Source organism: Ascaphus truei, unplaced genomic scaffold (assembly GCF_040206685.1).
Source record: "Ascaphus truei isolate aAscTru1 unplaced genomic scaffold, aAscTru1.hap1 HAP1_SCAFFOLD_564, whole genome shotgun sequence".
In the NCBI taxonomy this organism is placed as follows: domain Eukaryota; kingdom Metazoa; phylum Chordata; class Amphibia; order Anura; family Ascaphidae; genus Ascaphus; species Ascaphus truei.
Window position 1 is genome coordinate 185844 of NW_027456896.1, and position 66943 is coordinate 252786.

At 48.3% G+C, this 66943-nt stretch overlaps 1 protein-coding gene and 1 long non-coding RNA gene across 4 annotated transcripts in view; both read right to left on the minus strand.

Annotated features, from left to right (window-relative positions):
- LOC142485353 (uncharacterized) overlaps positions 1-22672 on the minus strand; it is a 41033-nt gene extending 18361 nt beyond the window's left edge. The window contains exon 1 of one of the 2 annotated variants that reach the window (XR_012798397.1): positions 22240-22672. This is a non-coding gene — a long non-coding RNA (uncharacterized LOC142485353). Of the gene's footprint in view, positions 1-578; positions 654-22239 lie in introns of those variants that run through there. The other variant, XR_012798396.1, reaches the window with a different exon arrangement.
- Positions 22673-48366: 25694 nt separating this feature from the next.
- Positions 48367-60714, minus strand: LOC142485355 (uncharacterized). Of its 2 annotated transcripts, XM_075584387.1 has the most exons (5): positions 60384-60713; positions 59324-59392; positions 52891-52944; positions 50806-50859; positions 48368-49818 (listed from the first exon to the last, which is right to left on the minus strand). In XM_075584387.1, exons 1-5 carry the CDS (start codon positions 60396-60398, stop codon positions 49219-49221), a joined length of 792 nt encoding a protein of 263 aa, XP_075440502.1. In that variant the 5' UTR covers positions 60399-60713; the 3' UTR covers positions 48368-49218. The 2 variants fall into 2 exon arrangements, with proteins under 2 accessions (XP_075440503.1, XP_075440502.1); XM_075584388.1 differs by lacking the exon at positions 59324-59392 and having other exon boundaries at positions 48367-49818; positions 60384-60714.
- Between the last annotated feature and the right edge of the window lie 6229 nt (positions 60715-66943).

Here is a 66943-nt window from a genome sequence, read left to right on the forward strand (position 1 = left end):
CTGCTGTATATTAGGATTTACCAAACAGATAACATGCGCCGGCAACCGCGGTTACCCAGAATTCCCCAGGTGCTGTGACGTTTGCAGACTCGATTTTATCAGTTTACAGCAACATTTCCACCTTGTAATTTTTCCCAAATAAAGCGATTCTCTGGCTGCTATACGTTACGTTGTGCTTATATATGTTAATTACGTCCATTCATGGCCAGGTAATGTCCTGCCCTTCTGGGATTATTACTATTATAATCTCACATTCTTTCTATTTGTTATCATTTAAACAACAACATGTCTCTCGTGCAGCACCTCCTCCTTATCCTCTAATGGGGAGAGAGAGGGGATGGGGGAGAGAAGGAGGAGGGGGGAGGAAAGCAGGGGGAGAAAGAGAGAAGGTGGGAGGAGAAATTGGGGGGGGGGGTGGAGAGAGGAGGGGAGAGAGAGGTGATGGGGGAGAGAAAGAGGAGGGGGGAGGAAAGCAGGGGGAGAAAGGGAGAAGGTGAGAGGAGAAATTGGGGGGGGGGGGTGGAGAGAGGAGGGGAGAGAGAGGGGTGGGGGGGGGGGGAAAGGAGCCCACTGCCTACCTGCTCCCCTGGAGGATTACGGGGGCCTGCAGAGCTGCCCAGAGAGGTGCCTGTCAGGGAAGCCTCCCTCTTCAGACAGGCAGCTCTAAAGACAGCCTCCAGCAGGCCCCCTCTGTAGCACCTTCCATGAGGCCCCCTCTGCACCAGGACTGGAGTCCCAGCTGTCGCCCCCTGGTGGAGGCCCGGGCTGTGGGCGCAGGCGCTAGTGTGATATGAAATGTCTGTGACGTGTGATCATATTTATATATACTTTCTTACTGTAATCCCAGTGAGTTAGGCTGTCATTATATGTGTATATACGTAAATACATGCACAGACATATGCACCCAATGAGGGTTATTCATTATACTGCAATAGTGCCGATTAGGTCACTATCACACAAAGACTTAAGATTTTTTCCTTGCCACAGTGTCCTGATCGGAACTAGCACAGTTTAAGGACATGGCCTCAATGACACATGCGCAGATTCATCAAGCACCGGTACAGGGTCAGCACACCCGATCCATTAACTCCTATTCAAGTCAAAGAGAATTAACACCAGACTGGGTGCGCTGACCCTGTACCGGCGCTGGGTGCATCTGCCCCATTGTGATTATAGGTCTATGTATGTATCTGTGTGTGCGCTTGTGTCATTGGGGCTGTGTCCTTAACTGCGATATGATACAAGAAGGGGCAGACATTTTTGTTTGGCAAGGGTGTATTTTATTTATATAATGCCAGCAATGTACGTAGTGCTTTACACATGTAACAATATAATACAGGGGATTATAACACAATACGGGAAACATACATAAGATCAGACACTGGGGATGAAGCCCCAGACCCTGACGCGGCCGACAGATCGCTCATTGGGGCTTAGGGTCGAGGGCGACTATTCCTAATGTCTGATCTTATGTTTAATGCTGTGCAAGATAAAAATATACATACATTCCCAAATATAAACAGTATACCTCTATATCTGTGAGACACGTTTCTGAATGTCTCACCGCTATATCATCCTGGATGGCCCTCCGCCGACTTAAACTTAACATGGCAAGAACAGAGCTCCTCATACTTCCTCCCAAACCTGGCCCTACTACCTCCTTCCGCATTACTGTTGGAAGTACTATCATTCACCCAGTAGCCCAAGCACGCTGCCTAGGGGTCTCTCTCATTCTCCTCTCACATTCAAAACGTTTCTAAAACCTGTCGCTTTTTCCTCCGCAATATAACAAAGATACGCCCTTTCCTCTGTTGCTCAACTGCTAAAACTCTGACACAGGCCCTCATTCTCTCACGTCTCGATTACTGTAACCTCCCGCTGTCCGGCCTTCCTGCCTCTCCCCTGTCTCCCGCATAATCTATCCTAAACACTGCTGCCAGAATCACTCTACTCTTTTTTTTTTTATAACTTCAATTGTATTTGTTTTTTAGAGTCAAAACTGTGACATTGGCTTAACAAACATTCAGGCATTGTATCATGGCAATATCATACAGGTGTCCAGATTAACAATTGCTCCAAATGATATCTCATCTAGAAGGTATATGAAAGTAAAATTGAATTACTATAAATGCAAAGAACCACTAACCAACTAAGAACAGAAGACAAATGAAGTAACGTGGGAAAAAGGGGGAGGGAAGGGGATGGGTGAGTGTCCTGGTCTGCTCCCCCGCAGGAGATGCCCTCACTTGAGAATCAATCCCTTATAAACCTCGCTGATGCAGGGGATGGGACTGCTGTGGCCTGGTTATGCCTCTAGCTATCCTCAACAGGCTCTCTGCATAATACCGCCGCTTTAGGCTGTGATAATACTCACAAGAGAACGCATCTGGAACTATTAATGCCAAATCGTACTTACCTCAACCCCGGGGATATCTGTCTGGGCCAGCCAAGGCATCCAGACTTTTAGGAAATGTTTGCCAGTGTCATTAACCAGACTTGTTAACTTTTCCATCTGGCAGACAAACCAAATTCTGTTCTGAATCTTTGGGATAGATGGAATTTCCGGTTGTTTCCATAGTGCTGCGATCTCGCATCTTGTTGCTGTTGCAAAGTGTGCAATCAGTTTATAACCTGCTTTGGATAAACCCGGCAATGGTCTGTTCAATAAGAACAACCAAGGGTCCGGGGGAATTGTGAGGTCAAAAATCCTCTTGATCCAATTTCTAATTTCCTCCCATATAGGGGAGATCCGAGGGCAGGACCACAGCATATGTAACAGATTCGCAGCTTCTCCGCATTGTCTAGGGCACGAGATAATTTAATTGGGGTTAGATGCCACCTCATCAGGACTTTATATGCGTTCTCCTTTAATGTAGTGCAAATCGATGTTTTGGTCACCGCCATAACTATTGCCGTCCAAGTTTTCCCCTCTAGCTCTTCCCCTAAGGTCTCGGCCATGTTTAGTGCTTACTTGCTGACGCGCGCTCCCACACAGCACTGAGCCCCTACAGCCGCAATTAGAGCGGCTTTAGTAGGGGCTCACCTACGCAGGCGCGCGGAAGCGTAGGACGTGGGGGAATTTAAAATTCCCCCGCTTGCCGGCGCGACAGGCCGGTCACGTGAGCTGTTCGCCCAATCAGGGCGAACCAGCTCCGTGACGTCACTGGCCCGCACCCGGCCAGTAATGCGCCCGCCCCCAGCCCGCCCCCTGACGGCCCACTGACAGCGCGTGCGGTAAGCAACCGCAAGGCCAGGGAAAGCACCCGCTTTCCCTGCGCCTCAGCACGTCAGCAGGGAGCCTGGCCGAGGCCTAAGTCTGCCTCCCATTGCTTCATGTAGTTTATCTTTGGGTGTTCTCCTGGCCCAGAACTGATCACTTCTCTGTACACCTGTGATGTGAGTCCCCGAGTGTTGTTTTTTTTTTTAACACAGAGCTTCTCAAAAGTACTCAAGGTGGAGTGGGGGGCTAATTTGTTATAAAATGCTCTCATCTGGAGGTATCTAAAGAATTCTTAGTGGGGGACAATTTTGTCTGATCTAATTTGGTCGAATGATTTAATACCCTTTCTACTCTCCAGATCTCTAAATCTATTAAAGCCATTTTGTTTCCAAATAGAGAAGTCGCTACTATTCAAACCTGGAGCAAAGTCCGGGTTGCCCCAGAAAGGGGTCATCATTTGGTTAAAGCACAGTTACAAATACATGCTTCCCAAACAGACAAGGAGCTGGTCATTGAGGAAAGAGGCGTATTAGCTGACCTGAGCGCTGTTTTAGGTAGCCTAATGAGATTACTCAGCTCTAATGGGGAGCAGAATTCACTCTCCAGAGCCACCCATCTTTTCAATGCTGGGTCACACTGTCACTGTATAATTTGGCATAATTGTGCTGCCTTATAATAGGACAACAGGCAAGTTACCGCTAGACCCCCCGTTAGGGGAGTTTTCTTTAGAATTGATCTATTTACTCTCGGCTTCTTACCTCCCCAGATAAATGCAGAGATTGCAGACTGAAGTGAGAGCATTTCCTTCAGTCTCAGTGGCACCGGTAATGTCTGAAATAGATACAGAAAGCGAGGGGGGAGATTCATTTTGACACTATAAATCTTTCCTAGCCAGGAGATCCTGTATGTTGCCCATTTTCTCAGGTCTTCTTTTAATGTCCGGATAAGTTTGGGTAATTTGCATCATAAATATTTCTATAATCTTTGGTAATGTAAACCCCTAAATATTTGATGTTTTTGCTTTGCCAATTGAAATTAAAATTAAGCCCGATTAGTTTTTCAATATCTTTTGGGAGGTTAATATTTAAAGTTTCAGATTTGGCTTGGTTAATCTTAAAGCCAGAGATTTTATAAAATTTCCCTAGCAAGTCAAACAAGTTCGGCAAGGAGGTAAGAGGTTTTGATATTGACAGGAAAATATAATCTGCATACAGGGCCACTTTGTGGATATGGGAGTGAACTGCTATGCCCGAAATATCCAGGTTATCACGGATCTGTGCCGCCAGGGGCTCCATGCACAGGGCGAACAGGAGGGGCGAAAGTGGGCAGCCCTGTCTCGTGCCGTTCTTAATTTGGAAGGGGTCTGATGGGAAACCCTAATAGATTACTGTAGCCGCCGGGCTCGAGTATAATGATAAGATTGCGTTCCCAACCCTTTCCCCGAAACCAAAAGCTCCAAGCGTGTCTTTTAAGTATGGCCAGTCAATCCTGTCAAAGGCTTTTTCTGCGTCTAGGCTCAACATCATTACCTGTATCTTTTTTGCATTGGCTATTTCAATCAGATCAATGATTCATCGTGTGTTGTCTGCAGCTTGTCGATCCTTAATAAATCTGACTAGATTTGGATGTATGTGCCTAGGCAGGATGTGGCTTAATCTGTAGGCCAATAGCTTAGCATAAATTTTGATATCTGTGTTAATTAAAGAAATTGGTCTATAACGTTTACAATCTTGTGGATCTTTACCTGGTGGACGCCTGGATAGGGTGACCAGATTTTCAAAATGAAAAACCGGGAGACAATAAAAAATTATTTATAAAACAAATTACATCACGTGACGCACCCCGTTGCCATGACAACGGTGACATGTTCCATTACAATGTGGCATCACGTGATGCCTTGGCACCATAATGCGTCCCGTTGGTGGGGGCTACAGTGTGTGTCTGTGTGTATAGGAGGTGGGCCCTGCAGTGTGTGTGTGTGTATGTAAATAATGAAGACATTAATCAAAATTAAAATAATTAACAAATTAAAATGAAATAAATAATTAATTGACAAATTAAAATTAAATAAAAATTTTAAGGAATTAATTAAAATTAAGACTTTTAAAAATGTGACCTTCCTGACATTACACTTTGCAAAATAGGGTCTCTTGCTCTCCTTGTGGCAGTCAGTGACATCACTGCCATGCAGGGCCGCAGACAGCTTTCCTGGGGCCCAGGAAGAACGTTTTCACCAGGGCCCTACCCACATTTTGGCGGCCTTGCGAGAACCCCCCCCTTCTCACACACCTCCTCACTCTCACCCCACCTCACACTCCCCAGTCACCCATTCCTTCCCCCCCTCTCACCCATTCCTTCCCCCCCCTCTCATCCATTCCTTTCCCCCCTCTCTTACAACCCCACCCCATGTATTTTTCTCCCCTCCCCACACTCAACCTCCCTCCCCAATATATGTGCACACACAGTGACACACACACACACAGTGACACACACACAGTGACAAACACACACAGCCCCCCCTCCTCATACTTCCCACTCCTCTCCTCATACCTGCCCCCTCATACTTCCCCCTCTCCTTATAGCTCCCCTTCTTCTCCTCCCCTCATACCTCCCCATATACCTCCTCTCCTCATACATCTCCCTCCCCATCCTTTCCTCATACCTACCCTCTTCCCCCTCCTTATATCTCCCTTCCTCATACCTTCCCCATCCCTCCTCATACCTTCCCCATCCCTCCTCATACCTGCCCCATCCCTCCTCATAACTTACCAATCCCTCTCCATACCTGCCCCATCCCTCCTCATACCTGCCCCTCCCCTTACCTTCCCCTCGGCTCCTCATACCTTCCCCTAGCTCCTCATATCTCCCCCTCCTCTCCTCATACATTCCCCTCCCCTCCTTATACATTCCCCTCCCCTCCTCATACCTTCCCCATCCCTCCTCATACCTGCCCCATCCCTCCTCATACCTGCCCCATCCCTCCTCATACCTTCCCCATCCCTCCTCATACCTGCCCTATCCCTCCTCATACCTTCCCCATCCCTCTCCATAACTGCCCCATCCCTCCTCATACCTGCCCCCCCTCCCCATACCTTTCCCTTGGCTCCTCATACCTTCCCCTAGCTCCTCATATCTCCCCCTCCTCTACTCATACTTTCCCCTCCCCTCCCCATACCTTCCCCCTCATACATCCCCCTCCCCTCCTCATACATTCCCCTCCCCTCCTCATACCTTCCCCACCCTCCTCCTACCTTCCCCCTCATACCTTCCCCTCCCCTGCTCATACATTCCCCTCCCCTTCCCCTCCCCTCCTCATACCTTCCCCACCCCTCCTCATACCATTCCCATCCCTCCTCATACCTTCCCCTCCTCATACCTTCCCCTCCCCTCCACATACCTTCCCCTCCCCTACACATACCTTCCCCTCCCCTCCTCATACATTCCCGCTTCCTACCTTCCCCTCCCCCTCCTCATACCTTCCCCTCCCCTCCTCATACCTTCCCCTCCCCTCCTCATAATTTCCCCTCCTCATACCTTCCCCTCAACCTACCTTCCCCTCCCCTCCTCATACCTTCCCCTCCTCATACCTTCCCCATCCCTCATACCTTCCCCATCCCTCCTCATACCTTCCCCATCCCTCCTCATACCTTCCCCATCCCTCCTCATACCTTCCCCATCCCTCCTCATACCTTTCCCTCCCCTCATCATACCTTCCCCATCCCTCTACATACCTTCCCCATCCCTCCCCTTACCTTCCACTCAGCTCCTCATATCCCCCCCTCCTTATTGCTTCCCCTCAGCTCCTCATATCTCCCCATCCTCATATCTCCCCCTCCTCATAGCTTCCCCTCAGCTCCTCATATCTCCCCCTCCTCAGACCTTCCCCTCAGCTCCTCATATCTCCCCCTCCTCAGACCTTGCCCTCAGCTCCTCATATCTCCCCTCCTCATACCTTCCCCTCAGCTCCTCCTATGACACACAGACAGACATGACACACACAGACAGACAGGAGACACACACACAGACAAGAAACACACACATAGACAGCACACACAGACAGCACAGACAGACAGCACACACAGACAGCACACACACAGACAGGATACGGACAGGACACACACACACACACCCCTTTCTCTCTCACTGAGAAGCAGCTCACTCCATCCTGCCCGGTACTAAGCCCCACCCCCGAGATCCTCTGACCTCAAACGAATCCCCTGCTTCTACTCTCTAAGCCCAGCCCCCCCCGGCATTCTAACATGAACAAAATACTACCCGGCTGCTGCATCCTCCCCCCACACACACCCCCCCCCCGCATCGTCGCCGACTCCCCCGCGCACCAGGGAGAAAAACCGGGACATGCTCAAGGATGTCTTCTCTTAACCCCCTTTGTATCTAAAGCACTCTCCCGCCTTTAACCTTTCTCATTGACTGTCCCACACCTCTGGAATACCTTTTCCCTCAATACCCGATTAGCACCCTCTCTATCCACCTTTAAGACCCACCTTAAGACACACTTGCTTAAAGAAACATATGAGTAGCAACGTGGCTAATACTATACACATGATACATAAATCTTGCCCCCCTGCAGATGCACTTAACAGAATGCCCTCCTACTGTCTGTACATCCTTCCTTCTTACTGTAGACAGACATTCACAGAGGTATGCAAGAGAGACTGATTATTGTGAAATTAAAGAAGGCTTTTTATTGCGCCTGTTTCCTCAACATCAGTAAACCATCCAAACAAGGGGTAAACAAAGCTTCTATTCATTTGGGAGTATTTCTTGTGAAACACTATGCAGTTCACAACTCCCCTAGATAAGCATGTCTCCCAGCCCCAAAACATATAGCATGAAATAAGCAGATATACGAAGTCTCTTAAGAATGAAAGTCTTATCTGTTCCTTGGAGGGAAAATCTTCTCTGTTCCTGGTTCAGCTCCCTTCCCTCAGGGTGTGTCAGCATTCAGGTTTAGAAGTTTTCCCTGTGTCTTGAAAGCAGCTATGCTGTGTCTTCTGGCAGAGCTCAAGACTGTTGTGAGAGTAAAGACAATCTCTCCTCTCTCTCCAAAGTTCAGCTCAGGTATGAGCTAAGGAGACACCCTTCCTGTCTCAAAAGACAAGCTTTTGTAAGCAATCTAAATCAGGCAGGTGGTGTTTATTAATTGACTACCAGCAGTTAACCACCACACTGCTAGATTAAAGGCACATTACTTGAACAGGGATTACTCCCCTGTTACACTTGTAAGCTCCTAGGAGCAGGTACTCCTCTTCCTAAATGTTACTTTTATGTCTGAAGCACTTATTCCGATGACCTGTTATTTGTATTATTTGTTATTTATATGATTGTCACGTTTATTACTACTGTGAAGCGCTATGTACATTAATGGCGCTATATAAATAAACAGAAAAGAAGGTTCCAGGGCTGTACGGATTTACAAAAGGATTTAATAGAAGAGACACATGGTGCCTCTTCTATTAAATCCTTTTGTAAATCCGTAGTGCCCTGGAACCTTCTTTTTTGTCTGCTTTGGAGTTTGTCACCGCCAGGAACTCCCCAGTTCCAGGAGCACCGGTAACAGCAAGGATTTTTTGCAATTGTGGTGTGCAGCATTATTTTTGTTTTTCATGATTAGCTATATAAAGTGTTCGACAAACCTATTCATTTGCTCGCCCCGGGCGAGTGGATTTAACATCGTGGCGAGCTCCTATTGGCCCAAGCAGCACACGTGTGGTACTAGGTGGCGAGTTGATTTTTTTGTTCGGCGAGTAGATTTTTTGGTGATTTGTCGACCACTGGCTATATAAATAAAGACATACAAAACAATACAATCAACGACCTTTATTTGCTCTTATCTTCGTGCAAGACAGTTTTGACGATGAGGCATGGAATTCCAAAACCCCGGACATTTGGATAAAAGGAGATGAATGGCTTTCACTGGGACACTGTAATGCGTAGCTCACCACAAACAAAGCGCGACTGCGGTGCTGAGGTAGGGAATTGGTTAACGCCGAGAGTAGAGGATCATCGGGGTACGTAGCCAGGTTCAGGATAGGAGAGTATCGGATCGTTGGAGTACTTAGCCGAGGTCAGGACTGGAGACAGGAGAATGGTCGTTCGTAGCCGGATCAGGAGAGGAGAGTTGTGGAATCCAAGAGACAAGCAAGGTCAGGCAACAAGGGGTCAAACAGCAAGGCAAGGCAAGGTCAAAGGAACTGGAATGCAGCAAAGCACGGCGTCACACTAGACTATGCTCAGCAACAAACGCAGCATCAAGGTTTATAAAAATAGGGCCACCAATAGCCAGCCAGGGCGAACCAGGAAGTAAGCACCGATAGACTGCTTGTGCACACAGGTGTGCCCTATGATGCAGCCTAATTGAGGATGGGGGTGGAACTGCTCGCGTGTCGACCTGCGCGCGTCAGAGGGTGGAGCCTGGAGCATGCGTCCCTCCCACGCTGGTTCTGGATGTCCTTAGAGCAAGAGGGGGCAGGAACAATCGTGTGCCGACCCGCGCGTGTCACGAAGGTCAGGGGGCGGAGCCCAAAGTGCGCGTCACTCCCACGCCGGTCCTGTCCATCACCAGAGTGGGGGCGGGGCTTGGAACGCGCATCAGCTGGGAGGCTGGATGAACGCACCCATCATGCATCAGAGCGGGGGTCAGAGACAGAATCTGCGGACAGGGAATCAGGCCGCGTAAGATGCACGCGCGTGCGTTTCAGGGCCTTGAGACCGTGCATCCTGAGTGTCTGTCACGGAAGGTTTGTTGAGATGAGGAGACGTTCTGCGACTGCTAGGATGGCGAAACCTCACAGACACTCAACTCTATGGACAAGGTAAGAACATGCCTTTTGTTTAGGGAGTAGAGTTTCATGAGGCTGTGATTGTGATGGTGAGGGGGTACCCAGGCCAATAATAAAGAAATTATGCCCGACTGGGTGCCCCTTGGCCATGTTGGGGAATTGTAAAGTGCCATCTCTGTAACCCTATGATGGCAGAAACATTGTAAATGTAATGAAAATATATTTAAATGTGTATGTAAAAAGCTGGCACTTTACAATTCCCCAATATGGCTCAGGGGCACCCAGCCGGGCAAAATACATTTATTATTGGCCTGAGTTCCCCCTCACCATCACAGTGATGTCTCTTTGAAGTCTTGGCTGGGTGACGGAATTCTGATAATGAGTGGGTTATTGTAAGAATCAATTAATAAAAGTCCTGTGTGGAAAAGTAAAAGTCCTATGTGGAAAGAGATTTAAAAATAAAATAACAGAAGTTGTCAGATTTAATTTTGACCTAATGGAATTTGATCCCAGAACTGAGAAAAAGAATGAGATTGATGAAAGCGATGAGGAAGGCATCAGACATTAAAAGTTCTAAATTTTCTAGCAACGTGTCAGATTTAATTTCCCAAATATCAGGACATATTGTCTCAGGGACAAGGCGAGGTAAAAGATTGAGGGGGAAGAATTTTGCCTCCAGAAAATTTAAATTGAATGATATGCCTTTAAGGACTCATCCTAATACTGACAAAAATGAAACAGTTCTTCCATTGAGAGAGGTAGGTGCAGTTGCTTAAGATGGAGCTTAAGATGGAGCACCAAGAGTTATTCATGCTTCTTGGACACCATCTGAGTTGATGTTGTTAAGGCAGCAGTTCCCAAAAGTTTCTGAGGATCATGTGGGTTTTAATGAGGTTTTGGATGGTATCATGGTAGCATACAATCCGACTGTGGGAGATGTAAGATATTTGTTTCGAGTACTTATGACATCTACTGACCGAACTAAATTTATCACTGCCTTTAATGCTAGACAGATAGAAATAGGGGCACAAGCAGGTGGTAAGCATCCATGGGAGACTGTAGAAGAAACAAGAGTGTTATTGGATTTGGGAACATGGTATGCTAATGTTAAAAATGTCATTATTGGGGCATTTACATGAACAATTGACTGGACAAAAATAACACAACAAAACAAAATAAGGAAGAAACAGTAAGTGAATTTGCTGATATATTATTGAAAATGATTAAGGGGTATGGAAGAATTGAAGGAGTAGAAACAAACGCAAGACTGCTAATAGTGGCTGCTTTTATGAAAGGTTTATGAAATAGGAATGCAAGTACAGACTATATGTGACTGTTGCAGAACACATGCAACGCTGTAAGGAAGCAAAGGAAATAAATCAGGGAGACAAGTTAGCAAAGGAAAGTGTTAAATTAGTACAAGCGAAGACAATGTTTAATTCACAAGATACAGTTGCTGAAGGATCTGTGTTTTATTCTCAGAATAGATTCAATAATAGGGACCAAGTAAGAAGACGGAAATGTTATAACTGTAAAAAATCAGGACACTTTGCCAGAAATTGCAAAGCTCCTAGGAGAGATAGCCAGAGAAATAACCAGAATGATCGTTATCAGAACAATGGTGACACAGAGAGAGCGAGATACTTTTGAAATAGGACTCTTTAGTTTTGTTACAGGCATTGGCTGGATAAAGGCATAAAATAAATAAATTGAAATTATAATTTGTCAATCCAAAATGATAAAATACACAACCCAAATTCCTAATGCCAGATTAACCAAGTATGAGTGCATACTGACTGACACTGACAATGTCGCAGTCCATCGGCGCCCCTCATTATTCTCAACCTGAGTGAATCCTATCTGTGTGTAAATTTTGTCGGAGAGTTAAATAATGGGAACGTCGGGTTATTATACAGTATGTATACAAAATTACCATCCAGAAACTTGCAAGGTCGTACGAAAATGGAATACCATTAATTGCTCGCGATGAAATGTAATTTTAAAAGGTATACACACCCATCAGAACACAAACTAATCAACACTGGGCAAAGGAGAGTTTGGGTGTCCGTGGAGAGAGGATAAAGAAAGGGTGAAATCGGGGAGATCCTTTGATCTTTACCATTTTTTAATCAGCCGGTCACTGGAAAAATAAGGATATTGATTGTTCTGGTCAGGCCATTTGTTTCCTTAAACAGAATGACATTCTTTCCCCCTCAATTTCCACAGACAGAACCAGGTGAACATGTTACATAGGAATAACGGGCAGAAAACATTCCAGACATGAAAATTAAATAGAAGCTCAGTAGCTTCAAATTTCGTTTTAAAAACTGGTTTATTATAATATGGGAAAAGAGAAGGACATTTTTAAAAACTTAGTTTGCAGGATCAAACTGTTTTGTTTTCTTATTTATTAGAATAGGTAAGAAATATATGTTTTCTTGTTTTTTTTTTTAAAGTAGGTTAGTTTTATGCACCGAATGGAGCAACAGGTTCTGAAATAATTTTATTAATGAAATAGAATAACACTGTAATACATAGCTCACCACAAACCAGATGCGACCCAGAGGTTGAGGTAGGGAATTGTATGTAACTCCAACCCACAACCGCAAGTGCGCGTCTAGAGTGTAGAGTGGTCTTGCAAGCCGGGTCAGAGGTACAGAGATTAGATTGGTAGTTATACTTGCCGGGTCTGGATGGGAGAGGTGCGGATCGTAGGAGGTACTTAGCCGTGGTCAGGATTGGAGAGTAGAGCATGGTCGTTGTGAGGGTAGCCGTGGTCAGTATTGGAGAGGTAAGGATGGTCGTACGTAAGCCGGGTCAGGAGAGGAAAAGTGCGGAGTCCAAATACGAAGCAGGGTTAAGCAACAGCAGGTTCTAGGCAAACAAGGAACTAGGCACGAATTGCAGCAAGGCACGGCGTCCCAAAACAAGGTTATGCCCAGCAATGAGAGAATGAGCAGTCAAGGTATTTAAGGAACCCTCCTCCAATGGGAAGGCAGCATGAAACCAGGATGTAATTGTTGATAGGCTGCTGGGTAGCGCAGGTGCGCCCCATTGTGCAGCCTGATTATGGTGTGTGTGGAGCACCACGCGGGCCATTTGCGCACCGCGTATCACCAACGTCATAGCGGGGACGGAGTCCGGCGACGGAACCAGTGGAGGGGCAAACCGTTCGCACGTCGTCCGTGCGCCACGTGTCACGACATCAGAGCAGGGACGAAGTCTGGAGGCGGGCCCTGAGGGAAGGTCAACAGATTGTGTGCCGTCCGCGCACCGCGTGTCACCGACACCAGAGCGGGGACGGAGTCTGGAGGCGGAACCCGTGGAAGTGTGAACAGATCGCGCGCATAGAAGGGCTGCCATAATGTCGCACTACCTGAGCGTCAGAGGTTGAAGGGAAGGTAGGAGAAGATGAGGTTAAGACGCCAGGATGGCGAATCTTCACAGTACCCCCCCCCCCTCTAGGAGCAACCTCCAGGCGACTCCATGAAGGTTTGTCAGGAAACTTCAAATGGAGCAACCGAACTAGCCTGGCCGCATGGACCCGGTGACTCAGAATCCAAGATCTCTCCTCTGATCCGAATCCCTTCCAGTGGACCAAGTAGTGTAAAGAGCCTCTTGATATTTTGGAATCCAGAATGGACTGTATTTTGTATTCAGGTTGTCCTTGCAAGAGGGTGTAGGTGGGACTGGAACTGAATGAGCATTTTGGATGACTGGCTTCAATAACGAGACATGGAAAACGGACGGAATCCTCATGGAAGATAGTAGAGACAACCGGTAAGCGACCGGGTTAATCTTTTCAGAAACAGAAAATGCGCCAAGAAATCTAGGCGCAAATTTCATGGAGGGAACCTTAATCTAATGTTTCTGGATGAAAGCCAGACCTTGTCGCCGGGTTTGAATTCTTGAGCTGGTCTGCGGTGGCAAGCTGCCTGGATCTTCTGCCAGTTGGTGGCTGATTTGATATTTACTTGGATCCTTTTCCAAAGGTTTTGTAGTTCCTTGATCTTGTCATCTGCCGCCGGGACCCCCCGAAGTTGGCAAGGAGAGAGGAAGAGTAAAAGGATGGAATCCGTAGTTGACGAAGAAGGGGGATTCCATGGTTGATTCACTTTGCAGATTGTTGTGTGCAAACTCCGCCCAGGGCAGTAGCTTGGACCAATCATCCTGGGTGTCTGACACAAAGCAGCAGATGTATTGCTCTAGAGACTGCTTGGTCCTCTTGGTCTGACCGTTAGTTTGGGGGTGATACCCCAAAGAAAAGTGTAGGGAGATACTTAATTGAAGACAAAAGTAGCACCAGAACTTCAACACAAATTGAGATCCTCTGTCCTATACTATGACCAACGGTACCCTGTGAAGGTGAAAGATCTCTTTGATAAATATATCCGCAAGTTTGGAAGAGTTAGGAAGACCTTTGAGAGGTATAAAATGAGATTGTTTTGAAAATCGATCCACTACCACAAGGATCGTGTTCATGCCCTTAGATATAGGCAGCTCCACGATAAAATCCATGGACAAGTGTGTCCATGGACGATCAAGAACTGGCAAGGGCTGCAGAAGACCAGGGGGAAGATTCCTTGGAGTTTTAGTCCTGGCACAAGTTGGGCACACAACTACAAAATCTTTGTCCTTTTGCATCTCGGGGGACCAGAAAGTTCGAGAAATTAGATCGATAGTTCTTTTGGTCCCGGTATGTCCTGCTGATCTGGATGAATGGTCCCATTCAAGAACCTTTCTAAGATGTGGGGAAGAGGTGAATAGGCGACCCTCGAGAACCATAAGACTGGTGGGAATGTGGTCCTGTTGAAGTACAATGTCCTTAAGAGTGTTAAAGGTATTAGCAGAGAGAATGAATTTGGATGGAAGAATAGATTTTATCTGGTCCTCAGATTTGTCGTCCAGAGAGAATTGACGGGAAAGGGTGTCCGCCTTGACGTTTTTGGGTCCTGGGAGATAGGAAATTATGAAGTTAAATCTTGAAAAGAAGAGTGACCATCTGGCTTGACGGGCTCCCAGGCGACGTGTTCCCTCAATGTACAACAAATTCTTGTGGTCCGTAAGAATTGTTATAGGCACTTCAGTTCCCTCTATAAGGTGTCTCCATTCCTCTAAGGTAAGTTTCATGGCCAGGAGCTCTCGATTACCAATATCATAGTTGCGTTCTGCTGAAGAAAAAAATTTTGAGAAAAAAGCACAGGGGTGCAACCTAGCCTGAGGAGTCTTCCTCTGAGAAAGAACAGCGCCTACACCGACATCGGATGCATCCACCACGAGGGTAAAGGGGAGCTTGGGATCAGGATGGACAAGAACCGGGGCGAATACAAACGTTTTTTTAAGAGATCAAAAGATTTGGCTGCGGCAGAGGACCAAACCACGGGATCAGCACCTTTTTTAGTAAGAGCCGTCAGAGGAGCTACTACAGAAGAAAAATTCTGAATAAATATGCGATAATAATTGGAAAACCCAGGAAGCGTTGGACAGCCTTGAGGGTAGTGGGTTGAGGCCAATCCAAGAGTGCTTTGACTTTGGCAGGATCCAACGTGAGGCCACTATCCGAGCTGATGTATCCTAAGAAAACTGTAGAAGATTGATGAAAGTGGCACTTTTCAAGTTTAGCACATAATTGATTCTCTCGTAGACGGAGTACTTGTTTGACGTGTTCTACATGTTCCTGCATAGATTTAGAAAAGATCAGGATATCGTCCAAATAAACAGATACAAAAGAGTTAAGAAGATCCCTAAATATTTCATTGACAAAGTCTTGGAACACGGCTGGGGCATTACAAAGGCCGAACGACATGACCATGTACTCGTAGTGTCGATCTCTGGTATTGAATGCAGTTTTCCACTCGTCGCCTTGATGAATTCTAATAATGTTGTAAGCACCATGTAGATCCAGCTTGGAATAGATTCTAGCTCTTTGAAGGCGATCAAACAGTTGGGAGATGAGAGGAAGAGGATAGCGATTTTTAATAGTAATTTTGTTGAGTCCCCGATAGTCAATGCAAGGCCGCAAGGTCCAATCTTTTTTCTTTACGACGAAAAACCCGGCTCAAGCGGGAGATGTGGATTTGCGGATAAACCCCCTGTGAAGGTTCTCGGCAATATATTCTTTCATGGCTTTAGTTTCAGGCATAGATAATGGATAGGAAGCTCCTCTAGGCGGTGTGGTACCAGGAAGCAATTCGATAGGACAATCGTAGGAGCGATGTGGAGGAACTATTTCAGACTTGACTTTGTCGAAGACATCCTTGAAGTCGGTATATTCCTCCAGCAATAGTACCCTTACTTTGTCCTCAGATATGGTAGTAGCGCATACATTACTTTGAACCTCAAGACAATTTTGAATGCAGTATAGACTCCACTGGATAGGTTCCTTGATCAGCCAATCAATCCGAGGGTTATGGACCTGTAACCAGGTTAGTCCCAGAATCACTGCTATGGAAGGAGAGTGAATGGCGTTCAAAGAAATGTCCTCCAAGTGATTATCTGCTGATCTCAGCTGAAGGATCTGAGTCTCCAAGAAATGAACGCAGGCTGAAGCGGTCTCCCATCAATAGCCTCTAACTCAATGGGATTCTTCTTGCTCACAAGAGGGATATTATGGTTCTCTGAAAAGCTCTGATCAATAAAGTTGCCACCGGATCCAGAATCAAGAAAGGCCAATGTGGAGACAGAGAATCTCGGGGAACGGAGACCACGGAATGTTGGGGAGGATGCGTGCCGCGCGTCACTGCTGCCGGAGGGAAAGTATACCCTGGACCTGGGGACCGCAGAGACGAAAGGAGACCGCGCACTGCTCAAGCGCCGTGTATGAGAACCGCCGCTGGGATGCCCTCTAGGATCGCTTCTGGAACCTGATAGACAGGTGAGGGTTAAGGGGACAGAAATGCTGGAATGGCGAATCCTCACGTGCTATTTGTGATAGAACACTTACACATCTGCCGCTGAAAGTCCCGCTCTCTGCTCCAGCTTAGTTACGGCTCTGGATCGCAAAGCAAATTCACACTTTCCGCATTGCAGAGATCCCTGATTTGTCTTTGGGTGTCTCCGATGCAGCTTAGTCATTCTACACAATAGGCTCAGGATCAACCTCTCGTGTACTGATTGGGTCCCTTTTTTCTATCTTCCCCTCTGACATAGGAAAGCATGGTAGAGGGGCTGGCAACCAATCAGAGCGTGGATTCAGCTCACAGAGCAATCAGGAAGCGAAGGCTTGCCTCCATGAACCAATCAGGAAGTGAGGGCTCGCTGCCATGAACCAATTAGGGCTGGGTTTGGGTTTTCAGAGTTAAAGGGCTTTGTGGAGGACACTTCAAACTGGCCAATGAGCATAGATTCTATCAGGGAGACTCAGCAACTGCTTCCCCCAGCCGACAAGATATATCCCACTAGGCGGGCACCGCTCTGGCTGGGGAGGCAGAAAATTGTTCTGGTCTTTTGGGCGGATGGCCCCCCCCTGGCCCAATCTCTGCCCCATGAAAACCATTGCCTTTGTCCCCTGCACCTCTCTTCCCCGTCAAGTCCCAACAGCAGCCATTTTCTGGGACATGCGGGCTGCACAAGCGGTTTCTCAGCCCTGCATGTCCAGAGACTCACAGTACAGGTTATGCAGTGGCTATACACTACATTAAAACCAAGTATCCCCGGAGTCTGGTTTTCAGATGACCCCAGGGAGGGATGGCAGGGGCCAGGCTTAACCTTTGTTATACAGGTCTCTTGGCCCCTTTCTGTTACAATTGTTATAAAAATAAAACATTATTAAACAAAACTCTAAATAGTAGATAATTAAATCTACATTCCATCTCGATAAAGGTCCAATTGGCGTCCAAAAACATCAACTATTATAAGAAATCCTTTAACTTAACGGCCACCGGGTTGATCAGCTTGGTGATTAGGTACAGTCCAATATACTTAGGGCCAAGCTTGGCTGCAGGTGCCCTGTGCTGGATATTCTTAGTGGAGAGCAATCACCTTCTTGGAATGCTGGTGATGGTCAAGGCCGCTTATCTGCGTGGAGATTTGGCTAAAGGACACTCCTAAATGACTTGGCCTGGATCATCTTCCTGAGATCTTACAGTAACAGGAACTTGAGATCCACTGCAGGGACTCCCTACGGTACAGCTGAGGCTGGGAGGACATTAGGGTGGTAACCATATATGCAGAAAATGTGTGATTCCTGGGTTGAATCCTTCCACAATGAGTTGTGGACAAACTCAGCCCAGGGAAGCCGGTTACCCAGTCATCCTGACGGTCTGAGACAACATTTTGTAGGTACTGCTCCAGGGGTTGATTAGTCCTTTCCATGAGGCCATTGGATTGAGTGTGATAGGCTGAGGAAAAGCCCTCCAAAACTTGGAGATTAACTGAGATCCTTGGGGCCTCATGCTATAAGCAGCAATAAGCCACTTATCACCATCTTATCGCCAACTTATTGACAGCTTAATCGCCAAAAAAGCATACTGCCATGCAGTAAGCCACGATAAGCTGACGATAAGACCAAAATCGCCGTTTTTGTTTGCTGATAAAAAAAAAAATCGCCAGACGCATGGCGATAAGCCACTTTTTGGCACTGATCGCCAGTTTTTCAAACACACTAAATTCTAGTAGCCCTGATTAGCTTATCAAGGCTGATCGCCGCTCTAGAATTGAGAATTCCTCTCCAAATCACCTCGTCACAAAAAGTTGGCAAGAATGTGGGCAGAAGCAGCTGAGAAGTGGCGAGATGGCACTTAGAAAAAAAATGCATTTTTCCTGCATCAGATTGATGCCGGAAGACTCCGGAACTGATACCCATTAATATCAGCACCGGAGACCCCCGGCATGAATCAGATGCATGAAAAATACATTTACAGGCAACTTCATTATAGTTCCCACAATCTGATTGGCTGAAGTTCCATGTGACGGCAGCCATGTTACTCCAAGTCATAAAAAGATCGTCTATGAAGCAACGATAAACTTGAATGTGATGTCTGTAAGGGTTTCTATCTCCAAACACTTAGGATGCCTCCCACCAACCCATTAAAATGTTGGCATAGGAGGGTGCAAAGCACGTACCCATGGCAGTCCCACGTGTTTGGAGATAGAAACCCCCGGAAAAAAGAAAATAATTATGTGTTAGAAGAAAATGAATGGCATCCAATAAAAAGGGAATATGTGCCGGTGAAAAAGATGAGTCGTATTCAAGAAAATATCTAATGGCTCTAAGAACGTCTGTGTGGGAAATAATGGTATAGAGAGAGGATACATCAAGGATAACCCAAAGAAAATTGGGAAGCCAAAGAAAATCCTGAAATTAAGGGAGTACATATGAAGTGTCAAATAAATGTGAAGTAAGTGTAGTGACAATGGGTTGTAAATAGTGATCTATGTAGCTTGATACTGTAAGTGCTCACCCACTGACCCAATGCTAGAAACAATAGGGCGCCCCAGTGGTGAGTGAAGGGACTTGTAAATTTTGGGAAGATGGTGAAAGATAGGAATAGTGGGGTATGAACAATGTAGATAATCAAACTCCTTCATGGACAAAACTTGTAGTTCTTTACCTTCATCTAGTAAGTCATAAAGTTGATCCAAAAATTGTTGTGTGGGGTCAGAATCAAGTGCAATGTAGGAAAGCTGGTCACTTAATTGTCTAGATACTTCTGCATAGTAAAAGGTTCGATCTAACACAACGACTGCGCCGCATTTGTCGGCGTTTTTCACGACTTCTGTCATTATCTTTTAAAGAAACAATGGCGTCACGTAGTTCGGGACGCATATTATCAGAATATTTTTTATTTGTTGTGTGCTGGATCAGGGGTGGGGAACCTTTTTTCTGCCAAGGGTCATTTGGATATTTATAACATCATTCGCGGGCCATACAAAATTATCAATTTAAAAATTAACCTGCTATATGTGGTCAAACATTTAATTAACTCAGCCCTAATGTGATGGCTGGAACTGCTTCTCTTTGGTGAGGCATGTGATGTTAGCTGGTATTGATGATGTTGCTACTCGCAACTGGTTTTTCCGGTTTGGGTGGGTGACTGACTGACTGACACTTGTGTGGGTGACTGACTGACACTTGGGTGACTGACTGACACTTGGTGACTGACTGCCACTTGGGTGACTGACTGACACTTGGGTGGGTGACTGAATGACTGACACTTGGGTGGGTGACTGACTGACACTTGGGTGGGTGACTGACTGACACTTGGGTGACTGACTGACTGACACTTGGTTGGGTGACTAACTGACTGACACTTGGGTGGGTGACTGACTGACACTTGGGTGGGTGACTGACTGACACTTGCGTGACTGACTGACACTTGGTGACTGATTAACTGACACTTGGGTGGGTGACTGACTGACTGACACTTGGGTGGGTGTGTGACGGACACTTGGGTGGGTGACTGACTGACTGACACTTGGGTGCGTGACTGACTGACTGACACTTGGGTGGGTGACTGACTGACTGACACTTGGGTGGGTGACTGACTGACATTTGGGTAGGTGACTGACTGACACTTGGGTGGGTGACTGACTGACACTTGGTGACTGACTGACTGACGAGTGGGTGGATGACTATGAATGACTGTGGGTTGGTGTCTGTATACACAAACACACACACACACACCGGAGTGGGGGTGGGGGAAATCACACACTCTCTCAGACCCTCTCACTCATACGCTCACTCTCTCACTCACTTTCAGACACTCTCTAAACAAGAATGACAATCAGCTGCAAGAAGTGGCAATTTGAGATGCATGAGGGACGGTCTGACAGCTTAGATCACACTGAGACATTTTATGGGGCACAGATCATTGGGGGGGGGCTGTCTGCAAAAGTTAATCACACAACATGTATTGAAGTCAAGGAGACCAATGGTGCAGGGATTAGGCATCATGCCTGGTGGTGTCCCAGGGCCCTGCTGCCCTTCCCCTGTCAGGGCCCTGCACAGCTCCCTCTCATCTTACACTGCGGAGCAGGTTCCCTCCTCCGCAGCTGCTGCCCGGTGTGGGGAGGAGGAGGAGAGACGGTAGTGAGATGTCTCTCCCTCCTCAGACTCATTCTTCTATCCCCCAAGCCTCTTATACCCCCCCATCCCCCAAGCCCCACTCCTCTTATACCCTCTCCCCCCCCCCGGAGCGCTGCTTACCCACACCGCCCTGGTGATACTCAGGTCCTTCATCACCTCAGGCTGCTGCTGCTGCTCTGGACTTGGACGTGCGCCAGGGGGGGTGGGGGGAAATCGGAGCAGGGGGGATCAGAACAGGGGGGGGGGGAAATCGGAGCAGGGGGGATCAGAACAGGGGGGGGGGGGGAAATCGGAGCAGGGGGGATCAGAACAGGGGGGGGGGAAATCGGAGCAGGGGAGGCATGGAGCAGACTTACCACTTGCTAAGGGTGACCAGATTTTAAAAACGAAAATCCGGGACACATTAAAAAATTATTTATAAAACAAATTACATCACGTGATGCACCCCGTTGCCATGACAACGAGACACTGACGTCAGGCGGTGACATGTAGCCATGACAATGTGGCATCACGTGATGCCTCGGCGCCATAATACGTCCCATTGTCATGTCAACTTGATGCCGCGTGATATCATGGAGCGTCTCGTTGTTATGGCAATGGGCATTACGTGACATTGCGCAGCCATGTTGATGGAATTTGGAGGGGAGGATACAGCCACACACAGACAGTGACACACAAATACAGTGACACAGTGACCGTGACACAGACAGTGACACACACACAGAGACACACAGAGAGACAGTGACATACACACACAGTGAAAGTGACACACACACAGAGACAGTGAGACACACACACACAGAGAGACAGTGAGACACACAGAGACAGTGAGACACACAGACAGTGAGACACACACACAGTGACACACACACAGAAAGACAGCGACAGACAGACACACACACACACACACACACACACACACACACGCACACACACACACACAGTGACAGTGCCGGACACACACACACACACACACACACACACACACACACACACACACACACACACACACACACACACACACACACACACACACACAGTGACATTGACACACACAGTGACACAGTGACAGAGACAGACACACACACACACAAAAAGCCCACCTCTGCAAACACACACAAAAATAAGGCCTCTCCCCCTTGCGGTTGGTAAGGTGCCTGGGAGGGGATATAAGGGGGCATGTGGGTTACCTGGGGCCCGTGGATGGGATGCTGGAGCAGCATAGGTAGCCATTGCAGATGAGACTGGCAGGCCCACGGAGCCTAAAGGGAGGGACAGAGGGGCGGAGCCTAAGGAGCCCGGCATTACGTGACATCGCGCAGCCATGGTGATGGAATTTGGAGGGGAGGATACAGCCACACACAGACAGTGAGACACAAACACAGTGACACAGTGACCGTGACACAGACAGTGACACACACACACAGACACACAGAGACAGTGACATACACACAAAGTGACAGTGAGACACACACACAGCGACAGTGAGACACACACACAGAGAGACAGTGAGACACACAGAGACAGTGAGACACACAGAGACAGTGAGACACACAGACAGTGAGACACAAACACACAGACAGTGACAGACAGACACACACACACACACACACACACACACACACACACACACACACACACACAGTGACAGTGCCGGACACACACAGTGACAGTGACACACACACACACACACAGTGACATTGACACACACACAGTTACACAGTGACAGAGACAGACAGACAGACAGACAGTGACACACACACACACACACACACACACACAATAAGCCCACCTCTGCAAACACACACAACAATAAGGCCTCTCCCCCCCTTGGGGTTGGTAAGGTGCCTGGGAGGGGGTATAAGGGGGCATGTGGGTTTCCTGGGGCCCGTGGATGGGATGCTGGAGCAGCATAGGTAGCCATTGCAGATGAGACTGGCAGGCCCACGGAGCCTAAAGGGAGGGACTGTGGGGCGGAGCCTAAGGAGCCCGGCATTACTGGAGGAGAGAAGGGAGGGGGGCAGTGCTGAGGGAAGGGGAGGCCCGGCATTACTGGAGGAGAGAAGGGAGGGGGGCAGTGCTGAGGGAAGGGGAGGCCCGGCATTACTGGAGGAGAGAAGGGAGGGGGGCAGTGCTGAGGGAAGGGGAGGCCCGGCATTACTGGAGGAGAGAAGGGAGGGGGGCAGTGCTGAGGGAAGGGGAGGCCCGGCATTACTGGAGGAGAGAAGGGAGGGGAGCATTGCTGAGGGAAGGGGACGCCCGGCATTACTGGAGGAGAGAAGGGAGGGGGGCAGTGCTGAGGGAAGGGGAGGCCCGGCTTGCACCCTACACTTGCTCCATGTAGGAAGAGGCGGGCCAAAAAAAAAATCTTGGCAGAGTGACAGCACGGGCAGCCAATCAGGAGAGGGGGAGTTTTTTTTGTTGTTTTTTTTTTTAACCTTTCTTGCAGGCTTGCTTCCCGGGGGCCGGACCAAATGATTTCCGGACGTTCCCCACCCCTGCCTTAGATGAAAACAGAAGATCTCTTTCCACTGTTTGTTGAAATAAATCAATAGCACTATTTGTCATTATTCCAGGACAAAATTTCGATCTATTGTGCAGACCTGATGGCTTTCTCCCTAGAAAAGAGATAGATGGATCAATACATTCTGTGTGTTCTTCTGACAGATCTAACATATCTTGAAAAAGAAATGATCACGAAATGTAAGATGTTCTCCAATATCAAAACTAGGTATAGTTTCTTTAGGGTAATCAGGCACTAAATGCAAAGAGTCCTGTGAAAAAAGTGCCAGATTTCATAGATTTCCCCTTAAAGAATCGCCTTAATGATAGCTTCCGGATACATTTATATAAATCCACTGTAGTGGTGAACAGATTGAATTTTTATCCGGAACAAATGTCAAACCTAGATCAAGGACTTTGTATTCAGCTTGTGTAAGTAAATATTGTGAAATTTTGATGACATTGGTATTTTCATTTGTTAGTACCTCCTCTTCTTTGGGGTATTGTCTCCTGGATTTGGGTCTATTCCTTTTACCTCTTTGTTTTTTGACGTCATATAACGCTTAATAATACCTTTTTTTGACTGGAGTATGATTTCCCAGAGGTATTCATCTCATCTGCTGAGGAACCTAGAGCGTCATATTCAGAAAAGGAGACACTGTGTGTAGTGTAATCATTATCAGTTGTGTCCGAATCAACCGATTTATCACTTAGTTTTGTATTGGATTTCTTGAGAATAGATTTAGCCTGTTTCTTTGGTGTCTGTTTCCTAGGGACGTTTTTAGCATTTTTTCTTTGTTGTTGTGGTTTATGCCAAATATAAATTTGCATACGCTCATAATCGAACTGATCACGTTCAAACTTGTTTTGTTTGGTTTGCATTATATTTTTCTCAAATTTGTTAATGTTACTGGCTAATTTGTTATCTATAGAATGGGAACAAGTCTCAACGGGGTGCTACAGAAACTCTTCTGTGGATGGTGTAGATTTATAATGTACTGAGTCAATCAAATTCTCAGGTTAGGACGGAAAATAATCATTCCTCCAAAGGTTAATGTCCCGTGGCACTATATACTGTGGTATATGTACGTTGATAATGTTCACACATGGAATATACACAGGGGATAAAGGAGGGGGGCTGGCAATCTTCCCTGGTAGCAATTGTGAGCGTATCTAGTAACTATATACTGGAATCCCTTTCCCTCCTCCTATGTAATCCTCCTGCTCCGTGTAACTAACAAAAATTCTCAGATACACACTGGCCACTTGGAATGAACAAAGAACCATAAATGATATGAGTCAAAGACTCACTGGATCACCCTGCATCCGTCCTGCTTGGCGTGCGTCGCTCCCAAAGTAAGAAAAAGCGAACAAAGGAGTCTGGAACAAGCACTGCAAAGAATCCGGGCTGGAGGCAGGTTAAAAATGAGCTAATTTATTCAGGCATCAAGCCTCAGGACATACAACAAAACCTGTAGGTTCCTCTGACGCGTTTCTTGCTGAAAGGCACTTTATCTTTGATAAGAAACTCGTCAGAGGAACCTACCGGTTTTGTTTTATGTCCTGAGGCTTGATGCCTGAATAAATTAGCTCTTTTTTAACCCACCTCCCGCCCGGATTCTTTGCAGTGCTTGTTCCAGCCTCCTTCGTTTGCTAATTTGTCATCTAATTCCTTGAATTGATCCATGTCAATAAAGTCCTGCAATTTGGTTTGTAATTCTTTAACTTGTTTGAAAGCTAGATGTTTCTCTTTCATTCTGTGTTGTATGATTAAATCAATCAATTTGAAGGAACATTGGTCCAAGATCTGACTCCATTGTGCCTCAAATTCCCTGTCTTCAAATCCAAAGGTTGGTGCTTTAGTCATTCTCAACTCCCTTTTTTCCTGTTCATGCTGTCAACCAATCCTCTGCAGTGTTCTTACCTGGTATTTTAATTACCCAGTTATGTCACGTGGATCCTTTAAAAATGGCGGCGGTACCGGCACCCGATGCCCCATACCAGGGCCTGTAACTCGGGAAGCAGGGGGTCCCTGAGGCTGAAATCAAAGCGGTTCAGCTCAGGAGACCCCCTGCTCCCGCACATTATTAGTAAAAATTACATTAAAGCAGCTTCATTACAATAGCAGATATCTGCTACGGTATGGAATTTAAAAACATTTTTTATTTGTGTTTTAATACTAGTGTAGATGTGCAGGGGGTCTCCGGAGCAGACCCGCATTGATTTCAGGTCCGGGGATCCCCTGCTTCCCGAGATACAGGCCCCATTATGGGGTGCCGGGATCTCCTATGCATTTGATTCCCACTGTCACATGACATGGGGCATTTAAATGCATAGGAGATCCCGGCACCCCATAATGGGGCCTGTATCTTGGGAAGCAGGGGTTCCCCGGACCTGAAATCAATGCGGTTCTGCTCCGGAGACCCTCTGCTCACCTATACTATTAATAAAATGTCAAAAAATGACGACGACATTTGCGCAGGGAGAAACAACTCTCTCTCTCTCTGCAGCAGATAGAACCCACCGGGTGAGCTCCTTTCGGAGGGCAGATCCCATTGCCGCCGGCTACTCGCCATTTTTGCAAATGTTGCAATCAACGGTATTCAGGCCTTTCTGCATACCCTGATAGCAACGCTGCCAAAAATTGCCATTTAAAAACCCTGGTGATTTTTTTCTATCAGCCTTTACTGCATGAGGCCCTTGGTTGGAGACTTTAGCCATAGAAACCCAATGCATGCAAAATATCTCCTATGGGAAGACCGGTTGACCACTACCAGTATGGTGGTCATTACCTTTGATGGTGGCAATTACACTATGAAATCCATCACTAAGTGGGTCCAGGGGTGGTCAGGCAAAGGCAGGGATTGGGGAAGGCCAGAGGGAAGTGCTCTGGGTACCTTGGTTCTGCACGCAGAAAGTGCAAGCAGTCATGAACTGCTTAATATCCATATTTATCTCAAGCCACCAGAAGGTGCGCTCTAGGAAGTTGGAAGTCTTCCTCTCACCTCGATGTCTCAAAATCTTTGAGCAGTGTCCCCAATGAAGAATCCTCATGATAGAGTAGAGGAATAAAGAGCTTAGGGAGGCACACAAATGCTCACAGGGTTGTTGCGTGATAGAGGAGATGATGCGTGCCTGAGGGTTAATGGGTCATTTGTTAGTCTCCTCTTCTCCATCTGCCAGACATTGTGTAGAGAGAGCATCGGCCTTGATGTTCTTTGAACCTGGATGATAGGAAATGTGATGGGAGATGTTGTGCCCTCCAATAGATGTTGCCATTCCTCCAAGGCCATCTTGATTGCCAGAAGTTCTCTGTTCCCGATAATTCTTTTCAGCCTGATTTTTTTCCAAGAAAGCACACAGGTGTAACCTGCCATGGAATTCACTCTTTTGAGAAAGAACCTCATTAGACCCAAAGTCATAGGTGTCTACCTCTAGAATTAAAGCCTTTGAAGGATCTGAGTTAACCAAAATGGGTGCTGTGGAGAAGATTGTCTTTAGTGTCTGAAAGGCAGTGAGAGCCATTGAAAAGGATTTGCCCCCTTCGAGAGAGCCATGATGCGAGCCGTATCCTGAGAGAAGTTTCCAGATGAACCAGAGATAGTAATTCTCAAAGCCCTAGAATCTTTGAATGGGTTTTAGGGTGGTTGGAGTAGGCCATTCAAGGACAGGAGATACTTTGCAGGATTCATTTTCAAGCCGTCAGAGGAAATAATTTACCCCAGAAGAAAATCTTCAATTGATCAGAGGCACTTTTGTAACTTGGCAAATTTATGATGGAATACTTTGTGATTGAAGGACTGAAATACCACCGTGGCATTACATAAGTCGACGGGCATGACTAGGTACTCCTAGTGCCCATCCCTGGTGTTGAAGTCCATCTTCCATTTGTCACCCTCCTATATATATGAATTGGGTTGTAGGCTCCGCGGAGGTCAAGCTTCATGAACAGTGTAGCTCTTCTAAGTCGATCAAACAATTTGTGAATCAGGGAAGATTATACCATATTTTGAGGGTGATTTTTATCACAAGAACCATTAGTAGCGCCTCAAGGCTAGTTGAAAGAGTTTGCAGAAACGTGGCGATCATAGTCACTTGCTGGTCCTGAAGAGACATACGCTTCTCTTGATCTCCCAGTAAACAGCCTTGATATGAAATGGTGCCCCTTACCTCAGCGAGGTCCACAGGACTTGGGGCTGACTCATGATTAAAGAGAATATCCAAGTCACAAGCCATGGTTGGGATCACGGTTCCAAGATCAGTGCAGGGTACAACAGCGTAGTCGGGGTTTCAAGTTCAGGGCAGGAGAGAGGCAAACAGAGTCCAAGTACAGGCAGAGGTTCAGCAAATGTTCAGGACAGGCAAATCAGAAGAAGGATAACCAACGGTGTCCAAGAGCATAAATGATCAGACATTGGCTGCATGGAAATTGCTTCCTCATAGAGGCCAGGAACAGGTGCAGCTGATAACAACCTCCATCCAGGTTTAGGGCAGAATGAAGCCACTTCGGCCATCTTGGGGGATGGTAAAATGACCTCAGATGTCTGTCATCTTGGTGGAGGCAAAAATGGATGTGTTGGAGCTGAAGGGAAATGGCCGCGATGGCAAAACCTGACAGAACCAGGGCTAGAGTGGAACAGGAACGCATCCAGAACACCATTCCAGCACTTATTTTAGCAGCGTTCCAGCATTTCTGCAGCCACTCTGCCTCCTTTCCCTCAGCCCTACCTGGGGTACGTAGCTGCAGAGCCTGTCAGTGACCTACTGACAGCAGAGGGAGCCAGCCCTGGCAGTCTAAGCCTGCAAGTAAGGCCCAGGCAGAAGTTTGGGGCCAATTTCTGGTATCGGCTGCCTGGGCACTGGGAAGCTCCACACCTGGGGAACGTTGGCGCGGAGCTTCCCAGACTGTGCCCAGGCGGTGATGGAGGAGGGCCCACTCAGGCAGGCGATGCAGGGAGTTGCGCCTGACTTCCGGCTGGGCCCAGCTTGCAGGGTTAGACTGCCGGTTGTGCCCCTACTGCATCCGGGTAGGTCACTGACAAGCTGCGTACCTATGGTACCGAAGTAGGGCCTGGGGAAAGGAGGCAGAGTGGCTGTTGAACTGTTGGAAAGCTGCTCCGGCTGCTAAAATAAGTGCCAGAATGATGTTCCTTCTCCAATCTAGCCCTGGTTCTTCCTAATATCGTATGTGCACTAAAAGCCATTGAGGTTAGCACAGGAATTTAACCTGACGTTAATTAATGTCTTACCTAAAGGTGGCTTCAGAGAGAGAGAAACTTGAGCAAGTCCCTTTATCTCCCTGTGCCTCAGGCAGCAACATTTGATTGTAAGGTTTTCACTGCAGGTACTCGTGTCTGTAAAATTCTGTGGTGGGATAGGAGGATTATTGGTGAATATTCTCTAGCCAACAACATGTCCTCAGTTGTCTACCCTCAAAAAATGCAAACAAATTCATGGTTATACTGTGAAAATATCAGCCATTAACCTCTGCATTGAGGGTCTATTTGAGGGATGTTGGGGGATCTATATGAGGGGTGTTGTGGGGTCTAATCAAGAGGTTAATGCCTGATCAATCACAGCTCTAGAACCCCTGATTACCAACATATTACTTACTGTATCTCTGTATCTTCTTCGGGATCCACGAGTTCGAAGTCGCCAACTGGGGTTGATGGCGTTTCCACAGGCTGCATAAGAAACGTGGGTCCTGTGAGCCACGACGTATTCTGCAGTTGCGCTGCGGGTACTGATCTTGTGGCATGTTCTGCAGGATTTTGGTCTGTGGGCACATGGTGCCATTGTTCTGATCGGGTTGACTTCCTGAGTCTTTCTACGCAGTTGGCCACGTATACGTAGAATCTTCTTTTCTTGTTACATATGTAACCTAGTACCACCTTGCTATCTGTGTAGAATTTGACAGCATCTGGTTTGCAGTCCATCTCATTTTCGATGAGTTCTGCCAGTTCTACCGCTAACACTGCACCACATAGCTCTAGTCTGGGTATGGTGTGGTCGGGTTGTGGCGCCAGCTTAGCCTTGCCAAGGATGAACCTGATATGGTAACTTCCACCCACGTCCGTGGTTTTTAGGTAGGCCACCGCTGCTATGGCCTTTGTGGAGGCATCTGAGAACACGCAAAGCTCTTTGCTGTGTGCAGCAGTGAGAGATATGGGCGAGTAGGGGCGTGGGATCTGAAGTTGCTCAAGGGTCTTCAAGGAATACTTCCACGTTTCCCACTCTTTCCGTTTTTCTGGAGGTAGTGGGGTGTCCCAGTCCTGCTTCTCGAAGGACATTTCTCTGAGAAGAGACTTCCCTTGTATAGTGACAGGAGCTACGAATCCTAGCGGATCGTAAAGACTGTTAACAGTGGATAGGATTCCGCGTCGTGTGCAGGGTTTTTCCTCGATGGCTACCTGGAACGTAAATGTGTCTGTTTTAAGATTCCAGCTTATCCCCTGGCTCAGCTGTATGGGAGGCGTGTCGGTCCCCAGATCCAAATTTTGAGATCGTTTGTGTGATCATCCGCGTGGAACGCCTTCATCACTATGGCACTATTGGAAGCTATTTTGTGCAATCTTAGGTTGGCGTTTGCTAACATCTTTTGTGTCCTTTTGATTAGGTCTATGGCTTCTTCTTCGGTGGGAACTGATTTCAATCCGTCATCCACATAAAATTCTCTTTCGACGAAGTTCCTCGCGTCTTTCCCGAACTCTGCTTCTCCGTCTTGAGCCGTTCTTCTGAGGCCGTAGGCAGCCACCGCAGGTGATGGGCTGTTACCGAAGACATGTGCTTTCATGCGGTACTCCATGATTTCTTTATCTTCCATTGATGGCGCCTGTCTGTCATCGTCTTTTGTTGTCTGGAACGCTGTAAACCCTAGGTCATCAGTGTATTTGTTTGTCACAAGCGCATCTCCATATTTCTTTTTGGTCTCGAGCTTCTCATGGACCTGGAATTGGTTCGGACAGGGTTTGAAGTGGGATGCACGACCGTTCTCCAAAAAGTTTGTTCGTAGGGTGTCTACGTTGTCGGGTCCGCGTATCCTGCCTATGCATACTTCTCCCACTACCATCCATCCTAGATCGAGCCTTTGAGCGCTTGGGGCGTTGTGGTCCCCATTTCACTGTTCACGGATCTTGTGTGCCCTCATGATGTCCCTGCCAAGTAGCAGCATGATCTGGGCACCTTTGTCTAGTGGTGGGATACGATCGGCAATAGCTTTGAGATGGGGGTGGTGTCGCGCCCCGTCTGGTGTGGGGATTTCGCTCCTATCTTCCGCCATGTGATTGCACTCGATGAGTGTGGGAAGGGGCATTTTCACTTTGCCGTCTATTGAGCATATGGTGTATCCATTCACTCTCCTCCCTGTAGTTTCCATTCGCCCTGCGCACGTTCTGAGAGTGTAAGGAGAGGCGCTGTCTTGTATGTTGAACATGTCAAAGAATTCTGACCTGACCAGCGATCGGTTGCTCTGGTCGTCGATGATAGCATACATCCTTTTAGCTCTTTGGGGTTGTCCCTCTGGGTGCACTGCTACAAGACATATTTTAGAGCAAGATCTACCGTCGCTTATTTCCCCACATACCTCTGGCATTTGGACACTACCGACGTCGTGGGCAGTGTATCTCCCTCTTCTTCCTCCCTGCCCTGCTTTGTCGTAGGGTTAGGAGCCTTGCTAGATTTGGGTTTCATAGTCTCTGGGTGTAAAGCGGCTATGTGCCTGTCGCTATTGCACTCTGTGCATTTCATAGCTCCTTTGCAGTCCTTGAATAGATGAACTGTGGATGCACCAAATTTGAAGCAAGCTCCCCATTCCCTGAGTAAGTTCTTTCGCTCCTCTATGGGCTTCATTCTGAATCCGATACACTTGTTAAGCGGATGCGGCCTTTTGTGTATAGGAAATTCTTTGTTAAGGTCCCTTGGTTTCTTGTTCTTGACGGCTGCCTGGTCGGGACTCGCATGGGTCGTAGGGGACCCGTCCGTCCTGTGGACCGAGATGGGTGTTCTGGCATCCTTGTATCTCGCTGCTAACCTTTCATTCCTCGGGTGGCTGGCACTGGATGTGGTCTGCGCACCTAAGATGCTTCATCATTTCTCGTCCTTGCTGCTTCGCGAATGAAGCTTAAGAAGACTGAAAATGGGGGGTAGGCGACGTGCTTCTCCCTTTTGTATTTGGAGCCTTGTGAAATCCACCTTTCTTGGAGGTTGAAGGGTAGCTTCTCCAAGATGGGTCTCACTCCACGAGCTGAGTCTAGGATGTTGTGACCTGTTAAGGAATGGTCTTTTCTTGCAAACTCCAGCTCTTGCAGCAGGTCCCCGAGTTCTCGTAACTTCGAGTAGTCTCTAGCTGTGATCTTGGGAAAGCTGTCGACTCTTTTGAAGAGCGACTCCTCGACTGCTTCGGGGCTACTGTAGCAGTCTTCTAGCCTTTCCCATACTAGGTCAAGACCTACTTGGGGGTGGTTCGCATTTGCTGCCCCGAGTCTCTTCGCGTGTTCCATGGATTCTTTTCCCAGCCATTTGGCTAGCAGTCTGAGTTCTTCCCTAGCTGAGATGCCTAGGCTCTTGATTGCATCCTTGAATGCGAACTTCCACATACGGTAGTTCTCGGGACAGTCGTCAAAGTTGGTAAGTCCTGTTTGCACCAGGTCACACCGGATCATGTACTTGGCCATGTCTGTCAGGCCTGAGGCATCGGCGTGTTGGTCACGTTCTGAAGTAGTTGCTGGGAGGGTCCATGCGGTCGCCTCTTTCTTGGCTTGGTCGCATGATGACTGCTGGTCAGTGTGAGGGGCTGTGTTTTCCCGTGTGGGTGTACCTGGATTGCGAGCCTGTTGTAGTGCATCCGTGTGCGCGCTGGCGTGTGGATCACTGTTGCGGCTGTGACTGTCCCAGGTAGCGTGTACCCTTAAAGGAACAGCATCATCTCCACGTGGACCTAGCAAGTCTTCGGTGTTTGTGGTATCGCTCCCGTCGTGTTGAGATGGTGTGCTGGTGTTTACACTGAAGAGGCTCCTTACGTAGTCTTCAGTGCGTTGGGCTGGATCCTCTGAGGCTATCCGTCTGTACGGTTGCTCCCCGCCATCCTGTTGCGCGGCTGCTTCTAAGACTTCGGCTTGGGTTATGGCGGCAGCAGCTTCCCTTTCTTGATTTAGGGCCTCTAGGTTGACATCCACCTCTGTCTTTTTCCGTGCAGTGGTGGCAGTGGCTGCAGCGGCGGTGGCAGCAGCTGTCTGCTCCTCCTCTTCTATGCGGGCCCTTTCTAGTTTCATGGCTGCCTCTTTCTGAGCATATGCGGCCCTGGCACGTGCGGCCTCTGCGGTGGCTTGGTGGCATTTACGCTTGCGCTAGACACGTGATATTGCACTGATCTTGCTGACCTTGACGAGTGTCAGGATGTTATTTATTTATTTATAAAATATTTTACCAGGAAGTAATACATTGAGAGTTACCTCTCGTTTTCAAGTATGTCCTGGGCACAGAGTTAAGACAAATAATACATGTTTACAAATACAGTTACATAATGAGCAGGGTATACATTATATACAAGACATTGCGTGCACAGTTAAAGATAATGTATATTATGAGCGTATGAAACAATTACAGACCACATTAAAATGTGAGACAGCCTTAGATTTGAAAGAACTTAAACTGGTGGTGGATGTGAGAGTCTCCGATAGATTGTTCCAGTTTTGGGGTGCACGGTAAGAGAAGGAGGAGCGGCCGGATACTTTGTTGAGCCTTGGGACCATGAACAGTCTTTTGGAGTCTGATCTCAGATGATAAGTGCTGCATGTGGTAGGGGTGAGGAGCTTGTTCAGATAGCTGGGTAGCTTGCCCAAAAAGAATTTGAAGGCAAGACAGGAAAGGTGAACTTTGCGCCTAGACTCGAGTGATGACCAATCTAGTTCTTTAAGCATTTCACAGTGATGTGTGTTATAGTTGCATTGGAGAACAAAACGACAAATTGAGTTGTAGAGGGTGTCAAGTTTGCTAAGGTGGGTTTGAGGTGCAGAGCCATATACAGTACTACAGTATGTCTCCATAGTCAATAATTGGCATTAGCATCTGCTGTGCAATACGTTGTCTGACCAGGAGACTTAGGGAGGATTTGTTCCTGTAGAGTACCCCTAGTTTGGCATACGACTTGGTTGTCAGGGTATTAATGTGCATCCCGAATGTTAAGTGGTAGTCAAACCATATGCCCAGGTATTTAAAACTAGTAACAGGAGTTCGGGTGGTGTTAGTGTTGGTTGTAATCTGGAGCTCAGTCACTGGAAGCTTTACAAATTTAGTCTTGGTTCCAAACACCATTGTTACAGTCTTGTCAGTGTTTAAAAACAGTTTGTTTTGGGAAATCCAGTTTTCGAGTCTGAAAAAGTCTGACTCAAGTATGTATTGAAGGTCAGAGAGGCTATGGCTGTGTGCATATAGGATTGTGTCATCGCATACATGTGTATTGAGGCTTCCTGACAAGCTGTGGGAAGATCATTGATGAACACTGAGAAGAGTAGGGGCCCCAGAACAGAGCCTTGCGGGACACCACAGGTGATAGCCAGGGGGTTGGTTAGCGCCAGAGATGGACACATGTTGGGATCTACTTGATAGGTAGGACTGAAACCAGTTTAAAGCATGTTTCCCTATTCCAGAGCTCTGGAGTTTGTTAAGCAGGATAGCATGATCAACAGTATCAATAGCCTTTGCAAAATCTAGGAATACTGCACCAGTGAGTTGACCCCGTTCCATTTCACACTGGATTTCATTGCAAACTTTTAGCAGGGTAGTTACGGTGGAGTGTTTGGGGCGAAAGCCAGATTGGAATTGGCTAGGAAAATTTGTCTTGTTATAGTAATCGCTTAATTGGGAGTGGACACATTTTTCCATGACTTTGGATAGGATTGGGAGAAGGGAGATTGGTCTGTAGTTTGAGACAGTGTTTTTGTCCCCACTTTTGAAGACTGGGACAACTCTGACAGCTTTCCAGGTCTTAGGGATATGGCCAGCAGACAGGATAGCGTTGAATATGGAAGCAATTGGTTTGGCAACTGCTGGGGCTCCAAGTCTTAGGAACCTAGATTGTAGTAAGTCAGGTCCACATTGGCTGCTTAGTTTTAATTTGAGAAGCGCTTGTGTAATCTCCTCTTCGGATACTGGGCCAAATTGAAAATTGTGGGCAATGTTGGGAGGGGGTGGGGCTATAGGGGTACTCCCAGGATGAGATTCAGGTTTATGGTTTGGGTTGCGTTTTGCTAATAAGTTAGTAGCACACCCCACAAAGTAATCATTGAATGCATTTGCAATGTCGGTGGGGTTTGTCAGAGTAATATCGCCCTTAGTGATATTACTTGGCTGTTGGTGGTTAGAAGGCTGGAATATGTTGTTGATAACCTTCCAGAAGTTAGCTGGGTTTGATGTGTTCTGGAGGAGATTGTCACAGTAATATTGTGCTTTTGCGTGCCTTTTTTGCCTTGTGCACACGTTCCGCAGGCATCTGTAGTGATTGAGATCCTTGGTAGTGCTAGTTATTTTGTGGCTTTTTCACAAGGCATCCCTGAACTGGTAGAGTGTTATAAGGTCAGGTGTAACCCATGGAAGGTGGGCACCCCGTACCCTTATTCTGCGTAGTGGAGCATGGGTATCACAGAGTTTTAAGAACTCGGATTGGAAATAGTCGAGCGCAGAATCAGGATATGCTGGAGCTCTACGATGCGGTCTCCAGGAGAAGCTCTTTTCTCTCGCTTTGGGCATCCATGATGGTGGTCTGCAGGAAGCCGTCGCGCTCCAGGTCGGTTCCCTCCTGCTGGTCACGTTCGCTGAAGCTTTCTTCCGTGTTGATTCTTTCAGGTAGGCGAGATATATTTGTGACAGCATTTGGTAGCGTTTGTGACTTGACCTTAATTGTGCTATCGCTTGCCTAATCTGTCTCTCCTGATCGCTAGTACTTGCAACGTTACATATTTCACAACCAGTGTCCTCCCAGGCTTTCTCTAACTTTTCGCGGTGTGCGTCAATGTCAGTTTCGTACTTTTCGCGGGCCTTTTGTGTCAGTGTGACTGTCCGTTTAGGCCTTGCATCTGCCTGTGCCTATTGCAGTTGCGCAGCGGTCTATGTGTCTGAGTGGTCACTCTCCTGCGTGATGTCTGGTGAGGCTCTGAGTTCTGCCATGCTTTAGGTGTGTGTAGGCCTTTAGCCACTGCGTGTGGCGTGCGGTCTTTTACCTGCATCAGCGATGGGTGACTGTCTCAGATGATGCAGAGCAGTGTCCTGCCGCATTCAGTGTAGGGGTAGCTGTACTCACAGGTGTCCGGTGGCTCTGACCCGTGTCCTGCCGGGTGTCCGATGGCGTGGCCCTTGGTGGCGCTAACAGGGGGATGTGCACAGGGGTAGGTGAGATGGTAGCTCCTCACTACAGAGCTGGACAGAGGGTGAACTCAAACAGAAAATGGCAAACAAAGTTCTGTGTGCTATGAACTGTCTGTCTGCACAGCTGCTGCCTTGTGTGCAAAGTTGGTTGCTGGCTGTGTGCAGTGTAAGCTGACAGCTGTACTGCTGCAGGCTGTGTGCAGTGCAAGCTAATTGTTGATAGTAAGGCTGCTGCTTGTCAGTCTGCAGAGACTGCTCTGTGTAAGCATAAAGTCTTTGAGTAGCAGCTCCTGTATGTGTCTGTAAGGCACACGGCCCTCCTTTTCACTATTCTGAGACCAGTCACGTTTAGTATGAAAAGCCCAGATAGTTTCAACTCGTTCCTGTTACAAGCACAACAAGTACTTTGTCTTTTCTTCACTTTATTGGGGAAAGCAGAGATTCCCCAAGGTACTTGTGGATGATGGTGTTGTGGGAGAATGTCTCTATGGTGAGTGTGCTTGATAGTGGGGAAAGGAGAAAAGGATGAGGCCTTGCCAGTAGAGAGAATAACAGAAGGTACTCACTCAGCCAATGTAGAAGGTAAAAGGAAGTGAGAGGGAATCTGGGTAGCAGGATAGTCTGGGGACAGACCATCTGTGAGCAAGGCAGAGGGGGAGAGCAGACTAGCCCATTCTGAAAGAAAGGCTGAGGTTGCTATAGCAACTCACTGACTATGTCTATGTAAACAACATGTGTATCAAAATGTTGTCTTTTACACATGCAGCAAGCTTCTGGGACAGGGAAAATAACAGGCAGCTAACTAGGGAGAAATGAATCCCATAAGCTGCAAAGGGAGACAGAGGAATATGGAATCTAGTTCCAGGACAATGGTCACCCTACGCCTTGCGCATCTGCTTGGGAAATGGGGCCACTGCCAGGACCGCATTGAACATCCGAAGGAGACAATTGCTCAAAGAACTTCTTATAATAGAGATTCGAGAAGCCATCCGGCCCCGGAGCCTTGGATGGTTTCAGCTTGTCGACTACCCGTGACAATTCTTCTATTGTAAAACTTGCTCCCAGTACCTCCCTATCCTAACTGCCTAATCTTGGCAGCTTGGAGCTTTCCAGGAACTCCCTTAGAGCTCTTTTTGTTCTAGAATTGTGTGCCACTTTTACTCCATTGCACAGAGCAAGACAGCTCAGTCAATCAGCTGCTCTGCTCTGTCCCCCTCCTCACAGCGGGGGCGCAGGAAGGTGGCGCAGGAAGGCAGAGGGGGGCGTGGGCAGGGCTGAAGGTAAACCCGGCACACAGCTCCCTCTCTGTCACAGGGCAATGGCGGCCATTATAGATGCCACACAGCCGAACCAGAGCCTCGCACCACCACCGCACATACCGTTTACAGTCCAGCCCTTAGATGGGAGGCAAGTCTGAAAGCCCCGGTGGCGCAGATAGCCGTAGACCGCTCCGCCTATAGCCGCTAGCTCTTATCTTCTTTATTGGTGCCCAGTGTGTTAGGAGGTACTGGGAGCTCGGTGGTCCCGCAATGTCACTGCCTTTTTCGCCACTCACTTTTATTCTGCTCCCGTGGTGTTCGCCTCCTAGGTCATCCGACCCGTGGGTGGTCCGGCAGGGGGGCACGAATAGCCCGCGATCGCAAGCAAGTCTGCTTCTGGGATTCTTGGCATATAATAATTATTATTTTTTCTGAATTTGGACTAGTATTACTCAGTCAATGTTTATCTTAGGGAGCTTCAGACAAACCCGACTATCCCTGTCAGGCTCCAAACCACGTCCCTCCACTCAATTCTCCTCCTCACTTTTAAAGCTTTATTCTTCTGCCCCTCCTTACATCTCAGCCCTATTTTCTTGCTATGCACCATCCCGACTCTTGCATTGTCCCCCTTTCTATCTAAAGCTCTCTCCCGCCTTAAACCTTTCTCACTGCCCCACACCTCTGGAATGACCTTTAAGACCCACCTTAAGACACACTTGCTTAAAGAAGCATGTGAGTAGCACCGTGGATAATACTATACACATGATACATAAAGCTTGGCCCCCTGCAGATGCACTTACCAGAATGCCCTCCTACTGTCTCTGTAAATTCTTCCTACCAATTAGATTGTAAACTCTTCGGAGCTCCTCTTCCGAAATATTACTTTTTGTCTGAAGCACTTATTCCCATCATTTGCTATTTGTATTATTTGTTATTTACGGTATATGATTGTCACGTGTATTATTACTGTGAAGCGCTATGCACATTAATGGCGCTATATAAATAAAGACCTACATACATACAAGTCTGGTTATCAGGCATCTCAATGTTAGAACAGAAGGATTGTGGGGTGGGGACAGAAATCAGGTCTCTTCGGCTCAAAGCATGCTGGGAGCTGTAGTCTTAGCACCTCCTCCCAGCATGCACACATTTATTGGGGCAGTGTTTGGGGCTGAGGAGGAGATATGACACATAAAAGGAGCAGTTAGGGGAGGAGCTGCTTTGCGCGTTATTATAAAGGGAATATCTGAGATTTTGCATCTGTAACTGCCTCTGTTTCATATTTTCTTTGTTTTAATTAAATGAAGGATCAAGGCACAAAACATGATATAAATTTAATAAGAATAGATATGACACATTAATTCCCAGATACTTAATGCATGAGGGGCACCATCGGTAGTTGAAATTTAGCTTAAGGAGTTTGACTGTTGGGTCGGGAAGACTAAGATTTAGGGCCTCAGATTTGTCGCTGTTTATTTTATACCCTGATATCTTACCTTTTGTTTTTTTAAATACAGGATTGATACAGCAGGCCAGCGGGGACCCACGGGACAACCCAAGGACCCCCAGCCACCCACAGGCACCACCTGAGGAACCACGGGGGACAGCTGCGGGGAAGAACCAGTGGCCCCACAGCTGTGGGGGTCCCAGCCACCCACGGGGCCACCCGAGGGCCCCCCAGACACCCGTGGGAATCACCCCAGGGCCCCGAGACACCCGCGGGGACCACCTGGAGGCCCACAGAGCCTAGCGGGGATAACCCAAGTCCCCCAGACACTGGTGGGCACCCCCAGGGTGAACTGTGGAACCTGCGGAAACCCATCTGGACTACCGGGGCCCCCTGCTGGACTGCGGTATTAATCCTGTGTGTAAAAAAAATAATGGTTTCATGAATATTGTAATGGTTTATTAGGGACCTAGGAGGTGGGTAGTGGGGCTTTTATGTGTATTTTTGTTTATTGTGGGTAGTGGGGGTGGGTGAATGGGGTATTGGTCCCAAGGAAGGGTGTTTATGCCTACCGGGTGGGGGGTAGCGGGAGGGGTTAACCCCTTCATTACCTTAGCGTTATTAACCGCTAAGATAAAGAAGAGGTTGTCATCCTGCAACCCCCCCGCAAGGCCTAAACACCCACCCAGGGCCAAATACCACCTTCACCCACCCCCGCTACCCACAATAAGCCTGGCACGGGTGTATAACCCCTTCATTGCCTTGGCGGTAATGAAGTTGCCTGTAAATGCATTTTTTATGCATCAGATTCATGCCGGGGGTCTCTGGTGCTGATATTAATGGATTTCATCTCCGGGACACATGCATTTTATTTTCATCGCTGCTTCACCCCACCTTCTTGCCAACTTTTGTGGCAGGACAATTTGGAGAAGAAACAGCAATTTTAAAGTGGCGATCAGCCGCAATAAGCTGATCAGGGCTTATAGAATTGAGCGTGTTTGAAAAACCGGCAATCAGTGCCAAAAAGTGGCTTATCACCGCGCGTCTACCGATTTTTTTTTTTTTTTGGCAACAAACCCGGTAATTTTTGCTCTTATCGCCAGCTTCTCTGGGCTTACTCGCTGCTTACTGCATTAGGGCCTTAGGGAGGATTTGTTCTTTTTTTTTATAACTTCAAGTTTATTGGAAGATTTTCAATATAAATAGCATCGCAATAGAAATAACACGAACATTCACAGTATTACATTCATGTACGATACTGCTACATTCTCCTTCTGGAGCCCTAAGTGTTCATGCGTTGAACATGATATCTCTATAACCAGTTGGGATATTTATGTATTTTAAACTTGGGGGGACAACACATAAAAAAGGAAAAAAAAAAAAAAAAAAAAGGGTAAATTAAGGCGGGGGAGGGTGGGAAGGAGGGAAGGGGGGGGGGCGTGGGCACGCTGCACTGCCATTTTCCCATAGGTGGCTGGTAGATGTACTCTACACGATTGTTTGCCGACTTCCAGGGCCACCCAAGGTGTTCACATGGCGTGTCCTCAACTAGGTCTCGTAGTCCGTTCCGCTTACCTTGTACGAGAATGTAGGAAGAAAAAACCAGGGGAGCGTAGATACCTTTAAAAAGAAAAAAAGACAAACATAGTGCAACCTGTAGCAAAATATGTTATAAGGAGCTCCCAGCTGGGCACCACATACTAAGGCCAATGCCTAATGGGATATATCAGCAGGAACAATTCGGAGGAGATAATCTTTAGAAAAGAGAAGCACACATGCAGTATCCAATAAAATACAGTTTATCCAAAAATGATAAAAGTGGAGGCTTACAGAATCCCAATGGGAAAACAGCATTGACGGTGGTGATCTCAAGACCACATCACAGCGTCTCTGTGTCAGCAAACCGCCACGGTACACTTCAGCCTGGAGCCGTCTCGTCACTTCCGGTCTTGGGGCCGTCACGTCACTTCCGGTTGCGCCGCCGGTAGGAAAACAGCTACGGATACCCAGGCACTCTTTCCTTCTTGATTAAGAGGTCACGCTCAACGCGTTTCGCCGTTCTTGCAGACGAAGCCGTCTGCAAGAACGGCGAAACGCGTTGAGCGTGACCTCTTAATCAAGAAGGAAAGAGTGCCTGGGTATCCGTAGCTGTTTTCCTACCGGCGGCGCAACCGGAAGTGACGTGACGGCCCCAAGACCGGAAGTGACGAGACGGCTCCAGGCTGAAGTGTACCGTGGCGGTTTGCTGACACAGAGACGCTGTGATGTGGTCTTGAGATCACCACCGTCAATGCTGTTTTCCCATTGGGATTCTGTAAGCCTCCACTTTTATCATTTTTGGATAAACTGTATTTTATTGGATACTGCATGTGTGCTTCTCTTTTCTAAAGATTATCTCCTCCGAATTGTTCCTGCTGATATATCCCATTAGGCATTGGCCTTAGTATGTGGTGCCCAGCTGGGAGCTCCTTATAACATATTTTGCTACAGGTTGCACTATGTTTGTCTTTTTTTCTTTTTAAAGGTATCTACGCTCCCCTGGTTTTTTCTTCCTATGTTTCGTGTGGACCTTGAAACAGTCCGTCTAAGGGTTTGAGTGTTTTTATTTTTACTTTGTATTTTGTGTTTACCTTCACATTTATATACATAGTTTTTCCATTAAGTGTTTATATATTATATTATTCACTGTGTTTAGGTATTGAGCGCCATCTTGTGTGTTCTATATACCTTGTACGAGAATGCACTTGGAATAATCACTGCCATATCGTGGCTACCTCAACCCCTGGGATGTCTGTCTGTTCCAGCCAAGGCGTCCAGACTTTTATATATTTTTCGCCAGTGTCATTGACCAGACTCGTCAATTTCTCCATCTGGCATATGTACCATAATCGATTTCGAATTTTTGGGATATTTGGGATCTCTGGTTGTTTCCACATAGCTGCGATCTCGCACCTTGTTGCTGTTGCAAAATGTGCAACTAGTTTATTACCTGCTTTTGAAAGACCCTTCCATGGTCTGTTCAATAGGAACAGCCACGGATCAGGGGGAATTGCGAGGTCAAAAATCCTCCGGAGCCAATGTCTAATCTCATCCCACAGGTGTGAGATCCGAGGGCAAGACCACAGCATGTGTAACAGGTCCGCCGATTCTCCGCACTGTTTGGGACACAGCGGGGAGTATCCTGTGACAAACCTTGATAATTTTAGTGGGGTGAGATACCACCTCATCAATACTTTATATGCATTCTCCTTCAAAGTAGTGCATATGGAGCTCTTAGCAGTAGCCTCTAAAATAGCCGTCCATTCGTCCTCCTCCAGTTCCTCCCCTAAGTCTGTTTCCCATCCAATTTGGTACGTCAGTTTCTGTCGTTGCTGTGAGCTCCCAGAACCAACCACTTCTCTATAGATCTGCGATGTAAGTCCCTGCGTGTCTGTTTTCGTCAGACAGAGCTTTTCAAATGTGGTTAGTGGCGGGAAGGGGGAGTTTTTGGTGAAGAACGCTCTGGCCTGGAGGTAGCGGAAAAATTCGGAGTGTGGGACGTTTTTTTCAGATCGGATTTGTTCGAATGATTTAATTTTGTTCGGTATACCCTCCAGGTCCTTTAACCTAAGATATCCGTATCTTTTCCAAGGCCCTGCGGCATTTGCCACTAGTCCCGGTGCAAAGTCAGGGTTGCCCCATAAAGGGGCCATCCTAGAGCGCCTTGAGGTCAGGGTATGTTTATATTTCGTGGTTTCCCATACCGACAGTGAGTTGGCCACCGAGGAGAGCGGCCGTTCAGCCCATTTAATAGCTGTTTTGGGTAACCAGAGCAAATTCTCTATCTCTAATGGGGCACAAGCCCTCTTTTCCAGATCCACCCATCTTTTCAGATCAGGGTTGGTCTGCCATTGTGTGAGTTGACACAATTGCGCCGCTTTGTAATAAGAGACCAGGCAAGGTACCGCTAGGCCTCCTGTCCGCGTGGTTTTTCTCATAATTGTCTTATTTACTCTCGGTTTTTTCCCTCCCCAGATAAATTCGGAGATATCAGACTGAAGTGAGAGTATATCCTTCAGTCTAAGTGGCACTGGTAGAGTCTGAAACAAATATAGGATACGGGGGAGGAGATTCATCTTTACACTATGTATCCTACCTATCCAGGAGATCTTATAGGGCATCCATTTTTTTAAATCTGCTTTTAGTGTCTTGATTAGCTTGGGGTAATTAGCCTCATAGATGTCCCTGTAATTTTTGGTGATGTAGACCCCTAGGTATTTAATATGTTTTGGTTGCCAATTGAAATTAAAGTTCAGACTCAGTAGCTTTTCAGTTTCCTTTGGGAGGCTAATATTTAGGGCCTCTGATTTGGTTTGGTTGATTTTGAATCCTGATATTCTATTAAATTTATCTAACAGGTCAAATAGGTTCGGCAGGGAGGTTAGAGGCTTGGAGATCAGCAGCAGTATATCGTCTGCATACAGGGCAACCTTATGTGATTGTGAATGCACCGTAATCCCTGAAATATCCGGGTTGTTACGGATTTGCGCAGCCAAAGGTTCCATACATAGGGCGAATAACAGGGGGGATAACGGGCACCCCTGTCGTGTGCCGCTTTTAATTTGAAATAGATTAGAGGGGAAACCCTGATGTATGACCTTGGCTGCGGGGCCCGAGTATAGCGACATTATCGCACCACTCACCCTTTCCCCAAAGCCGAATGCCCCAAGCGTCTGTTTTAAGTATGGCCAGTCTATCCTGTCGAACGCTTTTTCGGCATCCAGACTCAACATCATAATGTTTAATTTCTGATTAGTGGCTATTTCTAGCAGATCAATGATGCGTCGGGTGTTGTCCGCAGCTTGTCTACCCATTATAAAGCCGACTTGATCTGGATGTATGAGTCTGGGCAGGATGAGACATAATCTATTGGCCAGTAGTTTGGCATATATTTTGACATCTGTATTAATTAGGGAAATTGGTCTATAACTTTTACAGTCCTGCGGATCTTTCCCAGGTTTATAGATAACTGAGATTGACGCCTGGAGCATCTGCTCCGGGAACGGGGCTCCTGCTAAAACAGCATTATACATTCGGAGCAGCCATGGGGCTAGGTTCTCAGCGAACACCTTATAATACTGCCCCGAAAACCCATCTGGCCCCCGGGGCCTTGGAGGGTTTGAGGTCGGTGATGACCTGGGTAAGTTCTTCTAATGTAAAATCAGCCTCTAACCCCTCCCTGTCCTGCGCGCTCAGCCCCTCCCCTCCTTCCCCCTCCCCTCCTCCCCCTCCCCTCTCCCTCCTCCCCTCCCTCCTCCTCGCCTTCCTCCTCCTCCCCTTCCTCCCTCTTCTTCCACCTCCCTCACACCTCCCCCCCTCTCCTCCCCCCCACCCCTCCCCCCCCCACCCCCACTCCCTCTCCCCTCCCCATCCCCCTCTCTCCCCCCCCACCCCCCCACTCCCCCTTCCCTTCCCCCCCACTCCCCTTCCTTCCCCCTCTCTCCCCCCTCCTCCCTCCCCCTCCCTCCCCCCTCCTCCCTCCTCCCCCCACCCCCCTCCTCCCCCCGCCCCCCTCCTCCCCTCCCCCCTCCTCCCTTCCTCTCTCCCTCCTTCCTTCCTCCTCTCCCTCCCTCCTCCTCCCCCCCTCCTCCTCCCCCCCTCCTCCTCCCCCCTCCTCTTCCCCCCTCCTCCTCCCCCCCTCCTCTTCCCCCCCTCCTCCCCTCACCCTTCCCCCCTCCGCCTCTCCCCCCGCCTCTTCCCCCTCCCCCCCCTGCCGCCCCTCCTCCTGCCCCCAACCCCCTAGGTTGCATTCACGTTAAACAGAGGGAGATGAGCAATACGCCTTGTGCTGGAGGGATCAGGTAAAGAAGAGAAGGAGGTTTCACCAGAGGGGGGTTCATGTCGTGGCCAGATTGACACAGATATAGCTTAAAGGGTGTTGACTATGGGGGACATTACAGGCTCAAGGGAGTTGGGTTATAATTGGGTCCATGTTTGACCCAGGTTTGTTCGTTTAACCTTTATGACTTATGCTTCACCAGAGGACTAATGTTTAATGCAATTTGTCAGCTGCAGGGTCAGCAATTGGTCACGGCAGTCGGCTGGCGGAGTATCGGGGTGCTCGGGGGCACCCTCGGGGGGCCCCACTTCGGTGGACCGAGCCCTGACCGCGACACAGGCCCCCACTCCGCATGGGGTCCATGGACGGGGCGAGCGAGGTTACGTAAGCCCCCGACGCTGAATCCCACGGAGGCATCAACACCGGGAGTGGGGAGACACCGGTCCGGGGTGGCCCCCGAGTGCTGGGATGTGACCGTGGAGCCGAAGCTGAATTAAGCTAAGTCTACAGTTACAGTTAATTTCTTTTGAAGTTGCAATAAAGATTGTTATGTTATGCCGCAACACACACACAAGTTCAATGTCGGTGCGAGACACCTTTGGTCTTCGCCGGCGCCTCACAAGGTATCCCATGGAGGTAGTCCATGGGAGCCAACACGCCCTACAGAGGACACGCCCACAACGACTGACACTCCCGATTGATGGGTGCCAGTGGCGGTCCAACAAACAGGGCACAAGAGTCGACTCTGGATCAGCCCAGACAAGGCTCTTCCCTTTTCTTTTATTTACTCAGTTTTTCCCCCTCCCCTCCCCCTCCTCCTCCCTCCCTCTCCCTTCCTGGGGGATACGGCCTACCATCAGAGCAGGGAAAGGCCAACCCAGTGGCATATACTTATCTCAGGTCACACTGACGACACTAGGAGGCCCAGGTCGGGACCACCTCAGAACCATAACATCTCTAAGCAGATCCCAGACACTAACCTAACTATATGGCACTGAATTTTGTATCTATAAACGTAAAGGGATTTAACAACCCTAGGAAAAGAAAGGTCGTCTTTACGGATCTTAAGGCAAAACAGGCGGACATCCTCCTAATACAGGAACTCATTTTAGCCGTACCAGTGTCCCCAAATCCTGGATAGACAATTCTCACAATTCTACTTAGCGTCCGCTACAGAAAAAAAAAGAGGGGTCGGAGTTCTCTTTCACAATAGGGTTCCATTCACTCTTGACACGATTAGGAGGGACAGTGAAGGGAGATACTTAATAGTGGTGGGATCAGTACAAGAACAGCCACTGACAATAGCATCGGTGTATGCCCCGGGTGAACAAGGCCACGAATTTCTTAAGGATTTTTTCCAGAAACTCACGCAGGTAGCCAAAGCCAGATAATACTATCGGGAGACTTCAACCTTACCCTGAACCCGAAGCTAGACAGATCGGGAATCGCTAGAAACTGTCGTAAGAAAGTAATCGACACCCTAAAAGCAGGTCTCAAAAAACCCAGCTGGTAGATATCTGGAGAGAACTCACCCACAGAAAAAAACTATACTTTTACTCCCACCCCCACGACGTTAACAGCAGAATCGACTACTTCTTCATTTTCTAGTAGACTGGTCCCCTTGGTCGCTCAGGCTTCGATCCATGATATTTCATGGTCAGACCATGCGCCTATAGAGCTGAGGTGCAACCAAATTCGCCCTGATAGACCCGGTGCAAATTGGAAGTTAAACGAGTCTCTACTCAAGATCCCAGATATATGCGACTCAGTCGGAGAGGAGATAGATCAATTCTTCACGACCAACTATGGTTCGGTGAGCAGCGACCTCACCCTCTGGGAGGCCCATAAGGCAACCATAAGAGGCACATTAATTAGCATCGCAGCCCGTAGAAAGAGAGAGCGTAATAAGAGGATAGCAGTCCTCCAATCCAAATTAAGTTCCCTCACATCAAGACACAAACTGACACAAGATCCAGGGGTCCTATTGGAGTTAAAGAACACCAAAATCACACTAAATCTACTAATGGTCTCCCAGGCTGATAAGTCTATGAGTTGGTCACAGAGGAAATTTTACGAAAAGGCGAACAGGCCGGATACCATGCTAGCGCGCAAACTAAACACTAGACAGCCTAATTATAACATACAGGCGATACGTCTGAAAGACGGCTCCTCCACATCCAACCCAAAAAGCATAGTCGAGGAATTTAAAGCATTCTATGAAAATTTATATAATGGAGAGAAAGTGGCACATAATCACAAAACGGCAAGGGCCATGGAAGATTTTCTAGCACGGTCCAACCTAACAGGGAGGATTTGTTCTTATAAAGTATACCAAGTTTGGCATAGGATTTGGATGTCAGGGTATCAATGTGCAACCCAAATGTTAAATGGGAGTTGAACTATATGCCCAGATATTTCAAACAAGTAACAGGGGCTAGGATGGTATTAGAGTTGGTTTTTATCTGAAGCTCTGTCATTGGAAGCTTTAGCAATTTAGCTCTGGTCCCAAATACCATTGTTACAGTCTTGTCAGTGTTTAAACTCAGTTTGTTTTGGGAAATTCAGTTTCAAGTCTCAAAAAATCAGATTGAAGTATGTGTTCAAGGTCAGAGAGGCGAGGGCTGCGTGCATATAGGATAAGATCTAAGGCCTCTCACAATAACCCGTTAGGAATATTAACTCCTCATCTATCCGACATAAGTATAAAATATACTCTAACCAAGACCCCTAATACAGAGTTACCCACCTTATACGGGAGCAGCTGCCAGACGAGTATAGTAAATATATCTTATTTCTTTTACCACTGGAGGGCAGCGTGGAGTTACAAGGAGTGGCGCCCGTAAGGACGACGTGCCAGTGAGACGGAAGGAGATGCGCGCACACTTTTATGTGAAACGGATATATTTGGGGAGGGATTTAGTAGTCTGAGTGAGAAAATTGATATTTTGTCACAATGGATAAATGTAAAAATTAACCATTTAAAAATGCACAGATTTTATCCCACTTTTGGAAATTGGGGATGTTGCCTAAAAGTCTGAGAATGCATAAAGTGCCACCCGTGGGCTTTAATGAAGCAGCATTTGTGGGCTAAAGGGAACAGCATTCTGTATAAAGGTATTTTGGACTCGATATAAATAATTGAAGCCAAAAACTAATATTAAGTAAATTGAGAATGGAAAAATCTTCAGCACAAACGTACAGAACGTGATATTCTGAGAGATCTTACAGATGTTATCAAATCCCACAATAAATATATAGAAAATGTCTGTATAGAACGAGTCAAACAAGAATATGCCAATAACACGTTTCATTGGGAGATACATGGGCCACAATTCAGGTCATTTAGCTGAAAGGGAAGCCGGTCAGCCAGTAGAGCAGGTCAGCCGGTCAGCCGGTAGAGCAGGTCAGCCGGTAGAACAGGTCAGCCAGTAGAGCAGGTCAGCCGGACAGCCGGTAGAGCAGGTCAGCCGATCAGCCGGTAGAGCAGGTCAGCCGGTCAGCCAGTGGAGCAGGTCAGCTGGTCAGCTCTGAGATCAGCATTACTTATATCCCCTACACGTTGCCCCCTGCATGTAATGCTGCAGAACAGCCCGCACTGCATATACTGTACATGAGATACTTAACCCTTTCTTTTCGCTCGACTCTAATCTGAATGATTTGCTAATTGGTTTGTAATTAGAGAGATATTTGTAGCAGAATCCCATGTATGTTCTTTTTACCCTTTTAGATACCGTTTTGTGTAATAAAAGATATGACAGATCAGAGGGGCTTCCTGTTTGCACGTGTGTTTTGGCAGAAGTGTATATGTGACCCTATAAATCTCCTTCACACCCGGGCTTGGCAGCGTGACACTAGTGCAGCGTCCTAGGTAAGAATCACTGAGCTGTTAGCAATAGATACAATGGATAGAAAAGACACTACACATAGGTTGGATTAAAGAGAATATTTTATTGAAATAATTAATCTCTTTGCTGATAGGGGCCTGCAGCACATTGCAGAGCGATATAGTAACACGCAGAGCAATGCATTGCAGGCCCCACCGGCAGCAAAGGGGTGAAGACCAATGCAGGGTGTATAAAGATCTCACTGATAATTCATGCACAAAGGGCAGTTTGTTGCTGTGATCCAGAGGAAGGCGAAACATAACCCCTGCTGTGCAATGGGGGAAAAAAATTCCTTCCTGACCCCATTAAATGGCGATCGGAGGGTCCCTGGATCACTGCGCAGTGAGATCAGATGGAGCAGCACAGATCAGCGTTATTATACACAGGGGCACACTCAGTATATAGAGATGCGGGTGATGGGGCCCTTGTGCCCCTGTGTATAACTCACCTGCTCCCCCATTCCCCTGCATATCTATCCCATTCACCCCCTTTCCTCCCGCATATCTCGCAGGGCCGGCCGTCCATTAGGTGGTCGCCTAGCGCGCAAAGGTTTTAGGGGCGCATTAATAATTATTATAATTTTTTACTCTTATTATTTTTTATTTATTTATGGTTTTTTTTAAAATTATTTTTCTTTTTTTTATCCAGTATTTTGGCGCCCTTTTATTTTTATTATGCGTCGCGCTGGGTTGTGGTCGTAGCCCCGATAGCTACGCCACTGTTTATTTTATTATTTTATTTATCTTATTATTATTTTTATACAACTGGGGCGCAAATTTTAAGTTTCACCTAGGGCGCATGAAACCCGTGCACCGGCCCTGCTCCTAGTTCTCTCACCCTCTCATGCCCAATATCCCTATCTCCCTCTAGTACCTGTCCCTCCCGCAGACTTCCTGATCTTATCTGCCTCTCCTGCGGTTAAACCAACTTCTCAGGGCCCCTAGAATACCCCTGTTTCTACGCCCTGGCCCCTCTGCTACCTGCCCCTGGGATCTTCTCCCCAGCCTGTGAAAGGGGAAGCAACACATCCCTCCACACCTCTCGTATTCCCCTTCGTGGTTGTCCACCTCGTCACCCCACTTGTCGTCCGCCTTGAAGTCCGTCTCGCTTTCCGTCTCGCTGTCCACCTCACTGTCCGCCTCGCTGTCCGCCTCGCTGTCCGCCTCGCTGTCCGCCTCGCTGTCCGCCTCGCTGTCCGCCTCGCTGTTCGTCTCGCTGTCCGCCTCGCTGTCCGCCTCGCTGTCCCCCTCGCTGTCCGCCTCGCTGTCCGCCTCACTGTCTGCCTCGCTGTCAGCCTCGCTGTCCGTCTCGCTGTCTGCCTCATAGCCCGTCTCGTAGCCCGCCTCGTTGCCCGCCTTGTAGCCCGCCTCGTAGCCCGCCTCGTTGTCCGCCTCATTGTCCGCCTCGTCGTCTGCCTCGTCGTCTGACTCGTCGTCCGCCTCGTCGTCCGCATCATCGTCCTCTAGGACAAAGGGCACCACCTTTGTGCGTCCGCTGACCTGCAGGAGACATGAAGTGTTTGTAACCAGGGACAGTGATACTCTGTATCGCAAGAGTTCCTGTGCCACTTATACCCCCTCCCCAATACCCAATTATACCGCCCTCCACAGGGCCAGTACCTGTTATACCCACCTCCCCTGGCCCAGTACCCAGTTATACACCCCTCCCCAGGCCCAGTACCGTTGTACCCACCTCACCAGGCCCAGTACCCAGTTATACACCCCTCCCAAGGTCCAGTACCCGTTATACCCTACACCCCTACCCAGGCCCAGTACCCGTTATACCCACCTCACCAGGCCCAGTACTCAGTTATACACCCCTCCCCAGGCCCAGTACCCGTAATACCCACCTCACTAGGCCCAGTACCCATTATATACCCCTCCCCAGAACTCCGTTATATCTCTCCCCAGGGTCCTTTACACACACCCTCCCCAGGCCCAGTACCGTTGTACCCACCTCACTAGGCCCAGTACCCATTATACACCCCTCCCCAGAACTCCGTTATATGTCTCTCCCCAGGGTCCTTTACACACACCCTCCCCAGACGCAGGACCCCCAACGGTGGAGGTGTAATGCCACATGGGTAGTGGAAGGTTTCTCAGAGAAGGTGTCCATGTGTCACAGCTGTTTCATCACCTTGGATGAGAAGTCTCCCTACTCTCTGCCTTTCCTATCTCTCTCCTGTCAGTCTCTCTCTCCACCTTTAATCTTATCTCTTTTATTTATCTCTGTCCCTCCTTATTTTTGTTTCTATGGTTTTCTCCACCCCCCCATGTAATAGGGGCACAAACCTCAGATTTGGGGAACGCTCCCATCCCATGAGACCCGAGGAAACAGGGACCCACTAACCTTCATTAAAACATCTCCAGCAGGTTCTGTATTATTACACTGTAAAGTGTTGCAGACTTTTCCATAAATAGTGTCCTGTACAACAGCTAATAGCACAGTGTGTGCGACAGATTCACAGCTCCGCCATTCCCATTTACCTCTAAAGCGCTTTTTCTAGCATCTTCCTCGTCGCTGTCCTCCTCCTCCCATGCCTGTGATACAGAGGATAGTAATGTGATCACATGTATTCCTCACTCCTATACATGTCCTGGTGCTGTATGGGGGGTTTGACGGTTAAGCCAATTGTCCACAGAAGAAAGGGGGGGAGGGGGGAAGGAGGGGGCTTTGAAGATGTGCTGCTCAGGGGTTTGGTGCTCTTGCGTCGGGCAAAGTGATGTCTTGAGGTGTACGGGAGGGGAGGTGAACGGGAGGGGCAGCGAACGGGAGGGGCGGCGAACGGGAGGGGGGTTGAGGCGGCGAACGGGAGGGGGGGTGAGGCGGCAAATGGGAGGGGGTTGAGGCGGTGAACGGGAGGGGGGTTGAGGCGGCGAACGGGAGGGGGGGTGAAGCGGTGAACGGGAGGGGGGGTGAGGCGGTGAATGGGAGGGGGGGTGAGGCGGTGAACGGGAGGGGGGGTGAGGCGGTGAATGGGAGGGGGGGTGAGGCGGTGAACGGGAGGGGGGGTGAGGCGGTGAATGGGAGGGGGGGTGAGGCGGTGAACGGGAGGGGGGATGAGGCGGTGAACGGGAGGGGGGGTGAGGCGGTGAACGGAAGGGATGTTGAAGGGGAGGCGGGGTGAGGCGGTGAACGGGAGGTGTGTCCGCTGTAGGGTTGACGGGGAGGGGTGGTGATGCGTGTGTGGTGGCAGGGTAGATGACCGAGTGCGTCTGCAGTTCCGAGAGGGCGTGCGTCGTGTGAGTAACAGAGGTTGGTGTGTGGGAGGCGCGGTGAAGGTGAGCTGGGTCGACATTAGGGTGTGCGGGCCATAGAGGGTGGTGGAATGGCATTGCTGAGGTGAGCGGAGGTGTGGGTAAGCGGTGAACGTGAGGGGTGCTGGCAGACTACAGAGGAGTGCGTGCGGTACCGAGAGGGCGTGCGTCGTGTGAGTACCAGAGGTTGTGGGGTGGCAGGCACGTTGAATGTGAGATGTTCCAGGATCCACAGTAAGGTGTGGGGGACAGAGAGGGTGCCGGCGTAGCATTGGGGATGTGGGACAGAGGAGTGTGTGCGGTCCAGAGATGGTGTGCGTGTTCGCAAGTGGTGAGGGAGGGAGTGAAGACGCGCTGATCGTGAGGTGTTTGGCCACGTTAGAGAGTACGGTGTGTGGTCCCGAGCGGCATACAAATTGGGTTGAGGTGGTGGTGAGGCGGTGAACAGAGGTGTCCGAAGAGGCGTGCTACCGTGCGGTGTTGGGTGCCGGGGGTGAGTGTTGCGTGAGGGTGGGGTGCAAAAGCATAAAATGGCATATAGTTTGTTTCTAAGAAGACACTGTACCTGAGTATTCGGCAGGGGATGAGCAGTGGGGTTATTTTATTTTCTGATGTGACAGCAGGCAGTGAGGCGTCAAAATGGCTCCCAAAGCTCAGTGAATCTTGGGAGAGTGTGGCAGTGGTGTAGGTGTGGTGAGCGAAGGCAGCAGGCCAATGAGAGGTGTTCGGGGGCGGGGGTGCCAATGGACCAATCAGATTGGCCCGAGGCTGAGTGACGGACCAACGGACCAATCTGATTGCCCATAAGCACTGCTAACATAAAACGTTTAAAAAAAAAAAAAAAAAAAAAAAAATATATATATATATATATATATATATATATATATATATATATATATTGTAGTGTGTGTCTGTGCTTCTACAAGAGTATCAATCGGTGTATATTTTAGTGGGTATATGTGTGAATATAACCGATTGTGCGTTTGTATCTCACTCTCGCGCGCTCTTGCTCTATCACACACACACACACACACACACACACACACACACACACACACACACACACACACACACACACACACACACACACACACACACACACACACACACACACACACACACACACACACACACACACACACACACACACACACACACACACACACACACCTTTTTTAGGACTCTAGCACTGTAGCACTGAGAGTCTTAGCAAACACATAGAGATACAGCGAGACATGAAGGGACACAAGATACACTCAAAAGGAACATGAAAAATGTGTGCGGCAGATTCACAGCTCCGCCATTCCCATTTACCTGTGAAGCGCTGTTTCTTGCTTCTTCCTCGTCGCTGTCCTCCTCCTTCCATGCCTGTGATACAGAGGATAGTAATGTGATCACATGTATTCCTCCCTCCTATACAGTACATGTCCTGGTGCTGTATGGGGGGTTTGACGGTTAAGCCAATTGTCCACAGCACTCAAACAGTAATAATTTTCACAACCCAACGTTGCTTCTCAATGTTAGCAACGCTTCGGAGTAATAGACTCCTGCAAGGCCCGTTCCCCGACAGGGGGGGATAGCCGGGACAGGTGTCCCGGTCCAGGTGTCTGTGGGAGGGCCCGGCCGGTGCTGCAAGCTGGGCCTAACCTCTAGCCTGGCCGGCTGCCAGTCCTCTCGTGGCCGGGTCCCGGATATCCCTCTGCTGCAGGCCTCTTCTTTCTGTCCCACACCAAGCTTCCAATGCCGGCGCACCTCTCTGATGTCAGCGTGCCGGAAGTAAGCTTGGCCCAGTTTCTCGTGTGCGCCAGCGTTAAAAGCACATGGGACAGAGAGACTTGCAGCTGCAGGGAGAGCCGGGGCCCACAGAGAAGACCTGCAGAACTTGCAGGGCCGGCCGGTGCCCCTGCAGACACCGGGCCAGGCCGAACCATCCACAACGTAAGTCTGTTTTTTTTTTAGTATTTGGGGGGGGGGGGGGAGGGGGTGTTGTTTTTATATGCATGGGGGGGTTATATGTATTGGGGGCTTTTAAATATGCATTGGGCTATTTTTTCTATGCATTGGTTTCTTTTTTTTATTTGCACTGGGGTTTGTTTATATGCACTGGGGTTTGTTTATATGCACTGGGGTTTGTTTATATGCACTGGGGTTTGTTTATATGCACTGGGGTTTGTTTATATGCACTGGGGTTTGTTTATATGCACTGGGGTTTGTTTATATGCACTGGGGTTTGTTTATATGCATTGGGGTTTGTTTATATGCATTGGGGTGTGTTTATATGCATTGGGGTGTGTTTATATGCATTGGGGTGTGTTTATATGCATTGGGGTGTGTTTATATGCATTGGGGTTTGTTTATATGCATTGGGGTTTGTTTATACGCATTGTTTTTTTAAAAATGTATTGAGTTTATTTTTTAAGCATTGTTTTTTTTGTACATCGAGAGGGTGCATGTGTAGTGAGAATGAGAGGGAGCATATGTCTGTATATAACCATTAATGTGTGTATCTGAGTGAGTGTATGTTACTGTCTGATAGTTTCTATGTTTGTAAAGCATAATGAGAAGTGTGATTGTGTGTGCGCGTATGTATATATATATATATATATATAGTAGTGTGTGTCTGTGCTTCTACAAGAGTATCAATCTGTGTGTATTTTAGTGTGTGTGTGTGAATATAACTGATTGTGCGTTTGTATTTTAGGAGCTGGAACCTGTTGGTACTCCGTTCCTGCAGTTTTTTAGGAGCAGGAACATGTGTGTGTGTATACTGTAGGTGTGAATATATATATATAGGAACGAAACTCTGTGCCGCTATCTCTCTCTCTCGCTCTCTTGCTCTATCACACACACCCCTACACACACACACACACACACACACACACACACACACACACACACACACACACACACACACACACACACACACACACACACACACACACACACACACACACACACATACACCTTTTTTAGGACGCTAGCACTGTAGCAGTGAGAGTCTTAGCAAACACTTAGGGGGCTATGCAATAAGCAGTGATAAATAGTGATAAGTCATTTTAAGAGCAAAAGTGCTCTTAGAACGTAACGTTACTCCGAGCGCTATTCACTAAGCCGCGCAAACAGGCCCTTTGCGCTCTAAAACTGACTTTTTCCTGGAAAAAAGTCCAACTTTGCTCGTACGATGAGTTGTTTGCGCTGAATCCTGCCCTTCTGCGGGATTCACTAAGCAACGCAAACTTATTGTACTTATTCTAAACACATGATACATAAAGCTTGGCCCCTGCAGACGCACTTACCAGAACTCCCTCCTACTGTCTCTGTACGTTCTGTATGTTACTTTTATGTCTAAAGCACTTATTCCCATGATCTGTTATTTATATTATCTGTTATTTACTTGATTACCACATGTATTACTACTGTGAAGCGCTATGTACATTAATGGCGCTATATAAATAAAGACATAGAATACAATACGTGAACGTTGTGCTGAATAAAGCTCACCAGCTAAAGCAGGTGATAAAAAAAGCAGGACTCTGAAAAACTTCTTTGTTTAACTTTTTACAGGCGCAAAACCCTGGCTGACCCCGAGGGAGGCCGGGGGTCGCGCGGGTGTCCCCGGCTAAACCCGCGGCTGTCCCGGGGTCCCCGCGGGCCTGCGGTACCAATCTTGTGCCTACAAAAATACTAAACATTATCTCTAACTAAATACACCCCCCTAACACATACAGTACAATCATGTGCAAAATAACTATTATCCAGATATGGATAATAGATTATTTGCCCATTATTAAATACTACATTAGCATACCTAAATAAAGTAAATAAAAACAGTAGCCAGCTAATCCAATGAATACAAGCAGTAATAACATCAACAATGAATTAATTAAACCATTAAACCAGAACGCAAACCCATTGAGCTTAGTGCAAAGCCCCCATAGAGATACAGCGAGACATGAAGAGACACAAGATACACTCAAAAGGAACAAGAAAAGTGACAGATCTAGTATAACAAGTGACAGACATACGCAGGGTTAATAAGAAAAGAGACAGTCGGATACTCACAGAGAAATGATCAGATAGATAACCTGTTTCGGTGACAGAATCAGGACAAGTTCCAATAAAAGCCAGACATACTCCGGGTAACAACGTTTTATTTAAACACCTGGAATCTTGACCCCTCCGCCTGTAGTTTGGGAAAGGCTGAGGTTTTGGGATCTAAGTGTGTGGGGTTCTCTGTGTCTGGAGAGACCCCTAAATGTTCTCTGTGTCTAGGGAGACCCCTAAATGTTCTCTCTGTGTCTGGAGAGACCCCTAAATATTCTCTCTGTATCTGGAGAGACCCCTAAATGTTCTCTCTTTATCTGGAGAGACCCCTAAATGTTCTCTCTGTGCCTGGGGAGACCCCTAAATGTTCTCTCTGTGTCTGGTGAGATCCCTAAATGTTCTCTCTGTGTCTGGGGAGACCCCTAAATGTTCTCTCTGTGTCTAGTGAGACCCCTAAATGTTCTCTCTGTGTCTTGGTGACCACTAAATGTTCTCTCTGTGTCTGGTGAGACCCCTAAATGTTCTCTCTGTGTCTGGGTGACCCCTAAATAACTAAGTAAGGATATACTCTCACTTCAGTCTGATATCTCCGAATTTATCTGGGGAGGGAAAAAACCGAGAGTAAATAAGACAATTATGAGAAAAACCACGCGGACAGGAGGCCTAGCGGTACCTTGCCTGGTCTCTTATTACAAAGCGGCGCAATTGTGTCAACTCACACAATGGCAGACCAACCCTGATCTGAAAAGATGGGTGGATCTGGAAAAGAGAGCTTGTGCCCCATTAGAGATAGAGAATTTGCTCTGGTTACCCAAAACAGCTATTAAATGGGCTGAACGGCCGCTCTCCTCGGTGGCCAACTCACTGTCGGTATGGGAAACCACGAAATATAAACATACCCTGACCTCAAGGCGCTCTAGGATGGCCCCTTTATGGGGCAACCCTGACTTTGCACCGGGACTAGTGGCAAATGCCGCAGGGCCTTGGAAAAGATACGGATATCTTAGGTTAAAGGACCTGGAGGGTATACCGAACAAAATTAAATCATTCGAACAAAATCCGATCTGAAAAAAACGTCCCACACTCCGAATTTTTCCGCTACCTCCAGGCCAGAGCGTTCTTCACCAAAAACTCCCCCTTCCCGCCACTAACCACATTTGAAAAGCTCTGTCTGACGAAAACAGACACGCAGGGACTTACATCGCAGATCTATAGAGAAGTGGTTGGTTCTGGGAGCTCACAGCAACGACAGAAACTGACGTACCAAATTGGATGGAAACAGACTTAGGGGAGGAACTGGAGGAGGACGAATGGACGGCTATTTTAGAGGCTACTGCTAAGAGCTCCATATGCACTACTTTGAAGGAGAATGCATATAAAGTATTGATGAGGTGGTATCTCACCCCACTAAAATTATCAAGGTTTGTCACAGGATACTCCCCGCTGTGTCCCAAACAGTGCGGAGAATCGGCGGACCTGTTACACATGCTGTGGTCTTGCCCTCGGATCTCACACCTGTGGGATGAGATTAGACATTGGCTCCGGAGGATTTTTGACCTCGCAATTCCCCCTGATCCGTGGCTGTTCCTATTGAACAGACCATGGAAGGGTCTTTCAAAAGCAGGTAATAAACTAGTTGCACATTTTGCAACAGCAACGAGGTGCGAGATCGCAGCTATGTGGAAACAACCAGAGACCCCAAATATCCCAAAAATTAGGAATCGATTATGGTACATCTGCCAGATGGAGAAATTGACGAGTCTGGTCAATGACACTGGCGAAAAATATCTAAAAGTCTGGACGCCTTGGTTGGCACAGACAGACATCCCGGGGGTTGAGGTTGCCACGATATGGCAGTGATTATTCCAAGTGCATTCTCGTACAAAGTAAGCGGAACGGACAACGAGACCTAGTTGAGGACACACCACGTGAACACTCTGGGCGGCCCTCGAAGTCGGCAAAACAAACGGTGTATAGTAAATCTACCAGCCACCTATGGGAAAGTGGCAGTGCAGCGTGCCCGCGCCCCCCCCCCCCCATCCCCTTCCTTCCCACCCTCCCCCGCCTTAATTTACTTATTTTTCCTTTTTTTTTTTTGTGTGTGTGTTGTTTAACCTACATAAATATCCCAACTGGTTTTAGAAATACCATGTGCAACGCATGAACTCTTGTGGCTCCAGAAGGAGAATGTAGCAGTATCGTACATGAATGTAATACTGTGAATGTTCGTGTTATTTGTATTGCGATGCTATTTATATTGAAAATATTCCAATAAACTTGAAGTTATAAAAAAAAAAAAAAAAAAAAAAAAAGCCAGACTTACTCCGGGTAACAACGTTTTATTTAAACACCTGGAATCTTGACCCCTCCGCCTGTAGTTTGGGAAAGGCTGAGGTTTTGGGATCTAAGTGTGTGGGGTTCTCTGTGTCTGGAGAGACCCCTAAATGTTCTCTGTGTCTAGGGAGACCCCTAAATGTTCTCTCTGTGTCTGGAGAGACCCCTAAATATTCTCTCTGTATCTGGAGAGACCCCTAAATGTTCTCTCTTTATCTGGAGAGACCCCTAAATGTTCTCTCTGTGCCTGGGGAGACCCCTAAATGTTCTCTCTGTGTCTGGTGAGATCCCTAAATGTTCTCTCTGTGTCTGGGGAGACCCCTAAATGTTCTCTCTGTGTCTAGTGAGACCCCTAAATGTTCTCTCTGTGTCTTGGTGACCACTAAATGTTCTCTCTGTGTCTGGTGAGACCCCTAAATGTTCTCTCTGTGTCTGGGTGACCCCTAAATATTCCCCAGTGTAACTTGCTTCAAAATAACCCAGAAAAGTAGCATTGAGCCTTCGGTGACCGGGCGCTATGACCTGTGGGACTAGGCTCTCCCTTACCTGTGAGTGTGGACTATGTCCCCACTGGCCTCTCCCTCCCCCCTCCCCTGGCAGTGAGGGTGACACGGCCGGGGGAAGGGCCAGGGAGGTTAGAATTAGACAGAGGCGCGGGGTCAGCCTACGCCCTGCCATGAGAGTCCCGCCCACTCTGCCCTTTATTGTGAATATTGGTAAATATGTTGGTTGTACGTGTTTAAAATAAAAAAAAGAATAAATAAACAATGAAAATGAATAACAGAAATAAAATAAAAGGTGGTGGGAGTGGCGAGTGGGCGCGGCTTATTTACACGTGTGCGTTCCTGGGGCCCGTTATCGCCAGACGGCCGGGTAGGGGGAGTTACGGCCATTGGATCAGGTACCTTTGGCCTTTACCCAATGAGCGAGCACTCCGGCAGGGGGTTGGCACTTATTAGGTTAATTGAAGTTTTAATAGAAAGCCGCAGCCTCGCATCGCCAGACCTCGTGTTTGTGGTTATTTATGTATTGGTTATGGTGGGGTTTGGGACGCCAAGTGTAGAAGGGAAGAGGGGGGGGGAGGGGGGAGGGGGGTGGTCTCACAGTCTCCGAGGTCATGTTTCTATTTTATCAAATGTTTCCCCAGGAAAAAATTCATTGAGTTACCTCTGGTTTTCAGGCATGTCCTGGGGGAGTTATCACAGAGACACAGAAACGTCGCTGAGTTTGGGTTAGTAACTCCCTTAACCTCTCAGCAGGTGAGTTCCCCATTGGCGCTTAACACGTTAAAAACAAGCGTTGCTATTTCTCTGCATGAAGTTGCAGGTAACTGGAAGAGTTACACAGTGACGGCTATTTCATCACTCACCTTCCTCACCCGAAACGGTATTCTTTTCGGTGTTATTTTCGGCTCCTCTTGGCATATCAATTCTTCGATCTGTATGCAGGACAATGCTTTAAGTCAGGGTTGTGCAACCTTTTTCCCCTGCTCCCCCCCCCCCTCCTCTTTACCTTGTCTCCGGCGTTCTGACGTATATATGTGATATCACTTTGCTATGGCAACGCCACATCATGTGACCTCACAGTGTCATTTGACGCCATGTTGCTGTCGCCAGAAGCCGCTGGAGACAAGGAAAGGGAGCTTACAGAGGCCTTACGCGCGATCGCCGGCATTTAATTTAAATGCTGTGGGGAATAGCGAGGGGCCTCTGTAAGCGCCAAGCCCCTCCTCCGCAAGAAAATGTTGCGCCCCTCGATTTGAGCACCCCTGCTTTAAGAGATATTCTGGGACCCTCCAACTCCTCCATTGGACCCTTCCTCATACTGACAGACCTTGCAGAGCTCAGTATTACCTGCTATGATGCCTCTCAAAATACCATGCTAACTCATTCTGAACATACGTGTCCTTTCTACATGTTACTCAGCTAGTATGACCAGGGCTACAGACAGCTTTCCAGGGGCCCAGGACTAGTTTCCACCGGGGACCCTCACCCATGGGTCAGCGACCTTGCGAGACATCCCCCCCCCAACCTGTTTTCTCTTGCACTGCCATAGACTACAACATTTCGGCCTGCTGGCCTTTCCCAGGTAAAGTGGATAAACACACTAAAGCCAGTAAAGAAAGGCCAGCAGCCGAAACATTGTAGTCTGTGGCACAATAAATGATCTTTTTTGATTCAAATCCGTGTGCCCTTTTCCATCAATCATATTGTATACATTGGACGAAATGCCGGTCTTCCCTGAGACTAAGGGGCACCGGTAAAGGTATCACTACTTATTGTTTTTTTTTGGTGTGCAGCAAATCCCCATCATTTTTGCGTTCTCTTGCGCTGCCCCAATCTCACACACCACCTTGCTCTCTCACCCCCCTTTTACACTCCCCCGTCACCCTTTCCTTCCCCAAAATTTGTCCTTTAATCAGATCTTACCTCAGGTGTCTCCATCTCCCTTGGAAATGTTCTGCCTTTAAACTGTGCGGCTCCTCTTGATCCGAACTTTCTTAGCTGACCCCTTTTAGAAATCACTCACGGGCGGTTTGGGTCCGAGGGATCTAAAAAATAAGCGACTCCAAAAAGATGTGAAATGGGGCTCTGAGGGGGAGACTTAAATAGTGGAGTGGAGGGTGTGAGGTGGCGGGTCAGTGATGTTGGTGCGTATGGGCGGGAGGCAGCAGGTGTGTGGCAGGTGTGTGAGTGAGGACAGGTGTGTGTTGAGTGCGTGCGGCAGCTGTGAGGCAGAGGCGGCCGGGTGAAAACCAGAGGCGGGAAGGGGGAGGCGGGAAGGGGAGGAGGGGAAGTGGAGGGGGGGAAGGGGTGGAGTGGAGTGGGGGAAGTGGTGGAGTGGAGGGGGGGAGTGGAGGGGGGGGGAGTGGAGGGTGGAGGAGTGGAGGGGGGGAGTGGAGGGTGGAGGGGGGTGAAGTGGAGGGGGGGGGAGAGGAGGGTGGAGGGGGGTAGAGGAGGGTGGAGGGGGGTAAAGTGGAGGGTGGAGGGGGGTAAAGTGGAGGGTGGAGGGGGGGAAAGGAGGGTGGAGGGGGGGAGTGGAGGGTGGAGGGGGGGAGTGGAGGTTGGGAGTGGAGGGGGGAGAGGGAGGGGAGGAGTGGAGGGGGTAGGGGAGGAGTGGAGGGTGGGGAATGGAGGGGGGACAGGGGAGGGTGGAGGTGGGAGTGGAGCGGGGGAGTGGAGGGACTTAAGTGGAGACTTAAATACTAGTTAATATAATCTACTTTACGAAGAAATATCTATTAAACTAAGAAATATAATCTATTATACTAAATATCTATTAAACTAATTAATATAATTATTGTACTAAGCAATATAATCTAATAAACTAAACAAAAATAATCTATTTAAAAACAATACAAGAAAAAGCTGGAGAAATACTGTAATACGTTAACCAAGCCACAGATTTGATGCCAATGAGCGTTGAACTCCTTGCAGATCCACCGTCAGCTGGTTGTGGCAGAAAGTGATGACATGCAGTAGAACCCAGGCACAGAGCAATTCAGCTGTAACCACGGAAATCAGGTCAGAAATCAACACAATATTTTTTGAAATTTAGAATGAGAATGTTCTGTATGTCACGCAGAGTCTGAGCCATGTCAGATGTTAGCAGCTTGTGATAATACTGTGTCCCATAACCTGCTTTATATGAAGTATCATTTTACACTAGTAGAGATGTTACATTTTGAAAAATAGCGACATTGTTCATTTTCTCTACAAATGATCAATTAAAAAGTTGAATAAAACGTTGTGTGTGTGGGTGTGTGTGCGCTATACAATATATATATATATATATATATATATATATATATATATATATATATATATAGATACTACAGTAACACTGAAAGATGGCAAACTACACACATCTGTATACAAGAAACCAACTGACAGATGCAGTTACCTCCACAACTCCAGCTTCCATCCCACTCATACAAAAGAAGGTATCATACACATCCAGGCTATAAGACACCACCGCATATGCTCTGACACTGAAGACAGAAACAGGCATCTCACAACCCTGACCGAATCGTTCAGACAGAAGGGATACAAACCAAAGACCATTGCCAAAACTATCACATCTGCAATAAAAGCCCCACGAGAACACCTGCTACAATACAGACAGAAAGAACCTACCACACACATACCACTAGTGACCACATACAACCCTACCCTAGAGGGCATACGAAAAATAATCAAAGATGTGCAACTCATGCTGACAGAGGATGCAACATTAAAAGAAATCTTTCCCAAACCTCCCATTCTTGCGTTCCGGCAACCACCAAACCTCAATCAGAAATTAGTCAGCAGAAAACTTCACAACGATTTTAAAGACATGGATAATGGCACAAAGCCGTGCAGCAACAAACGCTGCAAACTCTGCAAACATATTTGCCAAGATCCCACAGCCAGTCACAACCATAGAACATTCAATGTTAAAGGATCATACAGCTGCACATCCAGGAATATAGTGTATATGATTCAATGCAACAAATGTGACCAAGTTTGCTACATTGGGGAAACCAGCCAAAAACTACAAGGAAGAATGAATATGCACAGACACTCCATACTCCATCACGAAGAGGGAAGATACTGCTCACCTGTGGGACATCACTTCTCACAACCAGATCATTCCATAAATGATCTAAAAATCAAAATCCTCAATGGAATGTTTAAAAGCACCCAAGAACGGAAAACATTTGAACTCAGAATGATAAGACTCTTTGACACCAAAACCAAAGGACTTAATGCGGACATGGGTTTTCTCACACCCTATCAAAATTGCTTGTAATTATCCTGCTTGCCTCTATTCTTATTCACACTTTCTCTCTCCCCCCCTGTATCCCTACCCCTCCCCACCTTTCTTTGACACCGTTCCATGGCTTCAAACACATTTAACACCCTACATTATCTACAGTAAATATCTGCTGGTTTCCCCCCCCCTCTCTCTACACTGTTTTAGCCATTGAAACCTTTGTATATCAGTATTGCTTGACCTGAAGAAGAGAGGATAACTCTCGAAAGCTTGTCCTATGACATAAATTGTTAGTCCAATAAAAAAGGTATCACCTAATACTGAAGAACGCATTTATTCTGCACTATCGCAACTGGACTAACACGGCTATTTTCTGCTTTATATATATATATATGTATATGTAGAGGTATCAGTACCATGTTAGCCGAGCTTCAACAATCTCTCACATTTCCACACCTGCCCACACCATTTATATCCACTCCCACTCCACACACACCTTTTGTAAAGCACTGTATATACTGTGGGCTCTCCATTCATTTATATTCACACACACACTCTTACATCACTTGCTTTCAGGAACCTTTTGACACCTCTAGCCATAAAACACATCCACACTGGGGGAGGGACAAGCACAGATAACATTCCAAGAGACACTGGTTTTAAGTATACCTTTTGCTTGCTTCATTATTGTAACATCGCCGGAAGAAGAGATCAGTGTATCTCGAAAGCTCGCACAAATAAAAGCATTTCGTTAGCCACAGAACGGTATCATCTATTTATTTTTTGATTTTATATATATATATATATATATATATATATATACAGTGTTCGACAATTATATACATTTACTCGCCCGGGGCGGGTGGATTTAAATATTGTAAATATTGGCCCAAGCAGCATACATGTGTTTTTTAAATATCCCGCGCTCGCGCTGGAGAAATAAAAAATAAGCCGGATTCGGGTTCATGTTGTTGGGGGAGATTACCCCGCCTCCGGCTCTCTGAGCAGTGGCCTCCCTCCTCAGCGCTTCCACTCCTCCCCCTTCCGGCAGCCAGCCCTTCCACGCCTGTCTGCCTCAGGCCCCTGCAGGGCATCTGTCGCCCACCCCTCCCTCCCATCGGGCCATCTGTCGCCCCCCCTCCCTCCCATCGGGCATCTGTCACCCCCCCCTCCCACCCATCGGGCCATCCTCCCCCCCCCTCCCACCCATCAGGCCATCCTCCCCCCCCTCCCCCCCCACCCATCGTGCCACCACCCCCCCCCTCCCATCGGGCCATCTGCCCCCCCTCCCATCGGGCCATCTGCCCCCCCCATCCCATGAGGCCATCCGCCCCCCCCTCGTATCGGGCCATCCGCCCGCCCTCGTATCGGGCCATCCGCCCCCCCCCTCCCATCAGGCAATCCATCAGCCCTGCTCTTCTCCTGCTCTGATTGCCAGCTCAGCTGTTAGCAGGGAAATCCCCTAACCGGAGCTACTCCCTGCTCTAAGCCTGCTCTAAGCAGGGGAAATCCCCTAACCGGAGCTACTCCCTGCTCTAAGCCTGCTCTAAGCAGGGGAAATCCCTCACCCGGTGCTGCCCCCCGCTGCCATGTGCGACCCCTCCTGCCACTGAGTGTTTGTGTGTGTGTGTGTGTGTGTGAGTGACAGACTGTGTGTGTGTGTGTGTGTGTGTGTGGTTTGTCTGAGTGAGAGTGAGTGTCTGTGTGTCTGTGAGGGTGTCACCTCCTCTCTCTCTCCCTCTCCCTGTGTCACCCTCTCCCTCTCCCTGTGTCACCCTCTCCCTGTGTCACCCTCTCCCTCTCCCTTGTGTCACCATCTCCCTGTGTCACCCTCTCCTGTGTCACCCTCTCCCTGTGTCACCCTTTCCCTGTGTCACCCTCTCCCTCTCCGTGTCACTCTCCCTCTCCCTGTGTCACCCTCCCTCTCCCTGTGTCACCCTCCCTCTCCCTGTGTCACCCACCCTCTCCCTGTTTCACCCACCCTCTCCCTGTTTCACCCACCCTCTCCCTTTCCCTGTGTCACCCTTTCCCTGTGTCACCCTCTCCCTGTGTCACCCTCTCCCTGTGTCACCCTCTCCCTGTGTCACCCTCTCCCTGTCACCCTCTCCATCTCCGTCACCCCCTCCCTCTCCCTGTGTCACCCTCCCTCTCCCTGTGTCACCCTCCTCTCCTGTCACCCTCTCCCTCTCACTGTGTCACCCTCTCCCTCTCCCTGTGTCACCCTCTCCCTCTCACCCTCTCCCTGTGTCACCCTCTCCCTCTCCCTGTGTCACCCTGTCCCGCTCCCTGTCACCTTCCCTCTCCGTGTCACCCTCTCCCTGTGTGACCCACCCTCTCCGTCTCCCTGTGTCACCCTCTCCCTGTGTCGCCCTCTCCCTGTGTCGCCCTCTCCTCTCTCTGTCACCCTCTCCCTCTTTCTGTCACCCTCTCCCTCTCTCTCTCTCCCTGTGTCACCCTCCTCTCCCTGTGTCACCCTCCCTCTCCCTGTGTCACCCTCCCTCTCCCTGTGTCACCCTCCCCCTCTCCCTGTCACCCTCCCTCTCCCTGTGTCACCCTCCCCCTCTCCCTGTCACCCTCCCCCTCTCCCTGTCACCCTCCCTCTCCCTGTCACCCTCCCTCTCCCTGTCACCCTCCCCTCTCCCTGTGTCACTCACCCTCTCCCTGTGTCACCCACTCTCTCCCTGTGTCACCCTCCCACTCCGTGTCACCCTCCCTCTCCCTGTGTCACCCTCCCTTTCCCTGTGTCACCCTCCCTCTCCCTGTGTCACCCTCCCTCTCCCTGTGTCACCCTCCCTCTCCCTGTGTCACCCTCCCTCTCCCTGTGTCACCCTCCCTCTCCCTGTGTCACCCTTCCCTCTCCCTGTGTCACCCTCCCTCTCCCTGTGTCACCCTCTCCCTCTCCCTGTGTCACCCTCTCCCTCTCCCTGTGTCACCCTCTCCCTCTCCCTGTGTCACCCTCTCCCTGTGTCACCCTCTCTCTGTGTTACCCTGTCCCTGTGTCACCCTGTCCCGCTCCCTGTCACCCTCCCTCTCCATGTCACCCTCTCCTTGTGTGACCCACCCTCTCCGTCTCCCTGTGTCACCCTCTCCCTGTGTCGCCCTCTCCCTGTATCGCCCTCTCCCTCTCTCTGTCACCCTCTCCCTCTCTCTGTCACGCTCTCCCTCTCTGTCACCCTCTCTCTCCCTCTTCCTGTCACCCTCCCTTTCCCTGTGTCACCCTCCCTCTCCCTGTGTCACCCTCCCTCTCCCTGTGTCACCCTTCCCTCTCCCTCTCCCTCTCCCTGTGTCACCCTCCCCCTCTCCCTGTCACCCTCCCTCTCCCTGTCACCCTCCCTGTGCCTGTCACCCCTCCCTCTCAATGTCACCCTCCCTCTCCCTGTGTCACCCACCCTCTCCCTGTGTCACCCACCCTCTCCCTGTGTCACCCACCCTCTCCCTGTGTCACCCTCCCTCTCCCTGTGTCACCCTCCGTCTCCCTGTGTCACCCTCCCTCTCCCTGTGTCACCCTCCCTCTCCCTGTGTCACCCTCCCTCTCCCTGTGTCACCCTCTCCCTCTCCCTGTGTCACCCTCTCCCTCTCCCTGTGTCACCCTCTCCCTCTCACCCTCTCCCTGTGTCACCCTCTCCCTGTGTTACCCTCTCCCTGTGTCACCCTGTCCCGCTCCCTGTCACCTTCCCTCTCCGTGTCACCCTCTCCCTGTGTGACCCACCCTCTCCGTCTCCCTGTGTCACCCTCTCCCTGTGTCGCCCTCTCCCTGTGTCGCCCTCTCCCTCTCTCTGTCGCCCTCTCCCTCTCTGTCACCCTCTCCCTCTCTTGTCACCCTCTCCCTCTCTCTGTCACCCTCTCCCTCCTCTGTCTCCCTCTCCCTCTCTCTGTCTCCCTCTCTGTCGCACTCTCTTCTTCGCTCTCTCTGTCGCACTCTCTCTTTGTCTCTCATTCTCTCAGTGTGTGTGTCTCTCATTCTCTCTCTTTCTCTGTGTGTCTCTCTTTCTCTCTCTTTCTCTGTGTGTCTCTCTTTCTCTCTCTTTCTCTGTGTGTCTCTCTTTCTCTCTCTTTCTCTGTGTGTCTCTCTTTCTCTCTGTGTGTGTGTGGGTGTGCCGCTCTCTGTGTGTGTGTCTGTCTATCTGTCTCTCTCTGTCTGTCTCTCTCTGTGAAGCGCCGACGTCCAGACACTGGTTAAGGGGTTCAGGAACTAGTCATTCACATCTGGCTTTTATTTCTAGATCCGACAATG

Coding starts and splice junctions, on each gene's coding strand:
- LOC142485355 (XM_075584387.1), bottom strand. Junction 52,945..59,323: donor TACCGTTTCGGGTGAGGAAG/GTGAGTGATGAA, acceptor TCTGTATCACAG/GCATGGAAGGAGGAGGACAG. Junction 49,819..50,805: donor CTAGAAAAAGCGCTTTAGAG/GTAAATGGGAAT, acceptor TGTCTCCTGCAG/GTCAGCGGACGCACAAAGGT.